The following is a 72,089-nucleotide window of genomic DNA, read 5'->3' as shown; positions in this document are numbered from 1 at the left end:
TGTTTCCATCCCCAGCCTAATAGTAACACAGGCTGGTTTCAAGGATCTCTGTGTAGTGGGTAGTTCCAACACATCTTTCTCTTTAGTTTGAACCCCTGCTGTTGAAAAGTTATTTGCACTCAGATCAAATTGTGATCTGGAGAAAATGAAGGCATTTATGTTGAGGGGGAAAGGGGGGGAAAGGATGTATATATGAAATATTTATAGGATTATTGTTACAACATGGGAGAAAAAAGGTATCAATACAATTATGCTCCACAAATCAGATAAGACCCAGGAAACCTGTTTTTGGAAGGAAAAGAGAAGTAGGGGTGGGGGAAAATTCTCCAGTATGTGTGTGCACGCGAAGACTTTTGTATTATATGCTGTTGCTTTGTCATCCCAGTATAAAAGGATAGTTTTCTCATCGACTATAGAATTTTCCATATAAGGAGCATTTTGACAAACCGAGTAAGCTTCATTTCAAAGACCTCTCGCTTGGGACTGATAAATCTTGAATGCTTCTGATTACCTGAAGGAACAATATTCAGGCTTATGAGATTCCAAAGTGCTTTTCATCTTCATGCAATGCAGCTATTTTCTGAACCTTTGACCTCATTACCATATAGCAGCTACCTGCACTTCAGTCTTTAAATAATAAAACTCGCATCTGAAGAACCAAAACAAAAATAAAATAAAAAATGTTTTATTTATTTGTTTTTCTTGCTGTTTTTAAACACTCCTCAGAAATTGCTCTAACTCTATTTGACTTTCCTTGGATAAAATGATTATGTTTCTGTTATATTTTGTAATATGAGAGATCACTATTGGTAGCTATTATGTTTTAGGAATATGTCCACAAGAGACTTTAAGGTTGTAGTCCTATTTGTGCTCACCCGGGAGTAACTTCCACTGAAATCAATGGAACCTATTTCTAAGTAGACATGTACAGATTTGCTGTGTTAGACAAGCATTGTTCCTTGGGAAAGAGCTGCGGTTCAGTGGTAATCTGCTTTGCATGGAGAAAGTTAAAATCCCCAGCATCTCCAGGTAGGACTGGGAATATTCCCTATCTGAAACCCTGTAGACAGGGTATTAGACAATACTGAGCTCGATGGACCATTGGTCTGACTCAGTCTAAGGCAGCTTCTTTTATTCCTTTGTTTCTAGCAAACAAAGAAGAGGAAAAGTCTCAATTTGAACACGCAAGTGGACAAAGCATCCCTTCAAAGGTGTTCACCGACACTGAGGGACCTTATCAAATGAGGAACCCACGAGGGCAGCTGATTACCTTTGAGGGCTCAGCTGATCAGCACTGTCACTGAGCCCCACTTTACAAAGAAACAACAGGAAGCTCAGTTTAAACTCCCATTTGTTCATTTGAAGCCATGTGCTTGCCATTCATATGCTGGCTTCACATGTGACATCAGGTGTAGCGGATGTGGGTGTAGATGTGGGGGATGATGGATGCATGGGTGAAATGGAACCCATACAAGGTCTAATTAGGCTCATGTGCTTAAGGTCCCCCCATCTTGTGGAGACAATATTGAACCATGTAGACCCCTGGCTTGACATTGCATAACACACCTTCCTATGTGCCTATGTTTATACAAGTTGTACACACACGTGGGCTGTTCAGAAGATCAGATGAACCTGTGAAGGACAGGAATGAACTGGGAGAGTAACAACCCCTCCACACATCCACTGGATCTGAAAAGGCTTTGTGGAAAATCTGAACCCAGTGGCAGCAGCTGTTGACAGAAAAGAGAAATTTACCTACATTGATTTATAAGAGCAAGGTCATGGAACAATTATCACTAAGGTTATGAAACCAATATTTATGTCCTTGCACCACTGTGATAATCCTTTGCACTCAATCTCCACATTTATATATTTTATCAACTCAAGACTATGCAAGTCTACTCAGAATAAGTAATTTTGATTCCAAAGAGCCGTACTTCTAGGTAAGCAAGCACAGGAATTGCAGCCACTGGAGGTTTCAGAATGTTTTATTTTGAATCAGTAGCATTTCCTGTGAAGTCCTAAGCATATAAACAGATTTTTTTTTATATAAATTTTTTTATTGATTTTACAAAGTTTTTAAAACAATACAAACATATAAAAAGACATACACACACGTATAGTTTCATAACCTTTTTTTTCATAAACCATGTTTCTCAGACTCCCCCATACCTCCCCTTTCTGCATCCCAATGTCCAAAAGTTTTTAGCAACTCTAAATATTTCTGTCAGTCCTCTGTCCTCTTAATCTTTCCTTTAGTCTAGTCTTATAAACAGATGTTAGCTTAGTTTAGATGAGAAGAAAGAAATAAGAAAGAAGTTAAATTAAAAATTGGTAGGTTTTTTTTTTTTTTTACCACCGGTGGTACATTATAGTAATTTTTAATACACCAATGGTAATTTTTGGAATGACATACAAATCTTTACTTCCTAAATGGATTGCGGTGTATGGCTGAATACCCAGTAGGGGTATAATGCTAATAAGTGGCCTTAAATTAATATAATAAAGGGCGATGCAAGCTGTAGCAATGCTGAACACAGCTGTTGTTAAATAGTTATGAACTGCATAGGGGACGATTACTTTTTCATACCAATGTGAGAGGGAAAGACATAGACCTTCTGAATGTAATGAGATTGGAAGTTGGCCATGACACCAGGTTAACATCCTTGCTCTCATGAAAAGTGCCACTGGACTTCTAATGACAGCTGGTCAGGACCTTGGCTATACATTTCATCTAGGAGGTGGCACTTTGCCGGGAAGGGGGGGGGAATCATCTTGTGCCAAGCTGGTGCATTGACTCAAACACTGATTCCAAGGGGAAAAAATGACATCTAATGAATCAGCACTGCCACTTTTCACAACACCTGGTTTCCCCCTAGAGGTCTTCCATCCAAGTGTCGGCCTGACCTGCTCTTGCTTGGCTTATGAGATCTGACAAGATCACAACCCAGGGTAGCATGCCTGTTGGTCATGCCAACAAATCTCATTTGTGTTTGAATTTTAATGAGAAAAAGGACATTTTGCCTATAAATCACATTCCTGGTGAGAAGTAAGGAGAGAGAGAGAGAGATCCGCCTTCTTTTTATGGAGAAAAGTTTTTAAAAGTCTTTGATTTTATATGTTCCCAAATTATTACAGCATGGATAGCCAACAGCATATTCTTGACGCACAGAAATAAGGAACCCGCTGTATAAAAACAAGCACAAATAGAGGAAAAGAAAAGCAGCGGTTCAAGCAAACATACAAAGACGCAATATATGGCAATCAAAATAAAAAACAAATTGTACTCAACACAAGGTACCCGCTATTACAAGGCATGAAGTACATACACGCAGTACCCCAGAATCATCAAAATAAGTACAATATTACAATTAAATGATGCATTTTCATTATCTCTGACGCAGGAAAATTCTTGGAAGCGGTGGAACAGTTGTAGCAAATAGAGAAGGCATGTAGTACGTACAAGCAGTACCCCAGAATAATCAAAATAAGTACAATATGACATTTAATGATATATTTTCATTATCTCTGATGCAAGAAAATTCTTGGAAGCGGTGGAGCAGCTGCAGCAAACAGGACTGGAACATGGTGATCCCAGTTTCAAATAAAAACTCCTTCAGCCTGTGAGGTTATCAAGGGCCCACATTAGGTACAAGTCGAGGCACCTGTATTATATTTGTTTTGATGATTCTGGAGTGCTGCTTATATGTACTACATGCCTTGTCTGTTTGCTACAGATGTTCCACCACTTCCAAGAGTTTTCTTGCATTGGAGATAATGAAAATATATCATTAGTTGTAATATTGTACTTATTTTGATGATTCTGGAGTACCACTTGTATGTACTACAAGCATATTTTTGAAAGCTGCATAGGGCCTTGGCAACCTTTGCTAATGTACACTCAAGTTCTGTTTTATTTAGTCAGTTAGTACACCCCCCATTGATTTTTTTAAAAACCCTTAAGGCACAAAAATAATAAAACAGTATGACTACCACAAAAAACACTATTAAAAACATCCAAAAAATTAAAGTCAGTGATAATCTTAAAACAGATTAAAACACACACATAATTGTCTTTTTTAAAAAAAAAAAAAAATTGCAGGTGCTGAAAAAGTTTACAGTGAAGGTACCTGCCTGATGTCAATAGGCAGAGGGTTCCCAAGTGCAGGTGCTGCCACACAAAAAGAATTATTTCTTATGAATTCTTAACAAATATTATGTGGCACCTGTAGCAGCACTGGTTCCACAGATAAAAGTGGTTGAGCAGGCATATTGGGGTGAGGTAAGCCAGTTCGAAGTTGCTCAAGGCAACATCTCAAACATGGCCCGAAAAAAATTGGCAACCACTGCAGGTTTCTGAGCACGTGTGTTATATGCTGACAAGGTCTCACTCCTGTCAATGACCATTCTGCAGCATTCTTCACTATCTGCAGCTTCTGGATCAAGCACGAGGGAAGCCCCATATATAACACGTTCCACGAATGCATTAACTACTATGGCTAAGATTTTCAAGGGCCAGGAAATGTCATGGCTGTTGTATTAGCTACAGTTGGTAAAAGACACTTCTAGCCGGTGAGGCTACCTGGGCCTCCAGTGGCAAAGGTGGATCGAGAAGAATTCACAGACTGGAAACCTATTCCTACAGGGTAAGTGCAATGCCATCCAAGATAGACAATTTACCAATTTATTGGACACAAGAACTACTCACCCACAGTGCCTCCATCTTGCCAGGTTTTAAACTCATCTGTGTCACCACAGCATCCAAGCTCTAGCCCAGGGACTTCACAACCTCAGCTGAGACTTATGGGCATACTAATGGTACCTTGCCCCCAAACTCTTCACAGCTTAATATAGAAGAGCAATGGGGTGGGGGTTCAACCACAGTGATTCAGGGTAGGGGGAGGTAGCGTGTGGGAGGTGGGGCAGGCCACGTAAGGGGCACACAGTATTGGTGTAATTTTGGAATACGTGCAAAATTGCACCAACTGCTTGGTCTGTGCCTCAAGTTGCCCTCCTTCCCACATTGCCATTCCCTGGAGCAAGTCTGGGGGGATACCATGGTCAATGGTATCAAAAGCCAAAAAGAGCTCAGTAAGCAGAAGCAAGGCCACACTCCCGCTGTCTCATTCTCTGTACAGGTCATCCATCAGGGCAACCAAGGCCAATTCAGTCCCATGGCCAGTCCTGAATCTAGATTGGAATGGAGCTAAAATAATATGTATCATCCAAGAATGCTTGCAGCTGCCTCACTGCAACCCTCTCTGATCATGACAAGGGAATGCACTGTAGTTTCCCTTGGGTCACATACTACCACAATGATGTGCCCTGCCTGGTTTGTTGAACCAATGACCAGTTGAGAGGAATCCATGGTTGCCATGGAAGCCCTGAAATCTCAAGCCAGCCCAGCGGCAGCCTCTGCAAGAAGTCAACATTACCCCAGAGAGTATCTCAGCTAGCCCTATCAGGGATGCTGGTGGTCTCTCTGGTCTAACACCAGGTATAGACACTTTAAGCCTGTTCCAACATAAAGAGGTTTTCTGGCCAAGAAGATAATGCTTTTATGAACAATAGCAGAACCCTCCCCCCCCCCCAGTCTAGACTGGTGATGTACCAAGGACTCAGATGGGCGCAGCTGGTTAAGCTAAGGCCTACCCAGCTCATTCTCCCACGTCTTGCTAACGCAAGGCAGATCAACCCATTTATCCACAATCAAAGCTGGCTTTCCACTGCAGCACTACCAAACCAGAAGGCTCAGCAGATATGCTACCAGTACCTTTTAGAAGATTGTTAAAGAAAACAGTAACAAAATGCCAACTAGGGATTGGCGAATCTGCCAACTTCATTTTCTCATGTGTCTTATCGTAAGTTCAGTTCACTACAAGTTTTCACCAGGTTGCATTCTCATATATATATATCTTATTTATTTTAACAATAATATATACTTAAATGGCATATAAGAACAAAGTCATAAAGAAAAACAATGAAATTGAATGAAAATAAAGCATGCATACAGACAAAATATAAATTTGGGTTATATGATTCAGAAGCCCTGGAAATAATTAGCACTGTTTTTGGTGTTGGGAGTAGGTAATAACATGTTTTATTTATAAATATTAGCGTATTGCCCTCAAGGTCTTATGGTATTCTCATTTATAGCTTTAAAGATACAGTACTAAGAATGCCAAATAGCAGCATATTTCAGAGGAGGCATTTGAACATTATTATCATCACTATTATATAAAATCTTTTTTTGCCATGTAGTTGAAAATGAATCTTTTTGTTTGTTTGTCCTCTAGTATACCTTAATTCTTGAGTTAATTTTTCAGCAACAGCTGCTGGATCAGATTTGATTATACCATAAATTATTTTTCTTTTCTTTTTTAAGAGCATACATAAAAAAATCTGTTATTTCTTCGGCAGATTTCTTCTAATATACATATTTCTGTATGGTATTCTGCCTAATTATACACTGCCTTGCAAGCAAGTCCCCTCCCCCAAAATAACACATTTCTGTATGTTCTTTACTGTAGCATATATGGTACTTGTTTCCCCAATATACACATTTTTTGCTTGGATAACTGCATCCCCAAATTCTGCAGATTTAGTAGGATAGTAGTGTTTCAGTTAGCACTTTGTTCTGGAAAGTGTGAATTAATTGATTTGCATTGAAATGAAATGTGAATTGAATGCATTTCTCCCCCATTTCCACCTGACAGTTTTACTTATAAGGGGAAGAAAATAGTGTTTAAATAATGATAGGGAAACCAAGAGTTCACGTTTTAATATTAGATCTCTATTTAGAGATCTGTGTACCGCTCCTCTTAACCTTGAATTCCTCTTCTACAAAGTAGAGGAACACTTATTGCTACATTTGTTTATTATGGAACATCTTCACCTGGAAAACTTAGGCAACTGCTAAGGGTGCATTCTTGCTGATGTCTGCTTGGACTTGACTGACCAACCCACCTGCTTCTCTCATCTTTATTCTTATCTACCTGTTGTGAGCCTCCAGCCATTTATTTCCCTTCCTCCATGGTCCAATGTTCTACACGAGAGCACTGGGAGGTGTTGAAAATGGCATGTGCCTTGCAATCGCCCACTGCAGATAGTGCTGCTGCTGCTTCCCACTCCACAGCAGAGGCAGATTTAGGGCAGCATTACTGGTTCAGCCATACTGGGTGCTAAGGCTAGGGGGCACCACATGGTGTTGCAACTATGATGTAGTGAATTGAGCAGAACGGAAGGCGAGAGGCAGGAGACACCAATTTTGGCCTGCACAGGGAGCTGCTGAAACCTGAAAGACGCAAGTCCTCCCTGTCCACAGAATCTTTTTTGATGTCAGGAGGCCTACCAGAAATCAGGGTTCCATCAGACAGCACTTTGTGGGGAGGTGGAGGAGGGTTCAATTCATGGAGCCAGTCCTGAGCCTTATCACTCATGAGGGATTCAGTTGGAGCTGTGAAGTTAATTTTTGCTAATTATTCTGGGTCACAGAACTGAAAAGCAGCACCCACTGGCCTCCTCCATTAGCCAGGAGACCACGGAACATATGGGCTTAGTTAGTTTCTTTGTGCAATGGAATATCCATTTGGCCTGTTCCAGTTGGCTCCCTCGGGCAGGCCAAGACACTTGCATTTCAACGCGCATTCGGCACAGGTGGTAACTGAGTGCCGGTATTAGTCCAAGAAACTAAGACGAGTACAGCTATACACTGTAACTTAACAACTGTATTCAGCTCATGCATAGTTTTAACATTTAAAAGGAACCCACTGTTTCTCTTTCAAATTTAAAAAAAAAACCAAAACCTTGCTCATTAGACTGCAGAAACATTCATTATAAATGCATGGTTAAGTCCTGACTTGCAGCTTTGCAAGTGCATCTCGTGTATTTTTGATACAAGTGTATGTTGACAAACTGCATATATTATATAAATTAATCATACTCCTGCCAACTCATCATAAGGATGCTATTTCTTCTCATGAGAAGTATGTCCTTAAAGTTAGTTTTTGAGAGTTACGCTTATTTATTTGTTGTTGGTTGTTGTTGGGGTTTTTTTTGGTTTTTTTATTTAAAAAATCAGATTATGGTAGAGTTTAACACTCTTGACAGGTTGTAAAAAATACTTTTCAAAGTTTAGCGAGTATTTCCCCTGTGTTTTTCCAAACTAGGGAAAGCTTAACCCTTAGAAACTGTGGATGAAGTGTGTAGGGTAGGAATCAAGAAGGAATCGATTTTTAAATTTATACACAGAATTTTTGTGACTTTGACCAGCTGAGTTTTGCTCACATCAAGTGCCTGGTTATGTTAGAGTGACTCATTGATTGATTGATTGATTGACTGACTGACTGACTGATTGATTGATTGTCCAAGTGATGGTGTGTAAAATTACAAGCAAGAAATGCATATGAAATGCATATGAAAGCCAAAGCCCATGAGGCATTATATTTCTGTAGCACAGTTTTCTATTCATACAAATATTTTATACAGGCATATGCATTGCTGCCTGTATCCCTTGTGTTGGTTGCTTTGGGACAGGAGTCTTCAAATCCTGCAGACCAAGACTCACCTTTAACCGAAACATGTATTTGGGCACATCTTTCTCATTAATATTGCTATTATTTTTACCATCTATGTATGGTGGCAGTACTTCTCTTGAGGACCTCCTTAGATCAGATCATGATGGGTCTCAACTCACTAGTTGAAGACCAACATTTATATACTGATACTCATGGGAATATTATCAGTATTATTACTGATTTATACCCCACCCTTCTATGAACAACTACAATCAAGGCAAGTGCAGATGCAGACTAGGAAAGATCCAAAGTCATAAAATCTGGCCTCCAGGGAATGCATTGTCCACTGCTGCTGCTTCTGCAGAAGCAACAACAGTTGTAACACACTCCTTGGAGGCTGGATCTGCTGCCCCCACCCTCCAAATAATGCCTCTACAGTGGCCTCCTGGCAAATAGAAGGTGATGTTGGTCTGCTCCTACCCCCTAGGGAGGAAATAGTGGTTGGTGCCCTCTGGAATCTCCTAGGCTTTGCACCACCCTGGCATGATTCAGAGTGGAGCCCTTCCCTCCCACAATGGCCTTTGATTCCCACTTCAACCTGTGGGTAAGGTTGATTTTACGCCCCCCAAACGTGTTCCTGATGTAGATCTTCATTCACCCCCTTCTTCCCTCGCCAGGGGATATACCATTTTGTGGTTCACTTCAGATGCCAAAATGTCTTGGGCTGGCCCTAAATGTTTATAATGATTTTTGCCATGAGCCCTCTGCAAGCAGGGATGGGAGGAGAGTGCTGAGTTGAATGCTGGGGAGCGGGCAGGTACAGTGGTACCTCCAGTTGCAGATGGGATCCGTTCTGGAGCTCTGGTCAGATCCCGAGGTTTCTGGAACCAGAGGGACCACTTCTGAGCATGCGTGCACGGTGGTAGACAGCTTCTGCGCATGTGCGCATGGCGAAACCCAGAAAAATACTTCTGGGTTTGCCACGTTCTCATCCTGATGGATACGCAGCCAGAGGTGTGCGTATCCAGAGATACCACTATATTACTAAGATCACTGGGACTGATATTGGGGAGGGGCTGAGTAGTTTGCTAGGAAACATTCTCCCCCTCTTCCTGTGCAAGATGTCATGGCAGGGAAGGGATTCACCATGGCAGGGAAGGGATTCACCTGAATCAGCTCCCACCCCATCTTTCACTAGCATGATCTTTCAGCCTGCATCAGATAAACAGCCTAAGCAGACCCCACATCCACCTCCAGGCATGGCTGACTGGATGGATGTACAGGTGCAAGCAGACCCAACCTACATGCTTGCTTCCCTAGCTCTGTCACTCATGAAATGCATGAATGACTGCCCCACTATTCTAAATGAGGGGGAAAGGTGGCATACCAGGTATTTAGGACAACATATTTGCCATGTAACTTTAGAGCTCTAGTTTGACTCCTTAACTGTGTAACCTGTAACCCGATCTATGGTTAAGCCATGTAGTGATTATTTTGAGTATTTCCTTTGGGAATACTTGAGCTGAGAGCCAAAGTTCTGTGTTTACTAGTTGAAAGTACAACATATAGAATACACAGAACACTGTATATATTTGAGATTGTACATAAATTTGAGAATTGGGATGGGGGAAGGGGAATAACTTCCTTCTCCCTGAGATCAAAGGACATGATTGGCATTTAAAAAGAGATCCAGGCAGATCAGCTTCTTCATGAGAAGAAGGTACTCCAACAGTCAGTTTCGGGGCACCCCCTAAAATCAAATTCAACCTCCCTTGTAGTTAATTGAATGTTACTTAAAGGGAGATGGGTGAGCTGCCACACTGAAGCAAAGAAGCCAATTTGGGGTGGCACCATCCTTTTATAGAGTGACGCAAGGTCTCTGCTGACCGGCCAACATCAGCCACCACACATCTTACCTCCCATCCCCGGGCAATGGAAGTCTGATAAGATTTTTCTGCCTATGTTGAAGGCAAATATGTTTCTGTAAAAATTCTGTCAAAGCCATATGCTATAAAGGCAAAAATTAGCAATCTCTGGGGTTGTATCTACACATATGTTGTAATGAGATAAAACCAGAGTATTAGAGAGCTGGAATGGACAAGTGCCAGACTGCAGGTGAGGAGTAGCTAATTCTGTGATTAATTCTGTCGTCCAATTTTTTCCTCCCTTGTGAAAGTGACTTCCCAGCCTCCTTAGGGTGCAATAGAATTGCCTTGGATATTTGCTGAAGGAAAGGTTGTGCTTGTCTTATCATGAAACATTTTTTTCCTGCACTCTACAGCCTCCCTGGCTGCTTATGCTTCCTGATCCCCAAAAAGGCCCATGCAGAGGTTTACTTCATGACATCTTGCCTTGAGTTTTAATTGAAGCAGGGGCAAGTGAAGAGGCTGGCTACCAAGCAGCTGAGGACGGCATGCTTGCTGGTTTTGTTGTTAAGGGGCATCATTCCTTTTACCTTTTTCAAAAATACATTTACTCACTGATTTCTTTAACAGCATAAATACTTCACATAAAAAAAACAAGAATGTAAAACGCATTTTCCCGTGCCCCCATGTATAAGACGGCCCCTATTTTTTTTGAGCCCAACATTAAGAAATAAATATTTTAAACACCAAACAGAACTTCGATATTTTATTAAATATTCGAAACACTGGTATATTTAGTACCCTATATTTAAACATCAAACAGGCAAGCTGTGTAATGGCGGCTGCTCCTGTCAGCTCAGTGTAACTCCACTATAGCTGCATCTCCAGCTCTCCTGCATGTGTGTTGCACTTTTGTCTCAGTATTTATGGTATGTATCGTACTTACACCACAAGCGCAGGCAGATGTGAATGCTGATCAAGGAGCTGCAACTGCCAGAGCAAGTGTGCTTGGGGAATGGGGGGTCTGGGTAGCCAGGGGGCAGCTGAGGGAACTAGGTGGAAGGGACAATGTCCGGAGTGGGGGCTGCTGGGTGAGTGGGGAGTACCAGACCAGGGTTTGTCGTGAGGCCAATAGTGAGGGGAGGCTGGGGGGAAAGTATGTGAATGGCAGCATTTATTTGTTTGTTTGTTTGTTTGCAACATTCCGTGTTTAAGACGACCCCCAATTTTAAACTTTAAAAATTTTGGGGGGAAATATAGTTTTATACATGGAAAAATATGGTAATTGTCAGGAGCACAAGAGGCAGCCTCCCCACAAGGAAGGCACCGATGGGCCTGCAGTCATATCTGTCTGAGTATATTTAAAGTCTCTCTGTGAAGAGGAACCCTTACTTACCATGAGGAGGAGGCTTTTAAGCACATTCAAATGGTTGTGTTTACAAGCTCCCTTCAAACATTCTAGGAAGGTTGGATAGGAAGCAGGTGTGCCCACGGTGTGCAAGGAGACGCCTACTCTTTCTCCCCAGTTTAAGCACTCACATGTTCTTCTGAATACTTGATTAAGATATTGTATGGTTCATATGTGCGAGTGTGTTTATTTTGATCAAGAGCTCACCAAATTGCTGTTTATCTGCTAACTACAGTGTTATCCATAGGGATTCCTTGGCATGATTGCTGCACACAACTCAGCACAGCTGAAATGAATTTAAGTGGTCCCTGGATATCACTGGATATTAGCATTCTGAAGCTAGGGTTCCTGTTGTCACATAATAAGAGGCGGAAAATGTCATAAAATCAATACTTTCTAATGACAGAAGCAAAATGTCAAAAATTATCCTATTTGCATCACACTTTTTAGACAGTAAGTTCAGAAAGCCTTGGAGGGATTAGGGAGGAATGTTCTGTGTGCTTTGCTGCTCTCTTAAAAGTATTGCTTTTATTGTGTACAATCAAACTGCTTGTGTGGTCCAACTGTTTGGAATGGGCCCACACAAGTTGTCATCTACAAAGTTAAATGCAGCCCACGTATGGATCACAGCAAGCCAGATATAGAAAAAAAATCGGGTTTAGGTCACATTTTCACATGAAACAACCTATCTAGAACACCCCCAGAATAATTCATGAACAGAAACATGCCTAATCTTTTAAAATTTGCACTTCTCTGAATTTTGCAATGCAGTTCGCCAAAAAAGAACCCTCGAAAGAGTGTGTGTGTGTGTGTGTGTGTGTGTGTGGAGAATCAATATTATTAGAGAAAATATATCTATAAATGCATAACTTTGGAGTGGGGGTATACATGAAATGCAAGGATTCCCTCTCTCCTACTGCTTCCGAAACAAAGCTCAGGGAAAATTAAAGAAAATGCAAATATCAAAAGGTCTCATTACTCTCCGAGAAGAAAAGCTTTGGTTCTTATTAAAAGCAACTCTCTTTCTTTTGACCCATAGAAAACTTCTGATAAATTCTTGTATGTTCTTAAAATTAGACCCCATGTAGCATTGGAGAAAGGACATCCAACAGTGCGGGAAATTGGCTTCAGGGATACTGCTAATTGTGAATGTACTTTCCCCCCATAGTGTGAACTACATCAATATTTTTACACCTCCTGGAGGCACCCTACCGTACTAGTTCGGAGTAGAAGAAAGTTTTGATTGACCGTTTTCTTTTTAACCTCTCTGAAAATAAATATAATACTGGAGCATGTAACATTGTCCAAAAATAGTTGCAATAACATTGTTAGCTGTTAATACCAGGCTGGTAATCCCCCCCCCCATTATTGATAATTTACGGACACATACATGATATGTTCATGTTAGAGAATAGAAGAAGCATCTCAGTGGTGCATGAATTGAGCACAAAGAAGGGCTCTAATATATCCTTCGTCAGGGCTGGCTTGTGGGAAGGAATTTGAAGTGAATTGGGATGCAGAAGCCTTTGAGCAAGATACAATAAAGACCAAAGGCCAAAGCGAAGAACATACCAGAACACTGGGAAACAATGGGGAAATTTTCAGCTGAAGATGTGAAGTTAAATTCATGAATGAGAAGAGCTGCCTTCAATAGTCCAGTGCATCAGTCCCAGACTTTCCCTGGGTGTTAGGTTTGTAGGGAGCTTGGTCTTATATTCACTTGAATGTAAATATAACTTTCTGTGCAATTGGGGATCCCAATAATGGCAAAGTAAATGCCAGCATAAGCCCTCTGCAGAACTTGGGGGTCTTAAGTGGTGAGGACAGTGGGAACTGCATGGAACTTAAGCCTTCATTTGCACTCACCTACATGTATGAATGAAGGGTGATCTCATTTTTCTTATACATATGATTTTGAACATGTGATGCTGAACTTATGACATATAAGTCATAACAGCTTGCAACAGCTTGCTAAAGCTGTGCAACATGGTCTGTTACAGGATTACCATGAAAGGATGCGAATGAAATCATGTGGAAAATCTGAATCATATTTATTCTCTCACTTTTTAATGAGATGGAATTGCTATTCACTATGGTGCTACTTATAATAAAATTGGTGGATGGGATGTGCATTTTGGTTGTTTAAGCTATACCCTGTATTTGGAAATTTTGACTTTTATTTTACTTGTTATTATTGTTATTATTATTATTATTTCTACCCCACCCATCTGGCTGGGCTCTGGACAGCTTCCAACAAAAGATTAAAAATACATTAAAACATCAGTCATTAAAAACTTCCCTAAACAGGGCTGCCCTCAGATGTCTTCTAAATGTCAGATAGTTGTTTATTTCTTTGACATCTAATGAGAGGGTGTTTCATGGGGCGGATGTCACTACCCTCTGCTTGGTTCCCTGTAACTTCGCTTCTCGCAGTGAGGGAACCACGAAGAAGGCCCTTGGCACTGGACCTCAATGTCCAGGTTGAATGATGGGGATGGAGACACTCCTTCAGGTATACTGAGCCAAGGCCATTTAGGGCTTTAAAGGTCAACACCAACACTTTGAATTGTGCTCAGAAACGTACTGGGAGCCAATGTAGCTCTTTCAAGACCAGTGTTATACGGTCTCAGTGGCTGCTCCCAGTCACCAGTCTAGCTGCTGAATTCTGGATTAGTTGTAGTTTCCAAGGTAGCCCCACATAGAGCGCATTGAAGTAGTCCAAGCGGAAGATAACTAGAGCATGCACCACTCTGGCAAGACAGTCCACGGGCAGGTAGGGTCTCAGCCTGCATACCAGATGGAGCTGGTAGACAGCTGCCCTAGACACAGAATTGACCTGCACCTCCATGGACAGCTGTGAGTCCAAAATGACTCCCAGGCTGCACACCTGGTCCTTCAGGGGCACAATTGCCCCATTCAGGACCAGGGAGTCCCCCACACCCACCTGTTGCCACCAAGACAGTACTTCTGGCTTGTCAGGATTCAACCTCAATCTGTTAGCTGCCATCCATCCTCCAACCACCTCCAGGCACTCACACAGGACCTTCACTGCCTTCACTGATTCTGATTTGAAAGAGAGGTAGAGCTGGGTATTATCCGCATACTGATGAACACCCAGCCCACACCCCCTGATGATCTCTCCCAGTGGCTTCATGTAGATGTTAAAAAACATGGGGGAGGGGACGGAACCCTGAGCCACCCCACAAGTGAGAGCCCAGGGGTCTGAACACTCATCCCCCAACACCATTTTCTGGACATGGCCCAGGAGGAAGGAGTAGAACCACTGTATAACAGTGCCCCCAGCTCCCAGCTCCTGTTCAACTACCTGCTCAATCACCTTGCCCAAGAGTGGAAGATTTGAGACTGGGTGAATCTCAGGGACTTTATCTGCAAAAAAACTGCAAAATCGTTGCATGAGATCTTGGGGTCTTTTCCAGGCCCCAATGGCAAAGGTGATTCCATTAAATTGAGAACCACCTGCAAAAGACTCCTGCTCCTATTTTCTGCAGATGCAATACAGGCGGTGAAGAAAGTCCTATTTGCCATCGCTATTGCCACTTGGTAGGCTCTACGTTGAGCTCTAACCCGTGTCTGGTCAGATTCAAAATGAGTTTTCCGTTATAATTTATTATCTAAAATGATATACCTAATCAAGGGCAGTTGCTTTTCCAATAGCTTAGGCTTGTCAACAGGAGGGAAATCCTGAGTGCCACAGCAGCTCTCATAAGTCTTAGCCAGCATAACCAATGGTCAGGGACAATGTAGTCCCATGACATCTGAAGGGCACTACATGGACCACCGCCACATTAGAGTCACTTTCCCCACCCATAAATTTAACTTCTAGCAGGAGAGATGAACCCTGAAGACTGATAATGCCAGTGGATCACACTAACTGCATTTTATCTAGACATCCTGAAAAGGCAAAAGTAGGAACAAAATGGTATGTGTGCGTGTCCAGAGACAGAATAGTAATGGAATAGAGAATAGAGATCAATGGAGCCTATGAATGTGATTTCAGTACCTTTCACCCAGAGGCGGAGCTAGCTGCTCCAGCACACGGAGAGGTGCACATGCTGTGCACCGGGGGGGGGGGGAGGGCGGAGCGAGCGTCCCAGGTAGGTGCTGCCCACAGCGAGTGTCCCGGGGGGGGCAGTGGCGCAGCAATGTCACTCCCCCTCAGGGATGACACCCGGGGCGAACTGCACCTACCGCACCCCCTTCCTCCGCCAGTGCTTTCACCCATGGTAGGGATTCAAGTCTTTGCTGCAGTCGGCCATCAAAGAAAAGTCCTTTAGGTAAAACGAACCTTTCGAGCTGCAGACTTATGTGTTAATCAGTGCCAAAACATTAGAAGAACTGATTAGTTTTGTTTAACACAAATCCTCTAGGGTTTGGGACGATTCGATTTTTGCAGACTTGATTTGTACACCCTTTGTTCCTTTGAAGCAATAAGGCAGAGATCTTTGAGACCCTTCATTGATCTCTCCTCTTTTCTTGTGATCGCGGTAAGAGTTTTACAAAGTGTGAGGTTCTTCACATTTTTTTGCATGAAACGATTAGCAGGGAGCTTGGTGGTAAAACTTTAATAAAGAGAATTTCAAGTTGCATTCTAGAGTAAAGTGACATGTCAGCTTCAAAAGATCAAGTCAAAATCGTTCTGTGAGCTTCTTCTGTTGAATAAATGATGTTCAGAAGAAATGAAAAAGAGGCTGAGTTGATACAAGATGATAGCTTGAAAACACACTAATTGGTGCTGAGCATATAGTATGTAAATTGTGTATACTTTAATTTTTAAACATCATCGAGATTGTTGAAGCACTTAGAAGATGTGGATTGTAAATAAAATTTAAAGCAGTATCATACCACTTTAAACAGTCATGACTTCCCGCAAAGAATGCTGGGAACTGGAGTTTGTTAGTAGTGTTAAGAGTTGTTAGGAGACCCCTAATCCCCTCACAGAGCTACAATTCTGAGGGGTTTAACATTCAATCCCTCTTCTAAGGGAACTTGGGGACTTGTAACTCTATGAGGGGAATGGGGTCTCCTAACAATTCTCAGTTCCCCTATAGTTCCCAGGGTGCTGGAGGGGGATGGGGAATTATGACCATATAATGTTGCTTTAAATGAGTAGTGCAGATGGGGCCAAGGAGTCAAATCTCTCACTGCTGCAGAGGGAGAGATGAGACAGTGTGGCCTTCTCCATCAGCTTGGCTAGAATCCTCTCCTCTCCAAGAACCTTTGTCATCCGTATCCATTCCACCTGGCTGCCAGAGAGGCAGAGGCAGAGGCTGGATCTAGACACAGCAAAGAAGCATTTCAGTGTTGTAAACTTTGTATGAGAAATGGTGTTGGTAAAAATGGAACTCCACAGTGCCATCTGGTATCACAATGTTATAATGCATATACAATGCATATAAAACACTTTTTCTTTACCCATCTATCCGAGTCCACACACACACACAGAGAGAGAGAGAGAGAGAGAGAAGGAAATTAGACAGTGAGCACCCCCCCCTCACTGAATGAACCAACATCTCATTTGACCACATGCAGGTCCAACTACTCACCAGCTCATTCTACAAAAAATCAGTTATCCCAACATAGAGAATGATGCCCAAACCTTGCTATGCACACCACAGATTCAAATATTGCAGCAGCTGAAATATGCCTATTTCCTCACTGCATTACTTGTTTGTGCTCCTGGTTCGTGGCAGCCCTTTTGTGGCAGAGACCATGTTGAAACATAGAGGACAAATCAAAGAGCAGGAGACATCAGACAAATCAGTTTTTCCTTTGTCTCTCTTTTGCTGGTTGTCTGCAGCCATTCCAGAAATGAACAATGGGGGGTAGGGAAGATTACAGATTATAAATGTTCCCATTGGAATAAGTGGAAATTTTGGACTCGTTATGCAAATGCTTGTCTAATGAACAATTTCCAGGGGATGCATTGTGTATGGTAAGAAGGGCAAGCATTTCTCAGAATCACCTTTTGCAGTGGTCATTCCGCCTGTTCATTATGTAGCATCATCTGGAACTGGTACCCAAATTTTCTGGTTTTCCTTTCCCTCCCCCCCCCCCTTGTATCATTTCCAATATATTAAAGGCTATTATTTTAAACTGTAACTGTATGAAATACTTGGGCAGGAAGGTTTATATAAATGCAGGAAGTAAGCCGAATTTGATTAAATAGAATAGATAATGCTGAGCCCTAACACACACACATGTAAGTTCCCTGTGTAGCAGCCATGGTGCAATTACCATTTATGCCTCAACCAATGCTGTGCCAATTGTGGAACTCGGATGCCTAATTATGATCTGCTGGCATTTCCCTGCAAGATTTTGTCCCCATTATGAGAACTCAAGTTAGGAGAGAAAAGGAGAATTTGCCCATGGGGGCCTGAAGGTGGCAGGTGGTAGCTTTTCGTACAAAGGAAGACTGATCATACTCATTGATTTTGTGAGTTACACACTCTGATATTTAATAGCAGAAGAGATGCCCCATGAGCAAGCCTGAAGGGCTGTGCACATTTCTTCCTCTGTGCCTTTTTCGTGTGCATGCTGAGGCTAGAAATGCTGCCAAAAAGCCAATATCCAATTTGTCAAGAGTGTCCTTAGTCTCAAAAGAGACTCTGTAAAACAATAGCTCTCTAGTCAGCCATCTCTTGAGCATCATTAGCGCTATTTCTAAATCTGTTTCCTTCGGCTGCTAAATGTTGTTGGGCAATGTCAAGTGGAAAGTTAACAGTTGGTAGAGTTTTGCTTAGCTAATAGCTAGAGATGTGTCTTTAATGGTATTTGATGGTCTTAGGCCCAGAAAACTGGCTCGGGGGGGGGGGGGCTCAGGAGAAACTGTATGAGCAGTACTGAGTTTTGCAGCTGGTCACAAAGTACTAGGACTGTGTGCATGAATGCCCCCCCCCACCTCTGCAGTCTATTAAAAAAAAAAGTACAGTCATACATCGGGTTGAAGTTGCTTCAGGTTGAGCGTTTTAGGGTTGCGCTCCGCAGCGACCCGGAAGTAACAGAACGTGTTACTTCCGGGTTTCGCCACTCGCACATGTGCACAACTTCTAAATCACGCTTTACGCATGCGCACAAGCACCAAATCGCACCACACACCTACACAGATACAGCGCTTCAGGTTGTGGGCTTTTCATGTTGTGAACGGGCCTCCGGAACGGATCCCGTTCGCAACCAGAGGTATCCCTGTACAAAGGAAATTCTTTCTATTATTCCAGCCTTTTTTGCACATCTACTTTTTATGCTATCTGCTCCGAATAGTAGCTAGTAATGTAAGAAGTTCTTGCTCTTCCTCTTCAAAATTTATTTCTATCAGGTGATATTTGCAACAAAGTGTGTAGACCTTTCGGTCTTTGACCATAGATGGCAGTTGAACACATCTCAATGCAACCCTTGCACCTCCCCAGAAAAAATTATGGAACAGCAATAACTAGTAAGGACTTCAAGAGCAAAAATAAATAAATAAATAAAAATGCTTCCCCTTTCCCACATTCTTGTTCCCTGGGGGAGGGAGACTGTGGATCTGGGGTCTTGTGCTGGCTATAAACATAGCAAAGAAGGCTCATAGAACAGTTTACTTGTTATAGCGTAGTGAAGACGGATCTCTTTACATATCCAAAGGTCCTTTGTCCCCTCCCCTCCTGCAGACATTCACAGTGTCAACTTTTTAAACTTTAGTGTACAGATTCAAAGGAAGAAATGCAGAATTGCTGTGAATCTGAAGTCAGATCCCAACCTCTGAAAAGGAAGAAGGCATTATGTAGTAGAGGTGTTTCGCCTAAAAAGAATAGTGTTTCCTTCCTCTGTGCTCTGAATCATGCAGGGAGTGTCTGTTCCATGCACTATTTATTTCTGAGCATTGTAACCGTCTGTTTAAAATCGGATGCTAAATCTTGCATGAGTATTGATCATAACTGAATATCATCCATTATGAATACAGCATTTTGTTCTGAAGAATGGCTTATTAAAATGATAGAGGTTGAGCAGTGAAGTGGGGAGGGAAGAAGCAGTGGCTATTTAATTAGCTGCTGTAATTTTTCACGGTCATTGTAAAGAGGGGCGAAATGGCCACATTTTCTTCTCAGCTCTGTAATATCTCTTTATGTACTGGAACATTATATCAGATTCTCTGTTTACCAGGCCTGCACTGAGGATAAAAGAATCACCCACCCACCCCAATTTTAAAAAGTCATTATTTTGCATTTTATAGCAGCAGCTTGAGAAAGCAAAGTTGTTCCTCCTGGAAGAGAAAGTTGCTCAATTATTGATAGTTGCCATCTAATTTGTTTAGTTTTATAAACCGTAGCAGCCAACATCCTTGTTAGCTAATGCCACTTTAAACAGACCCGAGCCTTGTGATGTACACTATGTTAGCTTTCCTGAAATATAAATAACAAATATATCTTTAACAGAATAGCTTGCAGAATCAGCTGCCACTGCTTCAGACACCATCATGCATCCCAGATAAAGGAGGCTTTGGCAGCAGTGGCGGAATGGGGTGGGTGGAGTAGCACCTTCCCATTTCCTGTTGGGTAGTGACATGTGACCAAAGGTGGAGATGGTCAGTTCCAAATTCACTCTTAAAATGTGGGATCAAAGACAACTATGCCATTGTCAAAGGCAAACACAGAAATACCATTACTAAAAGTTTAGGGTTGACAATAGCCCCCTTGATATGTTTTGAGCTACAGACCAGCTTGTATATACCAAAGCCTTTCTTCCATCTCTTCCAAGCCCTCATGTGTCTTGATAGCCCTTTGGTGCATGAGGAACCATCCAACTCATAATAACTAATATTACTTTCCCTGATTTCCTTTCATAGAATGGACTATTATGGACTAATTAATTTTTTAAGATGAGAGATCTTACATGTTAAACACCGAGACCTGCAATCACTCTTTTGTTAGCATTTTATTTCCATTCCTTCTCAGGCTGAGATGCCATTTTAAATTAAGTGTGGACTGGAGAGAACATTTGATGCCCCTTAACCACACATAACTCATTTTCAAAGTTCCACATCCCTAGACTAGCAGATAGGTCAACAAAACATAAACATTGTAAAATTATTTTATTAGCCCACGAGCATATTCATGTTTCTTATGAAAGGGTGCTACATATGGCAATAGTATCACTTTACCCCTCTTCCTTATACCACTGATATTGATAATTAGGTAAATTAATTACTTCATCAGCAAATCAGAGGTCCAACAATCTTCCCACAAATTTGGCGGCACTGAGCACAATAACTAATTAACACAAAGGTGACAAAGTGACCGCTTACCTTTTAAAGCTGTAATTACCCCTGCTATTGCAAAATAGGCCTCTGTTATGCAGATGGCTGATTAGTAAACGTTCCAAAATGTTGCATCTAATTTTAGTAGCCAAACATCCATCTAAGTAAAAAAAACCAAAAAAACACCTTTATGTAACAAAGTTTGATTACACTTCTAACAATGTTGAAGGTCTACAAAAGTAATTTTACTGTGAAGGAATAACAACATACAAGAAAACCAGGGTAGTGTGTATGGATATGAATTTTATATTTCCAAGATCATCTCATGAGATTTCAAGGTTTTAGATGGTACCTACATTGGTAATAATAATAATAATAATAATAATAATAATAATAATAATAATAATTTATTTATATCCCACCCATCTGGCTGGGTTTTCCCAGCCACTCTCGAAGGCTTCCAACAGAATATTAAAATACAATAGTCTATTAAACATTAAAAGCTTCCCTAAACAGGGCTGCCTTCAGATTTCTTCTAAAAGTCTGGTGGTTGTTTTTCTCTTTGTCATCTGGTGGGAGGGCGTTCCACAGGGCGGGTGCCACTACCGACAAGGCCCTCTGCCTGGTTCCTTGTAGCTTGGCTTCTCGCAGCGAGGAAACCGCCAGAGGGCCCTCAGTGCTGGACCTTAGTGTCCAGGCTGAACGATGGGGATGGAGACGCTCCTTCAGGTATACTGGACCGAGGCCGTTTAGGGCTAAGCTTTTCATAAAATCCTCTCGCTGCATATCTTTGTTCTTCCATCATCTTTATTTCCCTTCTCCTTTCTTTGAACAAAAACCAGTACTCTGCTGTGTTCATTCCTCTAGTTCATCAATGCTATTTCACAAGCTGGCATCAGCTGCGCAGACAAGGCCCTGTTAGCGAAACCAGCCAGTATTCTAGAGCAGCTGATTCCAATGTGGCACCATCCACATACTGTTGGATTACAACTTCCATCAACAATAGACAACATGGTCGATGATCAGGGGTTATGGGAGGAATAGTTCACCAATATATGGACTGCTAATCTGGACACAGAGAATCAAGGCATGTTTGTTGAGACCAGCAGATGAGGAGTAGAGCCAGAGGTCTGGCTAGAATGAGTTACCAAACAAAATTGTGATGTTCTGGGCTATCTCTCTCTAAGAATAATGAAAGCAATGGGACCTTATTGCCAAGCAGTTGTGGAAGCAGGAAGAGGTGAAAAAGCAAAGGAGGAAAGGGCCTTCTTAGGGGAAATGGATTGCCTCACCATACCCAACTTTGTTGCTTCAATTCGGCCAAGTGCTTCATACTCCGAGACACCTTGCTTTCCATTTGTAAGTAAATCCACCCATTTGCATGCCAAGACCCCGTGACCCTTCAGTTACCTAAGGGTGAGTAAACCAGACAAGAGAACAGCATATGGTATTATGGGTTCCAACAGGCCACAAGCAGTGGCTCTTCAGGGTTTCAAATGGGAGTCTTCCCCAGCCCCACCTGTCAATGCCAGGAAGTGAAACTAGGATCTTGTGCATGTCATGCATGTTGTTTTTATCACTGAGCTACCCCCTAGCTAACTGCAGCTCAGGAGAGACATTGCTCCACATGGTATGGTGCCTCCCCCCCCCCTTGTTTTGGTCTGAATGCTGCTGGTGGTTGAAATAGGCTTTGTAGTTTGCTAAACAAATATGCAAACCTGCAATGCCTGCATATTGGGGGTGAAAGTGGGATAGATCACTCTAGACATACTCCAGGCGATGATTCTTCTCTTTTAAAAAGACTCAAAAGTTCTTGGGGGAATAAAGGTAACAGAGATAGGGGCTTTGCATGAGTAGCCCACTTCTTTGGAAGTACCTTCCCTGGAGAAAAATATATTGATGGCATACTCATGTATGTGCTGTTGTTGTAAGCCACTTTGCATTTCTTTTTGCAAAGAAAAAGAATAACTAAAGCACATTTTCGTGGCTGTTCTTCTTGGCATTTGACTGCTGAATTCATGCTAAGTTCTATGTTTTAATTGCTGCTGCTTAGCTGTTAATTTATTGACCTTGTTCTATCCTTGTATATCTGTGTTGTATTGATGTTTTGTTAGCAAATTGTAAAGGTTTTGCCTTAAAAGGGCAGAATGGAAAGGCACTGAATAAATAAATGAATAAGTAAAACCTTTGGCTCTGCCTTTGGGGTGATAATTGTTTTTCAAAACGAGAATTGTTCAAGGATCCTTACTGGATGCTACTGGAGTTCTACTGCTGCATCCCAGATAGAGATTATTTACACACACACACACACACACACACACACACACACACACACACACACACACTTCATGTCATGAGACAAAGGTTCTTGAAAGCAGAAACACTAAGGCCTACAAGGCCTACACAATCATTCAAGCCTAAGCCTGCTAAGTCATTGTGACTCGTGTCTCATCTTGGGTGATGACTCGTTCTCCCTATAAAAGTAGCCAGACTCTTTATGGGCCTCAGTGTCTGTGTGTGTCTCAGCCAGTGTGTATGTTGTGTTGTTGCAGACAGAGTGGCTCCAGGACTCTAGTGAATCACTATCTAAGACTGTGAAGAGTCAGATAGCTGCTATGAGCACTCTGTGTATGCTCTTTAACTATGCTGTTTCTGAACAACTTTATTTTCCCAAGTAAGAGTTTTATTCTGTTTATGAAGAAAACTCTGTGTTGATTAATTTACCATTGCACAACACTTCAGTCCTACTCACTGTGCTGCTATAAAGGCATTCACTGTCTCAACCAGCATCTCTTCCCCCACCCCATTTTCAAATTCCATACTGTAATTACACTGGAAAAAAATGTATAGTGGGAGGATCATTTCTGTGATACACACACACACACACACACACACACACACAGTGGTAGCTCGGGTTGCAAACTCCACTAACCCGGAAGTAGTACCTCGGGTTAAGAACTTTACCTCAGGATGAGAACGGAAATCGCGCGGTGGCAGCGGGAGGCCCCATTAGCCAAAGTGGTACCTCAGGTTAAGAATAGTTTCAGGTTAAGAACGGACCTCCGGAATGAATTTTCGTAACCAGAGGTACCACTGTATATGTGTGTGTGTGTGTGTGTGTGTGTGTGTGTGTGTGTGTATATATATACACATATACATATTTCTGTCTTGTCGTGGTATGCAAGCTGTCTTTCAAGGGCCATTGCCAGCCTGTATTTATGAATGTAATTTGTTGTTAAGCAGAAGTTCTGCAATAATCTTGGCAAAGAAGACAGGGAACAAAACTTATCCCCTGGATCGTAGCTTATCCTTCAACCCACAAAACAAGCCTTTTTGAGCTCCATGTCAAAAATGATATGTTCATCTTTCTTGAGACCGAACACAGTTCCTGTGATAGGGAATGTCGAGTTGCACGGTTGATGCTAATACAAAGTGCTGGAATTCAGGTAGGTGCCTGGGGATCAGTCTTATGAAATGTCCACAAGAAAACAGCTGCAGCAGTCTGATGATTGAAAGACAGGTTTGGTAAATGGTTTAAAAGGCAGACCTTCGGGGGGACTTATCAAGAGATGGTAATGGGCTAAAGAACTTCAGGAAAAATTAGACAGAATCGGCATTCCCCTAAGGGAGATGGCTGAAAATTAATCCTGCCATCAACATTTGAGATCACTGAATTTTCCATATGAAGATTTTGAATTATGAGTGTTTAAAAATACCTAAGAATTACTTTTATATTTTCTGAGAAAAAACAAACAAACATGCAGAGGTGGGGAGCTGGTTTCCTATGGGCCAAATCTGGCCCACACAACTAGTTTCCCAACCTCTCTTTAGCAGCAGTCCAAAAGGACTTTCTGAGAAGCAGTAGTGGACAGTGGGGTGGGGTGGCAGTGCTCACCTGGCCTCTGGACATCTGAGTCATTGCTGCTATCGGACAGGGGAAGGGCAAGAGGGCAGGAAATTTAGCATAGTACAAATGCACAAGTGAAGGCAATCTGGCATCCCTGCTAGTATACTTGCATCACACGTACGTCTCTGACACCTCACTCCTTTCCTAATAAGTAGCAGTGACTCAGCTTCCAATATGTAGTGGTGACTCAAGCGAGTGCTGCAACTTCACCACTGTTCGCATTCTTCTTCTTTCTCAGTCAGAAAGACCAGGGTCTAGAGAAGACTTCAATATGGCAAACTACTGTCCCAAGCCACTAGGCCCCAAAGGTTTCACTTGTCTTTCACATTCGGAAAAGTAAGGGTGATAGGAACACTGGCTATGCTGAGATCCAGTGCCTCTAGACACCTACCAATATCTCCTCCCCTACAACTACTAAAGGAAAGAAAATAGTATATGCAATGTATTTCTTTTGCAAAATGTCTCCAGCTGATACACAGCCTCCCAACTTCAATCATCATTGCTTTGAATTACTCGATAATGTTGAAAAGTAAATGAGGAAATTGCTTTGAAAACTGCTCCTAGATATTTGCACATCACAACTATCAAAATGTAGTCGCTCCCTAATAGGTATGTATCTCCTCACTCCCAAATGCTGATATTTGTTTCTTCTTGATATAAATATAAATTTCAGTAATTTAGTGAACTCTCTATTAGGTATGCTTATTTGGAAGGTAACAATTATGACTACTTCAGTTTCCTAGCAACATACACAATGTGTGCGGATTGTGGTGGTGGTGGGGTTGCTGTCCAGAGGAAGAACATTTAAACAGTAATGATGTCAAAGTATACCAATGGAAAAAGAAGCAGAAATTGCTGGAGTTGGTATGCTCGTCTTTAGTCAGGAATGAAAAGCAGTCAAGCAAATGCAAGCAGTATTTATTGATATCTTTGCTGTTTTTAAGTCCAGAAACAATATGCAGTTGGTGACTCTAACATTGTTTTGATGTCTCCTTTACATTGAAATGAATGTCGGTTATGAAAATTCTTATGTACCTTAATGTACCTTAAATAGCAGACAGCAAGAAAAATAACATAATATTTGGCAGAAACTGAACTACAGAAAAATGGAAACAGTGCTGATTGTGACAAATACAGGTTGGAATGGAAATCACTACCATCTTAGATCCCTAGCTCCCAAAGTAATGTCTTTATACAGCCAGTGCCAAAGTATGTGAATAGGAAGGAAATCAGAAATACGACCAGATTATCAAGCTTTACCCAGAATTTTCACTGTGCAGAAAATTGGATCAATACAATGAAACAAAACTAATGAGATAACCCTAAAGATGCCTGACTCACATTGATGTAGTCTTTATGTCAGCGCATGCACACACACACACATACATACACAGTGGACCCGCTAGTTACGTACCGCTCTGGATACGTAACTTTCGGGTTACGAACGCGGCAAACTTGGAAGTGTATACTTCTGGGTTTCGCCGCATGCGCAGAAGCGCTCAATCGCAGCAGAGACGCCTCTGCCTACAGACTTTTCTGGTTGTGGACGGAGCCCCGGAACGAATTTAATTCATTTCTGGAGGGTCCATTGTGTATGTGTGTGTGTGCATATATTGCTGCAATATATCAAACCCCTCAGAAATAATATGTATGCATCTGTAAAGCAATTGCACAGTTCTTTTAAATTTTGGATTCACAGATATTTCATTACTCTGCCTTGCTCAATTACGATTTAATATTTACCTTTGTGTTTATGAATTATATATATCACAAGGTCAGGATCTTTGGAAAGAGAACCAAAAAATACATCAGATTTTTCAAGCTACACTAAGTGTTGCATGTTTTATAGAAACCTTTCTCTTCCCTTTTATATCAAGAGATGCAGGTACAACGGTAGATAGGCTTCCCAGAAGGTTTCATTATGGAGACATTATCAAGGAAGCACAACATGAAATACAGCCTTTTCCTGAAGTGTGAGCTTAGACATTTTTTCTCACGAATTTATAGAGAAGTAGGCAACCTGCTTATTACCTAGAGCAATGATGGAAAATTATTGTGAAGCTTTTAACTAAATAATTTTGAAGCTTTAATTAGATGCATACACATGGACATGTTTGGGGTAATGCGAGTTCATCAATTAAGGAGACATTCACCATGCCTCATGGGGAATATTCACATCTTCTGACCATATAGAAGCAGGGCTAGCCAACCCATGAGACAAGGTGAGGCGACCGCCTCAGGCAGCAGGATCCCGAGGAGGAGCAGATCCTGATGTTGATCTTTATTCCTCTCTTGTTCCTGATGTAGATCTTCACTTGCCCCTTCTTCCCTGTGTGTGTGTGCTCGCCATTTTGTGCTTTACCTCAAGAGCCAAAATGCCTTGGGCAGGCCCTTTGTAGAGGGAGTTGTGCACATTAACCATGATGTGTATGTGTTTTTCCTCTGACGGAAATAGGAGTCTCTTAACAACTTCCGAGCAGGGCTAGGGGTGCAGGCCACCCAGGCGCCGGGCTGTCAGGGGCGCCAGGCTGAGAGTCCAGGGCCCGAGAATTGAATCCAGATGCTCTGACTGACTGGCGGGCCTTTCTGCTGTGGGCGGCTCTGCGACCAAGTTCGGGGTCGACCAAGTCAGTGAGACACTGAGGCAGCTGGCCAGCTCCGCCCTCCTGCATGCCTGGGACTGGGCAACCGGGGGGGGGGGTGCTGGGAGGATCATTGGGGTGGGGGTGACAGCTTGCTTTTATCCTGATTTGAACTACATTGTGGTCTTAGAGGCAAACCAGTGGTGGTGTTGAAAGTGGCATTACATTTAAAATGCATTTTTGGGTGGGGCACTGAATATGGGAGACTTATCAAGATCAAGTCAAATGTGGAGGGTGTGTTTAACCCTTTCTCCTCTGCAGGGCCCTAAGGGAAATCTCAAATCCATAGCTGTCAAGTGTCCCTTATTTGAAGGGACAGTCCCTTATTCCAGCGTCATGTCCCGCTGCTGTCCCTTATTGATGGATGTCCCTTAAATGACCCTTAAATGTGTCCCTTAAATTTCAAAGGAAGCAGCTCCTCTCCCTCCCTCCCTCCCTGCCAGCCAGGGAGGAGGGAGGCTCCAACTGTGTTGCTTGGCTGTGTTGCTCACTCAATAAGAAGTGTAAGAACGACTGGGTGGTGGAGCTTGCATGCCTTGTGTGTGGCTAGTTAATGCAAGCTGAGGAGTTTTTTGAATGCTGGACGCCATTTTGTTGCACGTGCTGCTGCAAACTTTGCAGTGCAAAGCCAGGCCAGGGAGCCATCTTAAGTTGAGGCTGCATAGGCCTTGTGGTGCATGTGATTCAGATTCTATTCAGTTGAACCTCTCTCTGGTTACAAAGTTGGTTGGACAGTGTTCTCGAAGCTACCAGCATGAGTTTGACCAGACTGCAGGAGGACAGGAAGACTGGAGTGCCTGGAACAGGTGAGGCTGCAGGTCCCTTATTTTGGCTGCTGGTCCCTTATTTTCAAATCTGTAAGTTGACAGCTATGCTCAAATCACAAGCATTATTTGTTTTGAGATAGGATTCTCACATTTGCAAACTGAAAAGTTTTTAATAAATAAGAAACCAAATAATATCCTTTCGCCTACCAATCTAGATGTACGAATTTGTGTGAAAAGAGAAAGGAAGATAGAAGGCCTGTCCCACCTCCCCTCCATTCCCTGGAAACCCACTGTATTCTGATCAATTGAGGGGGCGGGGAATCAATTGGTTTTTCTGTGGGTTGACATTTGTTGCATTCAGTGGAAAGCAGTGATTTTTCCTGGGGTAAGTGATGGAGCAAAAGGAAAAACCACTTGGACCAGTGATTTGAAAGCATGGGATAAGGAAAAGACCTTTGGGTCCATGAAATGTGTCATTTAGTGCGGTGAAGCTTAATTTTTGCAAATTTCTTCAGGGAAGGGTATTCAAAATATGTTTTTGGGTATGAGGAATTCAGATCTGCTTTTATTTTTGTGACTGGACGACACGTAGCTTGGTAAGTCTGCATTTGGAGAAGCAGCACTCAAACTTTCAGAAAACCAAAAAAATGTTAATGTTACCTTCTTTAAATGTCGGGCATTACTTAATAATAAAAACATCAAATAATATTAATATATAATATAACTGCAAATACTTGGCAATCTTTTTTTATGATTTCCATGCAATTTTACACAAATGTTACTTCCCAAGAAATACTAAATTATATTAATTTAACCAAAATATATTTTGAATCCCCAAGTCATGTTACAACTTTTTAGCACTCCACCCATACTCCTGGGACGACCCCTGGGACTAGCTGGGACTGGAATCCTGGAAAACTGTAATTGGGGAAACAAAGCCCCAGAGGAATCAAAAGCTTCGCTCCCTTTACTTGCATTGGAGGGACCATGGGCTTCATAAACAGTAGAAGAAGAGGAGGGGCCAGGCTGGGGATCAGGCTGCCTCCCAAACTGCTGAGCCAATGACTCAAGTCCAAATTCAATCTTGTCAAGGCTGCAGTGTCTGAGCCAATATTGGCAACGATAGCACCCAGATGATCCAGCGTTTGCTGAGGAACTGCTGGGGCTTGCACTGAATGCAGCGACTGAGATGGGTCCTAAAGGACTAGGGTTCCTTTTAACAGGCATCTCAATAAGCTCTCCCACACTACAAAATAAATAAATTAACTCTTAACCATTAAAATGGCGCTCCCGCCAAAACAAGATGGCGCTCCCACCAAAATAAGCCAGGGAAAATGGCCACCGGCCCCAGTAGTTTCCCCCAACCAGCCTTAAAATTGTGAGGCGGGGGTATAGAATTCACCAGGCTTACAGAGAGGGAACTCTCAAAAGCCGAAACAGCAAACAAAACAATCACTATAACTCAAAATATTTTTGCCCCCACTAAACTCAATTCAAGGCTCTTTAAAATAAAGGCGCGGCTATAACCGCTCAAAATTGCTGCTCCCAGAACTCAGGAAAACAGAGGAAACTCCACAGCCAAAAGCGCCAAAGGCAAAAGCCCTGTGGGCGAAATCTCCGCAAATAATAAGAGGGGCCGCTGAGCAGAGGTTTTTTCTGGGCTGCAGTGATGCCGCACTCCGGGAGCCCCCAGATCAACCGGCTCATAAGCTAAGGCCCTTAGAGGGATTAGCAAACACTACACAAAGCCACAAATATAAAATCGGAATCCGCGGCAAGCCCCGCAAAAGGGAGCACTCAGGAACCCGAAGGAAATTATCAAAAAGCTCTAAAACAGAGTGCTAAGGGCCCGTAGCCCCATGGGGCAAAAGCCCCTCTTAGTAAGGGAAGGGCAAGGATGGGGAGGATTAACCTAAAATTAAAATGAGGGAAAAGGAAGAGGGTGAAAGGAATTAAAAGAAGGGATAACGGAAAGATATCACTAGGACGATCCACTGAAGGTAAATCGCTCTCTCTCTTGGCTCACAGAGGACACGCTGTTGGTGTTCCGAATGCATGTGCCGAAAGAGGAAGCTCTGGGTCACGTGCATGGGTATAAATAGGTCCCTTGAACCATTTGGACTGCGTCCCATTGGCCAGATTGCATCCAGCTTCGAGGGCCTACCAATTGGGTGTTGTGGCTGACCAATCGTACCCACCCACAACACAGTGTCGGTTTTCCAGGTCTCACCGTCGTAATCTTTAAGGGAGGACCCAATTTATTAGAATGTTGTCTGTTTCATCACAAAGTTTGGCTCAGTTCATTCAGCACAATCCCAAACTCATCTGGGTCTCCACATAACTTCTGCTATCTGATTTTTCTTTCTTCTTCTTTTTAAAGAAACTTGATCCAATTACTTTCTTGAGGATCTGATGAAGAGTGCAGGTGTCACTGGTGTACATTCTCATTAAACAGAAATGGGAAGCCAGAGTATCTTTTTCACACACCTGTTTAGACATTCAAGTCACTGATCTTTCAAAATGCATTTGGTGGAGTTTTTGTTTTGCTTTGTTATTTAGGGTAGAGTTGGTGGGAGTTGATATTTCGTGTACTCTGGAATGTTTGGTGCTTTTTATTGGTGGGAATCAGATCTAGGTTTTAGTCTTGGTATCAAGGGCAGAACTGGACTGATGGCAAAACTTGGCATTGCCCATCTTGAAAAGGAGAATTCAGTTCCCTCATCAAATTCATATTAAGTAATGAAACCAGATATTATTACTATTTTTTAAAAAAGCAAAGAAATAAATAAGCTGCTCTTAGGGATTTTTAAAACATGATTAAGGGGAAATGATAAAGATACACAAAACTGCCCATGTATGGTGTAGAGCAGGCATGTCCAACTCCCAAGAGACTAAGCAACAGAAATGTATTCAGTGCAAATTATCCTTTCTTTACAATCAGTCCAGAAGAACCACATCACTTATCTAAAATAGCAGAAGCAGCGATGGATCTAAGCTTCAGGGCCCTTAATTGAAAACTATAGAGAGAGCAGATAGAATTTCCACATTTTACCACCCGGAACAATTATTTGCAGATGCATGACTTTTACATATTTTATCTATATTGAAGTACAGTTCTGGTTGCCTCACCACAAAAAGGAAACTAGAGATGAGGAAACCAAAATGATCAATGGGTTTCTTTTGGGGGGGGGACTAAGCGTGGTGTGGAAGAAGTAGACAGATAAAAGTTTTCTTCCTCTCTCATAATACTAAAAGCCAGGGTCATCCAATGTAGCCAAAATGTGGGAGATTCAGGGCAGACAGAAAGTTCTCCACACAGTGCGAACTATCGAATAACAAGATATCAGGATGGCCACAAACTCAGATTTCTTTAAAAGGTGATTAGACAAATTCATGGAGGTTAAGACTATCAGTGACTACTAGTCATGATTGTTATGTCCTATGGGGCGTGGGTGGCACTGTAGGCTAAACCACTAAGCCTCTTGGGCTTGCCGATCAGATGGTTGACCATTCAAATCCCAGCAATGGGGTGAGCTCCTGTTGCTCTGTTCCAGCTCCTGCCAACCTAGCAGTTCGAAAACATGTGAGTGCAAGTAGATAAATACTGTAGGTACCGCTGTGGCAGGAAGGTAAATGGCGTTTCCGTGCGCTCTGGTTTCCATCATGGTGTTCAGTTGTGCCAGAAGTGTTTTAGTCATGCTGGCCACATGACTTGGAAACCTGTCTGTGGACAAACACTGCCTCCCTAGGCCTGAAAGGTAGATGAGTACTGCAACCCCATAGTCACCTTTGACTGGACTTAACCTTCCAGGGGTACTTTACCTTTTACCTCCACCTCCACCATGAGAGGCAGTATGCCCTTGACTACTAGTCACTGGGAATCAGAGTGCTGTTGCACTCAGGTCCTGTTTGTGGGCTTCCCAGAGGCATCTGGCTGGCTGATGTGAGAACAGAATGGTGGCTGGATGGCCCTTTAAGCAGATGCAACACAGCTCTTCTTTTGTTCTTAAAGAAATTGGAAAGGCTTCAGGATGCCTCCCCGCCCCGCCCCCCCCCCCCGCCCCCAAAAGCCAGACCAGGTAAGTAGTATTTGCACAGCCTTAGTTTCTCATAATTTAAATGTATAATTCATTTTAGATCTGGTATATTTTTTGTGCCATGACAAATTTGGAAATACTAGAGATGACGTCTTTATCCTTTGTAGGATCATGAACAATCAATAGCAATTGATTGGCATGCCCTGTTGTGTCGAGACTAAGCTGTGTTTCTTTATCTCAGTGTAGATTGTATCTCGGTTGTGTATTCATTATTGGAATTACAGGTCAAATTGTAGCATTCTTTTTTATTTTTTTAAGTGCAGAGATTTACTGTTTGTAAAGGGACACTTTCAAGGTTACTTATTCACACATCTCTGTTCTATTATAATTTATTATAAAGTCATCTCCACACCCCCACACCCCGGTGCTGCTTTCTTGAATCATCCTATTGAAGCTGATGGGATTGCAATGTGCAGGTACAAATACAAAATTCACTTAGAATTCTTCATACATCTGGTAAATTAAACTTTTTAAAAAGAGATCATATATTATTGAAGTTATAACAATTTAACCCAAACAGAAAAAAATAAACAATTATGCTTAGCAGTTTAGATAGTACCTAACCACACTTAAGGGCAAAAGTCCTGTTAAGCACAGTGGGACTTACACCCAAGTAAAAACACATAGGACTGTGCTGTTAAGAGTTTTATCTGTTTGACATGGACAGGTTAGATGGAGAGGACAATGGTTTTGCGTGGTGAGTCCCGCCTCCCCCCTTGGAAAATAAAGACACAAGACACAGCATTTAAGGTTAATGGGCGAAAAAGGCCACAACTTTACTGATTGCAGGAATTGAGCGGTATTGGCCTAGGCATTAGTCCTATCGACTAACCGGCTTCAGCCTGATTGCTTAAAGACCGGCAAGGGTTAACCGCCAGCAGGGGGAGTCCTGCTGATGTACATCAACTAGGAGCTCCCCCTGGGTCACCGCTCGGGGGCGTGCCTTAGGCCCACACCTCCATAGGCTTCGGACAGGGCAACGCCCCCCGGAATCCTTTACCGGACTACCCTTCAATTTGGGGGAAGGTGATGGCGCTTCCTTCCCCCCTCATCTGCATAAAAATACCCCTACCAATACCTAACCACCAATGCCAAGGAAGTTGTGATGATTTGCTACGAGGTAGGCGAAAAAACCAAATGGCTGGTGCCAATTTGCCAAGTGGAAAAATTCCTACCAGGCCCCTTGACGGTGGCCAACCAAAGTCCATAGCAATGTCAGAGAGCCAAACCGGAGCAGCTGGCGTAAAGAAGAGAGGGAAATCCTCAGCCGCGCCAGCCCTAAATAGCCCGGGCCACGCCTCCCTGGCCAGCCGATTGGCTGGCCAAAGAGATGACGCGCCTGAGGATTCCCTCAATCTCGCAGGGGCTGTGAGTCAGCCCCCGCGCACGTGGGGAGGGTGTGGGGCCCGCAACCCCACCTCCTCTCCAGCTCGGAAGTGGCTTTTTCCCAGTAGCACTGCACTCATTAGCATGGGTATGAACAAGGGCAAGACAGCAGTGGTAAAGTTGAATATGATCTAGTGTCTAGAGCACCACAGGTGCACACACACACTTGCAAGCCTGCCATTGCAGCCTGGAGCTTCCCCACCTCTCCCTGTCCCCATCCTGATGATTTTTGCACAGCCAGGAGGACACCACCACCTCTGTCCCACATCACAAGCCATCATTGATCCTTGGACCTTCCAACTACCCCATAAAGTAGGTCAGTTTTGCTCTTCTGGTGTTACAGTTATGAAACTGATACATAGAGGATGGATATATAATATAATAATAATAATTTATTATTTATACCCCGCCCATCTGGCTGAGTTTCCCCAGCCACTCTGGGCGGTTCCCAATCAAGTGTTAAAAACAGTACAGTGTTAAATATTAAAAACTTCCCTAAACAGGGCTGCCTTAAGATGTCTTCTGAATGTCAGGTAGTTGTTTATCTCTTTGACATCTGATGGGAGGGCGTTCCACAGGGCGGGCGCCACTACTGAGAAGGCCCTCTGCCTGGTTCCCTGTAGCCTCACTTCTCGCAATGAGGGAACCGCCAGAAGGCCCTCAGCGCTGGATCTCAGTGTCCGGGCTGAACAGTGGGGGTGGAGACGCTCCTTCAGGTATACAGGACCAAGGCCGTTTAGCCTCCTTCAGGTATACAGGACCGAGGATGGAGCTTGATAAAGGCCCCCTTTAACTTCAAGGTAGAGCAGAAGCAGGAATTTAAGAGAGAAATTGCAGTTCAGAGTCCAGGTCATAACACCACACTAGTATTTTATTGATTTATTTGTTCATTTGATTTTTCAAAACAAAACAAAACAAAAACCAACATTTACTTATTTTGCTTTGTGAGTAAGAATGGAATATATGGAAATGATATGGACTAGAGCACAGTATTTGGTTTAACACTTCAGCTGGCCTGGGATCTTGGGGCTTTGAGTGAAACTTGCCATTCAGTCCTGTGTGGACCTAGGAACAGATCACATCAAACAGCATAGGCTTATATCAGAATGAATTGACTTTGGATCAGGACACTATTATGACTGCTGCTTTTGTTGTTATTTAACACTTACAAAGCACCTGCATGTTTAAAAAGGACTGTACATAGACTAAAATATAATAGAGTCCATGCTCAAATACTCACAATCTAATGTGATTCAAAACTGGGAAGTGCACAGTAAAGCAAGCTTTGGGGCCTCTGCTCCCATGTGTTCTTCAAAAAACTAGTGGATGATGAAATTTGGGGGGGCCATTTCATTTAATGCTTTCTAGAATTTTCTATTTGCCAATGGTTGCTTTTCCCCCACCTGTTTCAACTTATATTTGCAGAAATCTGTCACACACAGCAACAGGCACAAATAATTCCATCGCAAATGAGCAGGGTGGGCTTTTTTCGTGGGTTTTTTTCCTTTCCTTTTTGCAAAGTTCTAGCAAAAGAGATAAAAAGTAGGTAACTTTCCTCCAAGTGTGTTATTTCTGTGATGCTTTGAAGTGTTTGATCTGTGCTATTTTGTCATACTGAAGTAATGAGGGTGTCTGCAAATCAGGCATTTTGCTACATGAGACAGGTGTAAAAATGAGCCCTATCGGATTTTGTCACTTTTCTATCTATAATGTATGCTACAGTCTTTTCGCTTACATCTAATGCAGATCAACTTTTTAAAAGTGTACCTTAGAATACTTATGGATTCTGCACTGTGGTGGCAATCCATATGACAATGTTCTTGTGCGCCTGTGTCTTCTCCTATATATCTAGGCAGTTTTCAACGATATGAGCTCAACTGTCATTTGAGTTTATCTTCTAGCCTCAGAGGACAGAGCTGTGATCTAGTAACTATGCTCAGGTATCATCACCTTCAGCATTAGATAGGATAGTATGAAGGCTGCTGTTGTAGCTGTTGTAGAAAACCCTTTCCCTGGTCACTTGAATGTGTCACAACATCAGACTTCTGTTCCTTAGATAGTCAGGAGGGCTGCCAAGAACAACTGTGACTGGCTGCTTACTACTGCCCAGTTTCCTTGATATGACAGAGCCTAATCAACAGAGGCACTAGGCTAAAATACTGCTACATCCATCTATTATTCCCTGCTATGTAAACTCTAAGACTCCAAGATCCATTCTCCCTTGCTGCTCCGTATGCTGGGAACATCTTCCAAATATCCAGGTGTCCCTCAACCTTTCTCTCTGCCTGCAACCCACATCCCTTCCATGTCAATTTTTTACTATTAAAATGAAACCCAAAGATATGAAGCATCACAGTCTGCAGATCCATTCCCTGTTATCCTTCTGTTCATTGTAAAGCAGTCTTCAACAACCCAGCACTCTCCAGATTCTTTTTGGGATACAGCTCCTATTAGCCCAAGAGTCTAGAATGTCTGAAGGGCATCAGGTTGGCAAATCATTAGATAGGTAGGTAAAGAACAATCTACATATTATATTGAGCTGTATATAACCTGCCCTGGGGCTGAACAGTAAAGGGCAGGCTAGCAGCCTGTAAGAGCAATACAAGGAAATAAGATTCTGAACTAATCACACACACATACACACACCAATTCTGGCCACCTGGGAGCCTGGGAGCCAGGCAGGGGCTGTGAATAGGGAAGGCGATCTTCACTTTTGCTCTTCCCAGCCTCTCCCTGGCAGCCTAGAAACCAGGTGGGGGCCGGGCCAAACAAGTACGCTTGCCACCCCTGCCCAGCACTTACTAGGTGGTGTCATGTGGCACATCACATGATGAGTCACATGACCATGCCCCCTCAATGTGGGGGAGGCAACTTGGTGCCCCTGCTAGTGGGAATAACATGTCAGACCCCTTTTGTCAAATCTTTGAATTCTAAATTCCATTTTTTTTCTTCCTGAAACTTGGGTGAACTGGGGAGCAGAGAAAATCTAGAAGCCATTTGGAAGGGAAAGAAGCATGGCAATCTAAACTAATCTTTTATATATATATATATATATATATATATGTAGGTTTTGGTGTCTTCGGGTGTCTTCCCGTGTAAGAGTTGGGGTGTCTAGGCGACGTTTCGACGAGGTCTCACTCGTCATCTTCAGGCTGGTGCTTTCGGCTTCTTGTTACTAGAACAGAGCAGGATCTCAGTGTTTGAGTTCCTATAAATACTGTTGAGGGGGTGTGGTGTATAGCCTCCAACGTTCTGGGCAGATAGGAAGTTCCTAGGTTAATGTGCCTTTTCTTCTTTTGTTCATTAATTACTTGAGGGATATCTTGAGTGATTACTTGAGTGATATTCTGAGTACCACTTAGGAGGGTCATTAGGTGTGGATTAGTTGCTAAAGCTTTCGTGTCTTATAAATGCACGTATCGCAGAACACAAGAATGCCGTCAAAAAAGAAGAAAAAACTTCCTCTCTTTACCAACACATGAAAGAAACAGGACACGAAATTAATTTTGCAGATTCCAAATTGCTCTTTAACATGGAACATCACCACAAGAGAATAATCATGGAAGCCATCGAGATAGAGAAACACCCTCACAACATGAACAAGCGTGACGACACGTCCCGCCTGCCAGACATCTGGAAATTAGCCCTCCCCACAAAAACCGACACCAGAACCAGAGGCACACAGAACGCCATCTCCAATCAACCACACCAGACCCAAACCCAGACCCTCTCCACAGATAAATTACAGACACCATCCAGTAGCCAAACCATAGTGGCACCTCCGGATGCTGCACCCCCCTGCAATCCCTACACAGATCTGGCTGGCACAGGGCACAAAACCACAGCTCGCCCCTATACACGAAGCCAAGCCAGAGCACAACTAAGTGCAGTACAACCATCTTCTCAGAAAAACTCTTCACAAGGTCAAGAGGTCAAGACACGAAAGCTTTAGCAACTAATCCACACCTAATGACCCTCCTAAGTGGTACTCAGAATATCACTCAAGTAATCACTCAAGATATCCCTCAAGTAATTAATGAACAAAAGAAGAAAAGGCACATTAACCTAGGAACTTCCTATCTGCCCAGAACGTTGGAGGCTATACACCACACCCCCTCAACAGTATTTATAGGAACTCAAACACTGAGATCCTGCTCTGTTCTAGTAACAAGAAGCCGAAAGCACCAGCCTGAAGATGACGAGTGAGACCTCGTCGAAACGTCGCCTAGACACCCCAACTCTTACACGGGAAGACACCCGAAGACACCAAAACCTACATTCCTGTACCCGTGAAAATCTACGAAAGCAAATATATATATATATATATATATATATATATATATATATATATATGCAGGTTTTGGTGTCTTCGGGTGTCTTCCCGTGTAAGAGTTGGGGTGTCTAGGCGACGTTTCGACGAGGTCTCACTCGTCATCTTCAGGCTGGTGCTTTTGGCTTCTTGTTACTGGAACAGAGCAGGATCTCAGTGTTTGAGTTCCTATAAATACTGTTGAGGGGGTGTGGTGTATAGCCTCCAACGTTCTGGGCAGAGAGGAAGTTCCCAGGATAGTGTGCCTTTTCTTCTTTTGTTCATTAATTACTTGAGGGATATCTTGAGTGATTTCTTGAGTGATATTCTGAGTACCACTTAGGAGGGTCATTAGGTGTGGATTAGTTGCTAAAGCTTTCGTGTCTTGACCTCTTGAGCTTGTGAAGAGTTTTTTTTTCTTTTCTCTGAGAAGATGGTTGTACTGCAAATAGTTGTGCTCTGGCTTGGCTTCGTGTATAGGGGCGAGCTGTGGTTTTGTGCCCTGTGCCAGCCAGATCTGTGTAGGGATTGCAGGGGGGTGCAGCATCCGGAGGTGCCACTATGGTTTGGCTACTGGATGGTGTCTGTAATTTATCTGTGGAGAGGGTCTGGGTTTGGGTCTGGTGTGGTTGATTGGAGATGGCGTTCTGTGTGCCTCTGGTTCTGGTGTCGGTTTTTGTGGGGAGGGCTAATTTCCAGATGTCTGGCAGGCGGGACGTGTCGTCACGCTTGTTCATGTTGTGAGGGTGTTTCTCTATCTCGATGGCTTCCATGATTATTCTCTTGTGGTGATGTTCCATGTTAAAGAGCAATTTGGAATCTGCAAAATTAATTTCGTGTCCTGTTTCTTTCATGTGTTGGTAAAGAGAGGAAGTTTTTTCTTCTTTTTTGACGGCATTCTTGTGTTCTGCGATACGTGCATTTATTCGTCTGTTTGTTTGTCCAATGTACGTGGCTGGGCAGACTTTGCAGGGTATTTCATAGACCCCTTGGTTTTCTAACTGGATTTTATCTTTGGGGTTTCTGAGGATATTGGCTATTTTTTGGTTGGTGCAAAAGGCTGTTTTGATATTGTGTTTATGGAGGATTTTGCTAATTTTATCTGTAGTGCCCTTGATATAAGGAAGGAGGGCCATGCCATTGTTTTCTTCTGTGTCTTGGTTTTTGGGGGGTGTTTCTTTTTGGATTAGCTTCGTAACCCTGTTTTGCTGGTATCCGTTGGCGATTAACACATTTGAGAGATTCTGTAACTCAGTTGTCAAGTGGTCTTTGTCAGCCAGGCGTTTGGTTCTGGAGATGAGAGTCTTGGCTACGGAGTTTATTTGTGCAGGGTGGTGGTGTGATTGTGCATGTAAGTAGCGGTTGGTGTGTGTTTTTTTCCGGTAGATAGTGTGTCCTAGGGAGCCATCAGGTTTTTTGTAGATTAGGACGTCAAGGAAGGGAAGTTGGTTGTTGGCTTCTATTTCCATAGTGAATTGTATTTTGGGGTGTAGGCTGTTGAGATGTGTGAGGAAGCTATCTAGTTTTTCCTTCCCGTGTGGCCAAATTACAAAGGTGTCGTCAACATATGTTGACGACACCTTTGTAATTTGGCCACACGGGAAGGAAAAACTAGATAGCTTCCTCACACATCTCAACAGCCTACACCCCAAAATACAATTCACTATGGAAATAGAAGCCAACAACCAACTTCCCTTCCTTGACGTCCTAATCTACAAAAAACCTGATGGCTCCCTAGGACACACTATCTACCGGAAAAAAACACACACCAACCGCTACTTACATGCACAATCACACCACCACCCTGCACAAATAAACTCCGTAGCCAAGACTCTCATCTCCAGAACCAAACGCCTGGCTGACAAAGACCACTTGACAACTGAGTTACAGAATCTCTCAAATGTGTTAATCGCCAACGGATACCAGCAAAACAGGGTTACGAAGCTAATCCAAAAAGAAACACCCCCCAAAAACCAAGACACAGAAGAAAACAATGGCATGGCCCTCCTTCCTTATATCAAGGGCACTACAGATAAAATTAGCAAAATCCTCCATAAACACAATATCAAAACAGCCTTTTGCACCAACCAAAAAATAGCCAATATCCTCAGAAACCCCAAAGATAAAATCCAGTTAGAAAACCAAGGGGTCTATGAAATACCCTGCAAAGTCTGCCCAGCCACGTACATTGGACAAACAAACAGACGAATAAATGCACGTATCGCAGAACACAAGAATGCCGTCAAAAAAGAAGAAAAAACTTCCTCTCTTTACCAACACATGAAAGAAACAGGACACGAAATTAATTTTGCAGATTCCAAATTGCTCTTTAACATGGAACATCACCACAAGAGAATAATCATGGAAGCCATCGAGATAGAGAAACACCCTCACAACATGAACAAGCGTGACGACACGTCCCGCCTGCCAGACATCTGGAAATTAGCCCTCCCCACAAAAACCGACACCAGAACCAGAGGCACACAGAACGCCATCTCCAATCAACCACACCAGACCCAAACCCAGACCCTCTCCACAGATAAATTACAGACACCATCCAGTAGCCAAACCATAGTGGCACCTCCGGATGCTGCACCCCCCTGCAATCCCTACACAGATCTGGCTGGCACAGGGCACAAAACCACAGCTCGCCCCTATACACGAAGCCAAGCCAGAGCACAACTATTTGCAGTACAACCATCTTCTCAGAGAAAAGAAGAAAAAAAAAACTCTTCACAAGCTCAAGAGGTCAAGACACGAAAGCTTTAGCAACTAATCCACACCTAATGACCCTCCTAAGTGGTACTCAGAATATCACTCAAGAAATCACTCAAGATATCCCTCAAGTAATTAATGAACAAAAGAAGAAAAGGCACACTATCCTGGGAACTTCCTCTCTGCCCAGAACGTTGGAGGCTATACACCACACCCCCTCAACAGTATTTATAGGAACTCAAACACTGAGATCCTGCTCTGTTCCAGTAACAAGAAGCCAAAAGCACCAGCCTGAAGATGACGAGTGAGACCTCGTCGAAACGTCGCCTAGACACCCCAACTCTTACACGGGAAGACACCCGAAGACACCAAAACCTGCATTCCTGTACCCGTGAAAATCTACGAAAGCAAATATATATATATATATATATATATATATATGTATATATATGAACCATGTAAAAAAGAGCAATGTAGTTAATTCCAAAATTTCCAATTTCATGCCCACTAATACTATGACGTTGAATTGTTTCTTAATCTGGTCTGTTTTGATATTTGTATTTTGGCAAGAAGGTGATAAGGAAAAATACGGACATGTTTAAGTCTTTTCGTCTGGAACTCTTCCTTGCCTGATGGAGGATAGAAAAGGGTGGCTGGCTAGCTGTGTAGAAACTGCCCTGCTGTACAAAGGTAAAATTTATGTTGGTTGTTCAACCCACTTTTGCCTTTGGCTCCATCCACACTGGCACGTGATGCTCAGTTTCCCAGGTTGAAAAATCTCTGATCTAAATCAATGTGGTTGTGCTGCTGCTTTTATACAGGCAGTTAATATTGTTATGATGTATATTTGGGGTGAGGAGTTGGCTATATGTTGAGATCCTAATAACCCCAGGATCCAGCAAAGTGTTAAAATACAAACTAGGCTAGCTTCCCACTCAGCTGAGAGTCTGGGTGGTGGGCCATTAACGGAACAAAGGAAGGGATTCTGGGCAAGACTGTAAATGGATGGGGGCCCCTCCCTCAACTCACAGGTAGTTAGAAAGACAAAATGGCAGGAGTGAGAGTTGGAGTGATGTGAACTAGAATCAAACAGCAAACTTAGAAGACAGAGTCAGAGCACTGTTTGATTCCTGTTTGAATCAAAGATTGCAGCTATGAAGGAAGGAAGGCCCTCTTGGGTGTTAATGCTCTGAACTGCTCCTTCATAGGCTAAGGTTGTATATATGTGTAGATAAACCATCTATCATAAAGACACCACAGCCTCTGCTGTGTCTCATTTCCAAAGGAAATACGAACCCTGAACAAGCACCTGGAACCCCTGGGATCTTGCACCACTCAGAGATTTGGGGGGAGGCATGCAACAATATAGTTCAGAGGCACAGTGTCTTGCCATATGCACTATAAACAATTAATGGTGTCAGAAGAGACCCTGTAGTCTATTGCCATGTTGGAGAAACAAACAGTTTGCCCAGATGATGGAAATTAATGACCATGATGGTTTGACAGGATTAACAACCAGAGAGGAGAGGAGGAAATGCTTTATCTCAAATGCAATGGCCAATAAAGCATCGTCCAGCTCAGCAAAACTGGAAAGGTGAAGTGAAGGCTATTGGTTCAGCTGTCGTAAGTTTTAAGAAAGCAGACATCTTTGCAGCGAGAGCTGTTCATGTGTTTTCCCCACCCCATAAAACTTCTTTCCTGGATTATCAGAGACTTAATTAGCCTCTGGACTCAGCTGTACAGCTGCAAATAAAACGTTTTAAGTGTGTTTTAAGTGCAATATACAATGTGACACTAGATGACGATGGTGAACCTTATGGAAATTTTAATTTATATATATATATATATAGAGAGAGAGAGAGAGAGAGAACACTTTTTAAAACAGCATTTTCAGAACATTTTTATATGTGTGTAGAATCCACCTCTTCTCTGCTGCTAAGTAATTCCCCCTTGTTCTGTTTCTTTACTAACTCTAGTCATGCACAAGCAGACTCTCCTAGTTGTGGAAAGGGATGGGGAAGATTCTGTCTCTAAAATAATCCAGGCTACAGACCTATTGACCTTGTTGAGCCAGAAAGAATTCCAGAACATAGGCCATACTTGCCGTAATGTTTCCACAACTAGACACTTTGGGCAAGTGGAAGAGTCTATTCAGACGTGAGGATTTTTGTATTAGTTTTTTGTGATTATAATGCTAGTACTTCTACCCTGGAGCCTAATGTTCCTTTTACACTGCATTACCTGTTATGAAACAGTGGCCTTTTGATCCAAATACCATGTGTATCATTCTAAATTTTAAATATCATGCTGATTTAAAACGGTGGGAAAGAGCTGCATACCACCCCAAATTTTCTCACATGAAATTGCAATGAAAATCCCCACAATTATGCAGCAAACGACACCACTACTTCCAGAAATCAAAGCTGGGCAATTTATTTGGGCAGCTGAGGCAGAAAACCCTACAAACACATCTTCCCCTCACAGACTGTAAAAAATAAAACTGCAACAATATAAATGCCTAAACATTTGCTTCCTTTACATGACACCGAAAATCAGTTTTATTAAGGTCTGTCTAAAATAGGCTAGCCCAGTACATAGCTTCCCATGCATTCTTAGGTCACACCCACACCATATGTTTAAAGCACTATTATACCTCTTTAACAGTCATGGAGAATCCTGGTAGCCTATACCACCATTAACAAACCACATTTCCATAATTCTTCGTGATTGGGGGCACTTGTTAAGGCTGAAAGGTTGTACAGAACCAGTAATGGGCCCATCAGTTCCATCAGTATCACTCATAGTAGTATATAAGCCCCAGACAGAAGAGCGAGAAGAAGTCGAGAGGCCTTGAGGGCTGGCAGCTGTGGAGAAGGATGTTCTCCCTCTTGAGATTATAGATCTTTTTGCTTGCCGTACTGCCACTCCTGTGAACTTCAGAGCCTCTTGGGGTGCAGAAAGTGCTTTGAGCAGCCAGTGAGAGGGGCTGGGAAAAAGGAAGTTGGGCAGAGCTGGAATCATGAAGGCAAGACAGGTGGTTGTTGTTGAGAACCAGGCATCACCTCTGAATTTAGGGCAGTGCAACCAGTTCTGCCACACTAGTTGTTGAGCCTAGGGAGTGCTGTAGGGCATCACAGCTATGATGTAGTGAATTGAGCGGAACAGAAGGTGAGAAGCAATGGAGTGCCAATTTTTGGCCTCACACAGGGCACTGCTGAAATTTGAAAGACCAAAAATCTGCCTCTGATCAAATGCACCAACCTAGGCAGAGATTGTGTTTGCATGAGTGGCAGTCTCATAAGGTGAGAGAGTCTTGTGAGTGAGGCCACCCCACCCCACCTTTAAAAGGCTTGATGGGACAGACGTGACAACTGTTGGGACATCTTCATTGCTTTTGTTCAATTCTGAGTCTCTTGTCTTGTGTGTGCGCCTTGGAATCACACTTGGATCCTGTGCTTTTTGTTCAGCCTGTATAGAGGTCTCTTCCTTACTCTCAGGTGTAAGTGTCTTGGGACAGGAGCATGACAATTATTGTTTTTTTAAAAAAACAAATAAACCACATGAACAAATAATTTTAACAAATAAACCACATAAACAAATAAACCACACCACAGGACTCCCCCCCCCCCATGTTTGCAGGTCATCTTTAGCCTCTCCCCACGTGGGAGAGTGGGACAACATGTAAGAGAAGTTTGGTTTGGCTTTAGTTATAATGCAGATCAATGTAACTGGTTGTCTCTTAAAATAATATGGAAACTGAAATTCAGCTGTTCTTCAAAATTCACACTTTTCTTAATTTGGTGATGCAGTTTTTCACTTAAAAAAAGTGTGCATATTAGGAGAAAGTGTGCATAACAATGTACATATTAATTAAGACAAACATCCAAAACATTATATGAGGGAGATACCCATATGAGAGTTTCATTTGAGAAACTATGAGGGAGACAGTTGCATGCAAAATTATGTATAAAAAGCACCCACTAAGATATTGAAGAATTTTCACGAGTTTTCTTTTTTAAAGTAACACACTGATACAGAAATGTGGCCAGCTGAATACAAAATGGGATAAATGCTTAACTAAGAGAATCTGAAATTGACAGATTCATCCATCCTCATCTCCTCATATCTGTAATGGTGGGTTGTGGAAACCACTTTAATTCTGCAAGCTATTCTGAAGTACTGTCAGAGTGGAAAGTATACATTCCTGGCTCCTGCAAAGCTTTCAGAAGTGGAACCAAACAGCTCCACTCATCCTTATCTGTCTGCGGAGCTCTAGATTTTTGATTCTCAGTAAATCAGTGTTCATGCCAGTATGTTTCGACACTTGCCTTTGTACCAGCGCATCGTGGTTACTTCAAGTGTTAGCTGCGTGACTGAGCTCTGAAGTGTATGGGTATAAAAATCTCTTCAGCGAATCTTGAGAGAATGTGAATACAATGATGATGGCTTAACATTCTAGCTTTCACAGGGAGTAGGAGAGTGGTGGTTGGAAGGTCATAGTACATTGTGAATCATTCCGTCTCCTCCTCATCAACATAGCAACAAGCCTCATTCATCCTGAATTTGCCTGACTGCTCGACCTGTGTCACAATAGAAATCAAGTTTCTGAATGCTTGGAACAAATCCCCAAGTTGAGATTGCCTGCGTATTTGTCATCCAAGAGTGGTTTTCATTAATTTGAATATAATAGCAGGGATGAAGAGATGTGCTCAGATATGCAGTGTTTTATACCACAGAAGTTTGGGCTGCAATCTTCTTGCCACTTCCTTAGGAGCAGGCCTCGTTGAACGCAATGGGACTTATTCCTGTGTGTACACAGGGCTAGGTAGTGCAGCTCGTAACAATTCTGGGACAGAACTTTACAGAGGACAGTTCTTCATTTGAAAATGTCCTCTAGTTGAAAGACTGCCTGGTCCAGAGATACAGAACCCTAAGAAGGGAGAACAAGGGAGGGTTTTGAAGTGGTCCATCAATGGTTGGCACCTGAGTAACAGACTCTGTAGGCACACAAAACACCTAGTCACAGCCATCCTCACTATGGTGAGTTATAGTGTGTTTCTGTTATTTATATTTAAATGAGAGAAATGACTTTTATTTACCCTATTTATTTCCACCGCTAGGTATAAATTGGCAAATGCAAACTTTATGCAAATCTGTGCCTCCTCCCTGGTAATACCTAAAGGGGCAATTCTATGCACATTTCCCTTCTGTTTCTTTTCTCCAGTTCAGACTGTGCTTTCTTCTGGACTTCTCCATCCCACTCCTGAAATCAGTTCCTGGGATGGCAGGAAGCATCAGAAATGCTTCATAAGACCATAAAAACACAAGAAGAGTCTTGGTGGATCAGGCCAATGACCCATCTAGTTCTCACAGTGGCCAACCTGATGCACATGGGAAGCTCACAAGAAGGATTCAAGCAGGAGAGCAGTTCTCTGAACTTGAGATTTCCAGAAAGTGGAAATTCCTCTGACAGTGGAGGTAGAACATAGCCATTGTGACTAGTAGCCTTTGCTAGCCTTATCCTTCATTAATCATCCTCTGCCCCTTCCTATTGCCTAAAGTAGGTTCCTAGTTCTTGCTTTTTCCCCTCTCTCGAGTGGGAGGAGACTTGAGAACAATGCAGCAGTCGATGTTCTGCTCTTTTTAACTTGTATTATTCTTTAAAAAAAATCACAAAGCCATACACAAAATTAGCTGTGGTGACTGTATGCAACCTGTATTTTTCAGAGGAAGTAGACTTTTGTGGACCAATGGGGCATAAATGTGGTACAGAGCTATCCCCTTCCATTTCTGCTTGCGATCTTCCCATAGATGTGTGGCTAGCCAATGTGGGTAGGATGCTAGAGCTAGATAGACTTTTGGCCTGAAACAGCAGGGTCTCCTCTTATGCTAAGTGCTGGAGAGGAGGAGGCAGAATCCTGCATTGTGAGAATCAGCCCTTGGCTAAATGAAATGTGAAGCTTCCTTTAGTGGAAGGCCGCTCATTAAATAAAATAAATATGGAGCCATTGATTCAGTTAGCGAGCGTTTGAAATGGGTCCTTCATCAGGATGATTTTACAGTGCCATACTCTTAGCACATTTGCTTTGATGGACTGGATTCCCCTTTATTTTTATCGCCTCATTTTTGTGCTTTTGTTTATCCATAATATAGCGCTCCTGGAATTAAAAGCATTGTTTATGGCTTTTTTTTTGCACCACGGTTTTGCTAACATGTCGCATCTTTTTGATGTACGGAGACCAGGGTTCCTTTCCTGCTTTGTATTAAATATAAACAAAATAAATAAAACTATTAGAAATGCAGAACTCGTTTTATTGCTTTAGCTTGGGTATCTTGTACTTTAGGATACTGCACATTTGACATTAAGCCTTAGTATATGGCTCTTTGAGGGCTTTAATTATTGTCTCTTTCTGCCCCCCTCCTTTGTTCTACTGTGATAATGAAAGTTTGCAAGGAACAAATAACTTCCCTGTTGGATGAATGAATGCAAAACCTGACTCAGATCATTTTCTGCTCCCAACTGTATATACATGGAGATACATCATCCATCACCTGCTTTAACAAACCACTTTCTAAAACAGTTCTAGGGTTCATGTTATGTGTGTTTTAGTTTTTATATTGTAGAGCATCCTGTGATCCTCAGGTGTTACAGTATAGAAATTTAATAAATAATAATAATACAGTGGTACCTCGGGTTAAGTACTTAATTCGTTCCGGAGGTCCGTTCTTAACCTGAAATTATTCTTTACCTGAAGCAACACTTTAGCTAATGGGGCCTCCTGCTGCTGCCAATTTCTGTTCTCATCCTGAAGCAAAGTTCTTAACCCGAGGTACTATTTCTGGGTTAGTGGAGTCTGTAACCTGAAGTGTATGCAACCTGAAACATATATAACCCGAGCTACCACTGTATAGGAAACACAGTGATCTTTGTGATAGATTCAGATCTACAACTGTGCTCAATGCTGCTGCACTGTAAACACTTAGCTTACATACATTTGAGTTTTGCATAATAAAAAGGTCACAAGCTGTAGCTCTTGAATTTTGCAGATTTCAGACTCCATTTTTCCATTTCCCCTTTCTGCCATTCTGTACCCATGTGTACATGAACCTGCCAATTGATGCTTTTATCAGAATTCTCCAACATCTGTATGCATCATCTAATAACACTGTAACTAAGCAGTGCTTCTAGAAGTAGTTTACAACTGTAGATCCTAAGGCTATTGCAGTGGCATCACTATGTGCTCTCAAGCAGTGCTTAGAAGTGAAATCTAAACTTCCTTCCCTGCTTGCTGGCTCTAACAACTGGCTCTCCCCCCCCCCAGTTGGAGAGTCATCTATCTCCAGAGAGTTTCCAAGATCTAATCTGGGTTAAACTTGAAATATACCTGAAAGATCATCTCACACCTTATATGCAGCCTCTGTTGTCTTTTCAATGCCTACTAGACACCTTCCTCTTCCAACTAGCCTTTTAAATTGAGATCTTTCCCAGTCTGAAAGTGTATTGGGATTTTTTAAAAAAGTTCTTGTTGCTTCATCACTTATTGCTAGCCACTTTATCCTCCTTTGGGGACAAAGATTTAAATTTAACAAACAAACAAACAATAAATAAATAAATAAATAAGCTTATAAATTATTGGCTCTTGAGACTTTGTCCTCTTTTCAGCTGTAATATATTGAGCAGTGGCAGAGTTGTGTAGTAACCCCACCTGCCCCCAATCTCAGGGATTCAATCACATACCAGCAAATTCAGATTGCACAATTAATGCCGATTCAGTGCATTCCCTCCAACATTTCCCTCCAACATGAAAATAGGGACATCCTCTTCTACATCAGGAAGCTTCTCCCGTGCTTGATCTCACTGCACACATAGAAGTCATATACACATCAGCATTGGTCACCTTGAGCCAGTGACAACCTCTCCGTCTCACCAACCTCACAAGATTGTTGTAAAGAAAAAAATGTATCAGGGCAGGGATCATGTACACCTTCTACAGATAAATAGAATGAAATAAAAATTTAGCAATAAGCTGCTTTGAGTCCCTTTTGGGAAAATGCGAAATAAATAAATAAATAATAGAAAATGTAATGTGAGAATGATCAGGAACATAAAAGGTAAAGGGACCCCTGCCCATTAGGTGCAGTTGTGGCCGACTCTGGGGTTGTGGTGCTCATCTCGCTTTATTGGCCAAGGGAGCTGGCGTACAGCTTCCGGGTCATGTGGCCAGCATGACTAAGCTGCTTCTGGCGAACCAGAGCAGCGCATGGAAACGCCATTTACCTTCCCGCCAGAGAGGTACCTATTTATCTACTTGCACTTTGACGTGCTTTCAAACTGCTAGGTTGGCAGGAGCAGGGACCGAGTAACGGGAGCTCACCCTGTCGTGGGGATTTGAACCAGTGATCTTCTGATCGGCAGGTCTTTGGCTCTGTGGTTTAGCCCACAGTGCCACCCACATCCCAGATCAGGAACATACGAGAGAGTAAATCCTGCTGAACTCAGTGGGACTTAGTTCTGAGTAAAAATACTTAGGATTACAGTGTAAGGCTGTCTTGTCTTTACACAGTTACTTGGGAGTAAGCTCCATTGAATACAGTGGGAGTTACTTCTGAGGAGACAGTGTAAGGTTCCATTTACAATAAAGGAATCAACACTCCCTGCTTTTCCTAAGAAATGGCTGATTGCTGAAGCATTGTGATGAAAGAATTTAAAGTGGATTGGTGACCTTTTACTTCAAAATTATAGGAAGGGCTTCATATGCCAACTTCACCATTTCCTTCATTTAGTTCCGGTTATTTAATTTCAGGATACACAGGAATCTGTTTTTGCACCTACACACAGATCATTTGTTTGTTCTCCGAGGCATAGAGGAAAAAGGAAAAGCAGGACATTCTGGGATCAAATCAGAAACCAGGATGGCTTCTGTAATTCCAGGACTGTCCCTGGAAAATTGAGACACTTGGAGGGTCTGTCAGTACTCTTCAACAACTAACCTGCTTCCCCCAAATTGCACTTTGTTTCAATTGCTCATTCAATTCTTCTTCCAGATGCCCTGGATTGTGTGGGATAGCAATTGCTCACCAAACTTGTGAAAACACATCAGGATGAATGTTCAAAAAACAGCTTGCATAGAAGCCCCGTTTCATGTCCAATAAGCACAGGATGCCTTTGCCCGACGACACTGTGACCCATAGATTGCAGCAAAATATTGGGCAAGGTTTTGCCCAGTACAGTGGTACCTTGGGATGCGAATAGGATCTGTTCTGGAGCCCCGTTCACATCCCCAACAAAACTTAAGATGCGACAGCACGTCTGTGCATGCGCGGGTCACGTTTCACCGCTTCCGCGCATGCATGTGACATCATTTTGACTGTCTGCGCATGCGCGAGTGGCGAAACCCAGAAGTAACACGCTCCGTTATTTCTGGGTCGCCACTGAGCACAACCTGAAAGTGCTCAACCTGAAGCGTATTTATCCCAAGGTATGACTATATCTTCTGTGTGATGGGTAAAAGCTGTCCCATGAGCCCTTGCTGAAGAGGAGAGGGGAAGCCTGTATAAGGCTGCTCCTACTTGGGCTCACAACCATTTTGCTTTGAGAGCTTCCCACCTGCCCTTGGGCTAGAGCCTTAACTGTACAATTTTAAGTCATTGATTGACAGGGCCAGAAATGATTCCCCCCCCCCACCTCTCAACCCGATTGGCACTTTGTTTGGTTCTTTTTCACCTTTCCATCAGTAAAATTATGGCTTTCCTTAGTTAGGCCGAATAACTTTGTTTGTATGAGGGTGGAAATGATACATTCCATCAGCATGGGGCTTGTGGAATGATGACTTGATCCGGGGACCCAATGCCATGCCAACCCTTGCCCTGTCTGCTGCTCTCAATAAAGATTTGGCCTGATTTTATCCCATCTCAGTTATACAGTCTGGTTATTTTGTTGCTCTCATGGGTCACATAATGCGCCTGCCTGGGCAAGTGACCCTTCTTTCTCTTTCATTGGTGGGCTCTTTGAAATGCCCTTGTAATGCTATTCAGCAAGTCTCTTCAGCTGTGGAGATATATAAAAACCCAAATAGAAGGTCATCTCTTCACTCTGCATGACAGCATATTTACCATGACATCATTAATCACCACACCAATTATGCAACATTGATTTCATGTTAGTAGAGTGGTAGTTCCTTACCCAAAATCAGACAGATACAATTACTACCCAGAAGGGCTTATGATCGGCATTAGAGTTTAGCTCATAGGTTGGCAGTTTAGCACAGGCTTGGAGACAGAGTGCTTTGAAATAGTTGTTACCTAATCCTCTCCCATTATTATTTGCATGTGCCTCATTGACTCAAAAGTCTTATGACACTGATAAAGTATTCAGATGTAGAAACTGCAGTAAGACCATTGAGTAATGGATGGTGGGTTTTTATGCTTGCAACCAGAAGGGCTTGCGGGATCCATTGTTGACGATGTTTTTGTTAATTTTGTATACCGCCCTTAATCCGAATATCTCAGGGCAGTTCACAATATAAAATACAGAATAAAACTACAAAGTACATAATAAAAACAAGAACCAAAACACAAGAAACCAATAGCCCCACCTGCTAGTCCCTCCGCAAAGGAATATGACATTAAAAAGTGTGAACATCTACAAATAGCAAGGATTTTCCTAAATAAATTAATATGAACAATAATTTCTGATCAGAAAGGAAGCCACTACAGGGCATGCCCAACATCATATACCTCAAAGAGCCTTTATAAGCATTATATCACTTGCCCCTGTTTGAATTAGCCAGTTGCCTCTTAAGACACTGTGGAGTCAACACCCAAAACTTACATTCCAAGCTTATCCTCCATATGTCAGAGCCTTGTGACCCTCAGCATTTTCTCCAAAGTATGCCCTACTGAGTTAAATGAGACTTACTCACTAGTAAGAGTGCTTAGTATTGCATCCAGAAGCATACTGCATTGTTAGATGATATATTTCCCCAGGTTACACTGCAGTTGATCATAACTTGGCATCTGACCCCCTGTAAACTCACAATATAAACTGAATCTCAACACAGATATTTAGCTTACTTGCCTTACGATTGTTCTGAGAAGCACTTAGCATATTTTGGGTGATTAAAATGTCTGAAACAGAACCATTAATTATGTATTCATTTTATATGTGTACCAGAATGAATTTGCATTTGAACCTAATTTTTTTTTTCCTTAGGAAAAAAAATTAAATGAAAATGCAATAACGTTGAGACAAATAACTCATAAAGGACACTAATGAGTGGTGGGAGATGGAGTGGAAAGGCTTTAAATGCGTCCCATTATTTAGTAGGATAATTAAGGACACAGTTCTACCATGGCATTTTATTACAGAAATAGATAAGATCCCATCTTATTGCAAGCAGGTGTTGTAATGAAGCAAATCGAGATCACTTTCCAAGAGGTTATTCTGGCCCAGAGAAGATTGCCAATTTACCTAATTCCACCTGTAGCAACTTCAACTTATGCTGGCAAAGTCAGTTGGCGGGGGAAGGAATCTTCCATCCTTAATCATTTCTGTTTCTGGCCGGTTTGGGGTTCATGGGGATTTATCTATTAAGTTTATGGGGGATTTATTTATTTATTAAGTTTTGTATACTGCCCTTCGTCACAGGACAGTTCACAACATAAAAATGCAAAATATGTTCTTATTTTTGAGGAATTCAAGCCCACATGGATTATAATTTTATTTGTATGTTATTGATTATATGTATGGTCCGCAGATCATTTGCAACAGATACCATGACATGCTACAAAACATGAAGCAAATAAGAAAACAAGAAGCAAGAAACAATGAAGAACTCACTTCAAACCAAAGAAAAACAGTTAAAAACAAGAGAGAATAATGGCTGGGAGCTGATCAGATTTGTATTACCACCCAGAAAAATGCATTCTCTCGCTTTTGGGGGTCCAGTTCTCAAATAACAAATAAATACCCAAATCTGTTTGCAAATGTGTATTTTAGAATAAAATACATTTAGAAATGATTTTTAAAGTGCATTAAAATATGTACATAAATACTCATTTAAATATGAATTTCCAAGTGGAAAATAGATATATGGGGAAATGGAATGGAACAGACTTATGAATGAATGCAGCAGTAACACAGGCAGGCAGTAGACTGCCCCATTGATTCCTATCAGAGATGCACAACACTGCCCCATTGATCCCTATTCAGAGATGCACAACTTCAAGCCTGATTTTCAAGATGCTAGAAAAAGATATTGCCTTTCCTCCAAGGAGCTCAGGGCAACGGTATAAGGTTTCTGCCCCTCATGGGCACCCTGCTCCTACAACAGCCCTGCAAAGCAAGTTGGGATTATTGTGACAATGTCAACACCCCAATAGCAATGCACATGTTTTGCATGCTGAATGTGCCAAGTTCAATTCCTGGTTGCATCTCCTGTTTGAAGGAGCTCAGGTAGAAGGTGATGGGAACTGGTCTTTATGATGGAGGAAGGAGAATGGGCATGGCTCAGTAGTAGAGCATCTGCTTTCCATGCAGAAAGTCCAAGAGTAATTCTGTTTTTTTTTATATAAATTTTTATTGGTTTTACATAATTTTTAAAACAATACAAACATATAAAAAGACATACAAACACGTATAGTTTCATGACCTTTTTTTTTCATAAACCTTGTTTCTCGGACTCCCCCATACCTCCCCTTTCTGCATCCCAATGTCCAAAATTTTCCAGCAACTTCTAAATTAGTTCTATCAAACATATGTCTTCTTAGTCTTTCCTTCAGTCTAATCTTATATCGCTGTAACCCTTTCATTCTCAAAACCTCGACATTCTAACATTCATCAAGTTTATAATAGTCCTTAAGATAGATTTTAAATTTCTTCCAATCTTCTTCCGCCATCTCCTTCCCCTGGTCGCGGATTCTGCCAGTCATCTCAGCCAATGTCATATAGTCCATCACTTTCATCTGCCATTCTTCCAGGGTGGGTAGATCTTGTGTCTTCCAATACTTTGCGATAAGTATTCTTGCTGCTGTCGTGGCATACATAAAAAAGATTCTATCTTTCTTTGACACCAATTGACCGACAATGCCCAAGAGAAAGGCCTCTGGTTTCTTAGGGAAAGTACATTTAAGTACCTTTTTCATTTCATTATATATCATTTCCCAGAAAGCCTTAATCTTCGGGCACGTCCACCAAAGGTGGTAGAAAGTACCTTCAGTTTCTTTACACTTCCAACACTTATTGTCAGGCAAATGATAAATTTTTGCTAGCTTGACTGGGGTCATGTACCACCTATAGATCATTTTCATGATATTTTCCTTTAAGGCATTACATGCCGTAAATTTTATACCGGTGTTCCACAACCATTCCCAGTCAGCAAACATAATGTTATGACCAATGTCCTGTGCCCACTTAATCATAGCCGATTTAACTGTTTCATCTTGTGTATTCCATTTCAGCAGCAAATTATACATTCTTGACAGATTCTTGGTATTGGGTTCTAACAATTCAGTTTCTAATTTTGATTTCTCCATCTGGAAGCCAATTTTTCTATCTTGTTTGTAAACCTCCATTATTTGATAATAATGGAGCCAATCTCGTACTTTTGGTTTCAATTTCTCATGACTCTGTAATTTCAATTTATCTCCATCTTGTTCCAAGATTTCCCAATACTTTGGCCATTCGGCCTCCATATTGAGTTTCTTCAATGCCTTAGCCTCCAAGGGTGACAACCATCTAGGGGTTTTGTTTTCCAACAAGTCTTTATATCTTATCCATACATTAAATAGCGCTTTTCTGACAATGTGATTTTTAAAGGCCCTATGCACTTTGATTTTATCATACCATAGATAAGCATGCCAACCAAATGCATTATTGAAACCTTCTAAATCCAAGATATCTGTGTTCTCGAGGAGCATCCACTCTTTCAGCCAGCAAAACGCTGCTGCTTCATAGTACAGTTTTAAATCCGGCAGGGCAAATCCCCCTCTTTCTTTTGCGTCTGTAAGTACTTTAAATTTTATTCTGGGCTTTTTGCCCTGCCAAACAAATTTCGCAATGTCTTTCTGCCACCTCTTGAAACAGTCCATCTTGTCAAGAATCTGCAAAGTTTGAAACAAAAATAACATTCTAGGCAATACATTCATCTTGATAACTGCAATTCGGCCTAACATTGACAATTTCAAATTTGACCATATTTCTAGATCTTTTTTAATTTCTGACCAGCATTTTTCATAGTTGTCCTTATATAAGTTCAAATTTTTAGATGTCAGATAAACCCCTAGGTATTTCACCTTCTTAACCACTGTCAAACCTGTCTCTTCTTGGAATTTCTCCTTCTCCATGACTGTTAAGTTTTTTTTCTAATACTTTAGTTTTTTGTTTGTTCAGTTTGAATCCAGCTACCTGGCCAAATTGTTGGATTATCTCCAACACCCTTTTCGTACTAGTGTCTGGCTCTTGTAAAGTCAATACTAGGTCATCTGCAAAAGCCTTTAGCTTGTAATATTTAACCCCGACCTGTACACCTTTAACCTGCTGGTCATTTCTAATCATATTCAGCAACACCTCCAGAACAGAAATAAAAAGCAAAGGGGAGATTGGGCACCCCTGTCGTGTTCCTTTTTCTACCTTCAGTTCCTCAGTTATCACATTATTTACAATCAGCTTAGCTTTTTGTTCAGAGTATATCGCACCCATACCATTCTCAAATCCTTGGCCTACCCCCATCCCATGAAGATTCTTTTTCATAAAACTCCAAGAAATATTATCAAAGGCTTTCTCTGCGTCCACAAAAATCAACACTGCTTTGGTGTTTATGTTCACCTCTAGCCGTTCCAAAATGTCTATTATATTCCTTACATTGTCTGATAAATGCCTCTTTGGGAGAAAGCCTGCTTGGTCCCTATGAATCTTCTCCATCAACACTCTTTTAAATCTTTTCGCCAAAATGTCTGCAAAAATTTTGTAATCCACATTAAGTAATGATATTGGGCGGTAGTTCTTAAGTTGAGTCTTTTCAGTCTCAGTCTTTGGTATGAGTGAAATATACGCTTCCTTAGAGACAAGGAGATCCACATGAAGGCCCAAAAAACTCTAAAGGACTATTTTGAAATAAATCTAAAGGCCGATGTGGAAAAAAGAGTGATCTGGGACGCAAGTAAAGCTGTGATGCGAGGTTTTTTGATTCAACAAAATTCAATTAAAAAGAGAAAGCAGAATGAGAAGAAGGAAAAGATTTTGGAAAAGATAAAAGAAGGAGAGAAAAAATTAAGATCAAGACCAAAGTCCCAGGAGATTCTGAGAGAGATTAAGCTATACCAGACACAATATATGGAATTGATGAATCAAGAGATTGAGTGGAAGCTAAAGCAAATGAAACAAAAGACATTTGAATCGGCAGATAAATGTGGTAAACTTCTGGCATGGCAATTGAAGAAAAGGCAGAAACTAAATACAGTTACAAGCCTAGAAGTGGATGGAAAGAATATATCTAAACCTAATGAAATTAGAAACTGCTTTCTGAGCTATTTTAAAAAACTTTATTCTCAAGGGCCACAAAATGAAGAGGATATAGATAAATTCCTTAATAAATATGGATTACAAAAAATCTCTCATCAAACTAAGGTGGATTTAAACCAGAGAATAACAGAACAAGAGATAGAGGGTGCCATTCAGGACATGCAACTGGGCAAATCTCCAGGACCAGATGGATTGACTTCCAGATACTACAAAGCTTTGAAGGAGTGGTTGGTTCAACCGTTAAAGGAAGTCTGCAATGAGATCTTAGAGGGGAAAAAGGCACCAGAGTCGTGGAAAGTCCAAGAGTAATTCTGTGGCATCTCCAGGTAGGGCTGGGAGAGACACCTCTTTAAAACCCTGGATGGCCCCTACCAGTCAGCGCAGACAATACTGGGCTAGGTTGGAAAACTGCCTGACCTTATCTGTGGCTGATTACTATGTCTCAGTGCAGCTTTAAACCCCAAACTTTCTGCTCGCAGTCTGACACTTGGGCACACTGGCTCACAGCTCATGTTTCCCTTCTAGGAGGTGCCATGTGATTTTGGTTCTCATGCCTTTGCCAAGAATAGGGATCTTTCTGGGAATGGAGCTAGAAAGGCATTTCATTTCGTTTTAATTTTTAATTTAAAAACCCAATTCTAATCTTTACAACTCAAACCAAAACGTGAACTGAAACACAATTGTCCTTCGGAATTTGCACTTCTCTAAACTTTGCAATGAATTTCCCCAACCAAACAAGGTGTACACAAATGCATATATTAGGGGGATGTGTGCATTAAAAATGCATGCATTAATGAAAACAGCAAACAAAAATAAATTGTATTAGGAAAAAATTGCTTTGCAAAATGGTGCTGATTGGTCAAAGTTGCATACAGAAATGTGCTATGTGTACGTGCAGACAAATATTCACAAGAGTTAAAAAAATATATACATCACACATTCCTGCATAAATGTGGCATTTGGGGAAGGCTACACCCCTAGTTTAACAACAAAAGAAAAACCCTGCTGGATTTGACCAAAGACACATCTAGTCCCGATTCTGCCTTCACGGTGGCCAACGAGACGGCCAACAAGTAGGACATGAACACAACAGCCCTCTCCCTCTTGTGATCCACAGCTACTGGCATTCAGAGACACTACCCTCCTACTAGAGGCTGCACATAGCCGAGGATAGGGAACCTCAGGGCTGGGGAACAAATAAGAACCTCCAGGTCTCTCTCTATAGCTTTTGCAAGTCTTCCCAATCCACACACACATCTGAACCACACCCATGATTTGCACCCTCCTTGAGTGTTTTTGCCTTGCTGGAAAATATACTTGAATGCTAATACAGTGGTACCTCGGGTTACAGACGCTTCAGGTTGCAGATGCTTCAAGTTACAGACTCCGCTAACCCAGAAATAGTACCTCGGGTTAAGAACTTTGCTTCAGGATTACAACAGAAATCGTGCGGCGGTGGTGGGGCGACAGCGGGAGGCCCCATTAGCCAAAGCAGTACCTCAGGTTAAGAACTGTTTCAGGTTAAGTACGGACCTCCAGAACGAATTTTAACCTGAGGTACCACTATATTGCTTCTTGGTGTACTGCAGGCTTCCTCAAACTTGGCCCTCCAGATGTTTTGAGACTACCATTCCCATCATCCCTGACCACTGGTCTTGCTAGCTAGGGATTGTGTGAGTTGTAGGCCAAAAACATCTGGAGGGCCGAGTTTGAGGAAGCCTGGTGTAGTGGATGGAGGGCAGAGATGGATGCATAAACGTGTGTGGTAACTATCTTACTGTTGTTGCTCTGCCTCTCACCATGTCCACTTTTTGCCTCTAGCAGTGCCCACTTCTGACTTCGGGCTTCTAGAAGGTTGCCCAAAAGGTAATGTGGTTCTTGGCCTGGAAAAAAAGGTCGTCCACCCTTAGGGCAGGGATAAATCTGTCAATTACACTCCTCTCAGTTTCTCATTTTTCCAGTCTTAAGTTCAGTTCTTAGCTTCAGTTCCAACATGGTTGCTCAATATCAGTCTACTTTATGGTTTCTCCAGCTTCACGAATCCTGTTTCGCAGCTGCAACTCCTCTGATACTGGAGAAGCAGATGGGTTGCCTTCTGGATGTTCTCCAAGGTCTGTTGCTTTTTAAACAAATGTTCTTTGTAGGGGAGAAAAAGCTTTTTTTTTTTTTAAGCTACTTTAGCTATATAAACAACTTGTTTGGAGAAGAGGGGGAGTGGAGCCTCCGATCCTATGGCTTGATCACACCTTTCTCTGTTATGACAATATAGACTGGGGATCCTTGGCTGTTTAAAAACCCAAGACGATTACAACTGAATGAGGAATTCTGCTATTTATTTGAAGCTAATGTTTTGCTTCACACTTTATTGCCCACTAACTGTCTTTCCTCTGTATCTATTAAACCTGTTGTGAGCCATTGAGAAAATACCATTTTTTGTCAGTGGGGAATAACGTAATCAGAAATGTTACACTTATTAGATTGCTTCCTATCCTGGGTGGTCATTCATTCTTAATAGCCCTTCTTATAGTCCCAAGTAGCAATAATGACTTGCGACTAATAAAGTTTCTAATGACACTATCCAAATTACATAGCAGTGGTGCTGCTATAAATTTGCTGGGAAAGCATTAGCTATTTGAAACTTCAAAACAAGCTGAAGAAGTTCTGCACTTCCCCCCTTTCTTTTCCTCATTTAGTACAGATGGGGCACATCTGGAGGGAACCTGAGAACACCGGGAGGTCTAATTACCATCGCAAATTGCGAAGCATGTTTCGCTATGCAAATTGCACTTAATTGGCCTAGTCACAAAACCATTTACTTTCATTTTCTTACTGATGGTCTGAGATCTATCACCGTGATATTATAAATAAGAACAAATATTGTAATAGAATGAAGGGGTTTATGTGTCAAAATTCCAGAAAGCTAATCTTTGGAACTTTTCTTCTCCATCCCCCCCTTTTTCGTTGTTTTGGTTTTCATGTAAATACAAGAACAACATATAAGTACAGGAACTTGTTCAGTGGTATGTTCTTATTAAGTTTCATATGCAGTGCACTATGTTGGGAACTTCAGGCTTGAACAGTGCCTCCCAGACCCCTCTATCTGGCCTTCAGTACTCTATCCAAGCCACACTCCCTTCCCCCACCCTTCATTGGCCCTGAGTTAAATTCCAAATGTTTTTTGTTTTTTTCTAGTTGCAATGTGCCCTTGGCATCTGAGAGTGCCTCTTACTTGTCTGAATAGAGGCTAGAAAGGGTGTGTGTTTGTGTACAAACTAGCCTACTTCTCAAAGGTAAAATTTGCTTCACTTCTGCCCCTTGTCCTACCCACTGCTGCCATGTGGCCCTCAGAAGGCTGTCCCAGAGGGAATGTGGCCCTTGGAATGAAAAGGTTTCTGCATCCCTAATATATGGAGCAAATTGCAGTCTGACACTGAGGCACCACTGCTTCTCCAGAAACATAAAGAGGGCTGTGCATTGTCTTTTGGGCATAGCTAGTGCACAGTATAAGAATGTAAGACAAGACTTGTCCAGCATCCTGTTCTCACAGTGACCAACCAGATGTCTGTGGGAAGCCCACAAGCAGGACTCAAGCACAAAAGCATTGCAGTTTCAAGAAACTGGTATTCAGAGGCCATCATTGCCATTGATAGCCTTCTCCTCCATGGATTTGTCTAATCCTCTTTTAAAACCATCCAAGTTGGTGACTATCACTGCCTCCTGTGGACTCCCATAGTTTAACTATGCACTGTGCAAAGAAGTACTTTCTTTTGACTGTACTGAATCTTCCAGCAGTCATCTTCATTGAATGGCCCCAAGTTACAGTGTCATGAGAGAGGAAGAAAAGCTTTTTCTCTATTTTCTCCATGCCATGCAAAATTTTATAAATACATATTATGCTGCCTCTGCAAACACAGCCATTTTTAATTCTAATATTTGTGCTTTTTCAACACCAATGCCTACTCACAATCCAATCTAGCTATAGTTAAGCCAAGTTCATTTGCTTAAAGTGCCTTTTAAACTGCCCTCCCCCCCAAGAAAACTATGCCACTGATTAGTAATATTTAGTTCTGAACTCCAGGGTTGGAAGGCAGCCAGATATACCAGATCTTACTTTTTTGCATTCTTCTTCTCCCCTTCCCCCTAAACCACCTTTAAAAAGTTGCATTTAAAGTCAAACTTCAAAACAAGGGAAGAGATTTTGAGCAAAAGTAATTTCCTTGACTCTTTTTTTTTTTTTTTGGTAATTAAGTTAACTCAAGGGCACAGCTAATATTTAGGACTTCCAGATAGTCTGCTGGGTCATTAAATAGCTTAATTGGAAGACAGGTTTTCTGAGAACACGCACGAATGAGGCCAAGTATATTGGCTGGAAGAGGGGAGGAAAGTTGGTGTCTTTGTGAAACATTGACGACTGAGCACAATAAACACATCAGAAGTCTTTATTAGCTATCCCCTTCCATGGTTTTCATTTGTGAACATTCCAGTTGGGTAGTGATTGCTAGGTATTTAGTTCACCATTCCGTACCTGTTCATCTTTAGATTGTGTGCTCAGACTCAGACCACTGTTGTTAAATTTGCATGATCTCGCCCACTATGGCAGTTTGCAAAAACAACATTGTTGTTTTCAATTCTGCTGATGGTGGAGTGATCACTTCCTACGTAATGGCTTTCCGTGTGCCTGTGCCTGTGTGTATTTCACTATTTATAATATGGCTGCTGTTATTGATTATCCACCATCAAGTAGCCATTGCCCCCAAGCAGTTTCACTCCAAAGCCTTATTTACTTGGGGTAGGAAACAAACAAACAAAAGTAAAATCATTGTCTGTGTGTGACACAGATAATCAACAAGACATTCCCAATGGGGGGGAAAAATCCCATTGCAACACAGCAACAAATTCAGTCATCTTACTCACCCTCCCTTCCCCTTCTTCTTGCAAAGCCGTGAACGGCCACCTGCAGAAGAACAGTTGGCAAAGTCAATTGCTGCAGAATACAGAGAGAACATCAGAATTATTATTTTTTTTAAAATGACCAATATTTTTGGATTATAGCATGTGTGTGAGTCTGGAACAAGATGATGCTCGCTGATGATGACAAAAGGAAATACATGAAGTACATGGTTGTGATTATATTTCAGCCATCCAAACAATGAAATGATGTAGAGGCTTGGTGAACAGAGCTGGCTGTATTTCTCCTTAGTATTTTGCAAAAGTGAAGCTGACAAAGCTTTCGTACAACGATGTATGAGATTGCGACTCTGAGAAGCTCAGAGAATTGTTCTTTTGTTTAAAAATTACTTGCTTATGTATATATAAACCGCTAGCATTAAACATTGCTACTTTAACATCCATCAAGCACAAATCATGAAATGAAGAGCTATGTACAAAGAGAGACAGGATAAGAAGCATAGCAATGAATGTTAAGAGTTACCACAATCACCTCAGGAAAACAGAGTTCAGTGGAATACACATTTCAGCACAACTGATCTGAAGGTAATTCTATAACAATGAGAACCAACAAGGTAATATTTGTACAAGAAGTAATAGTTAAATATGTCATGGGTTTGAAAACAGTGCAATTGATTTTGTCAGATACCCCCCCCCTTTTAATTCCGTATTTTTAAAGATCTCTAGCAGTTGTATGGAAACCAACCAGCTGATAGGCGAATAAGAGAATTGCTTCAGACCTGGCATCCGTATTTGATTATTATGAAATTCTCCACTATCCCTATTGATCACTGATAGGTCACAATTAGGGTTTCCATATTTCAAAAAGCTTTTTTTGGGAAGACTCCAAAGTTGTTGAGCTTTATTTTATTTTTATTTTTCACAAAAATAACCCACGGTTTTTTTTTGTAATGTCCAGGAGGTCCCAGATGTATGGCAGCCCTTAACTGGGCAGATTTGTCCCCATTAATTCATAGGAAATGTATAATTTCAAAATGAACCTGATTTACACAGTTTGCATGACTTGTGAGAGGGATGATGGAAGTAGTAATCCAACCACATCTGGAGAGCTAAGTTTGGGAGAAAACTGCACAATATTATTACTCCTGAAACTGCTTCTGTAACCCCAATCCTCACAGCAAAAGTAGTATTTTTTTTATTTTTATGATATTGTTTGCTTTTATGCCATATACTTCTTAGAGTTAAAATATTGTTTTACAAATATTTTTAAATACATGATCAGAATTTACATACTCTTTACTAGAACAAAAGACCTCCAAGTGATTTGAAATAATGTCTAATAATAATAATAATAATAATAATAATAATAATAATAATTTATTATTTGTACCCCGCCCATCTGACTGGGTTGCCCCAGCCACTTTGGGTGGCTTCCAGCATATATAAAAATATAGCATATTCATTTAAAATACCAGTAAACTATCAAACAAATGTTAAAAGAGAATTAAAATATAAAATAAAGTGATTCTCACTATTCATGAGTAATTGGGGGAAATTGAGTTATACAATATTTTCATTGATGTTCTGCTGGCTTGGTAAATCAAGTGACCAATCTTCTAATGTCACTACAGTGGTGCCCCGCAAGACAAATGCCTCGCAAGACAAAAAACCCGCTAGATGAAAGGGTTTTCCGTTTTTGCGTTGCTTCGCTAGACGAATTTCCCTATGGGCTTGCTTCGCAAGATGAAAAAGTCTTGCGAGTCTTGCCATTTTTTTTTGCTCCCCCCTTTTTCTAAGCTGCTAAGCCGCTAATAGCCTTTTAGCTGCTAAGCCGCTAAGCCTTTAATAGCCGCTAAACCGCTAATAGCGCTAATCCGCTAAGCCGCTAATAGGGTTGCTTCGCAAGATGAAAAACCGCTAGACGAAGAGACTCGCGGGACAGATTATTTTCGTCTTGTGAGGCACCACTGTATTATTATTATTATTATTATTATTATTATTATTATTATTATTATTATTATTATTATTATTTCTGTATACCACCCTATACCCACATGTCTCAAGGTTGTTCACAACATAAAAATACAAAATACATAATAAAAATATAAACAAAAACAACACAATAATCCCCACCGACATTGTAAAAGGGGATTGGATGTCAATCAGACAAAGACCTGGTTAAAGAGGAATGTATTTGCCTGGTGCCTAAAGGTGTACAATGAAGGCGAAAGCATTCCACAAACAGGGAGCCACTGCAGAAAAGGCCTGCTCTTGTGTTGCCACACTCCAGACCTCTCATGGAAGAAGCACATGATAAAGTGCCGCAGAAAAAAATGATCTCAGGGTGTGGGTAGCTTCCTCTGGAAAGAGGTGACCCATGAAATATTGTGGTCCTGAGCTGTTTTAAGGCTCTATAAGTAAAAACCAGCACTTTGAGTTGGACCTGGAAACTAGCTGATAGCCAGTGTAGTAGGACCAGGATAGGTGTAATTTGCTCAAACTGTCTTGTCCCTTGTCCATATGGAGGAGATGACTACACAAAAGTTGTCTGTGTCTCCTTGCCTAGGATTTTCTCTAGTTTCCTCTTCAAGTATTGACTATGACTAAGCTCCTCATTATACTAGGATTCAATTATCAGCATTATCTCATACCGATTAATTTTTAGTTCAGGCTGACATCTCATAATATGAAGTGGGGTGGGGGAAGAATTCTCCCTTCATGCTTTTTTTTCTTTTCAAAAGCACACTTAAAAATTGTTACTGTAATAAGCAGCAAACTTGGCTCCTTCATAGCAGCTATCTGATTTTTTTCTTTTCCTGACAGGAAAGCTCTCGCCACCCCCTTGTGCGCACACCCCTTTTAAAGCCCGTCAGTGAAAAATGACAACAGGCAGGAATGAGAATTTGTTTTCATTTGATGGGGACTTCCCGTTGCTGAATTGTGGACGCTGTACAATAATCAACAAACTTGCAGCAAAGTCCAGTGGGCTTTGCCAAATCCCTTTTACTCTTCAAGTTCTTGTTTACGTGCCAGCTATAGGTAGCTTTGATCAATGTCAAAACACGAAAACAATAAAGCAGAAGGAAATATATGGCCAAATACCTGAAGGCGGCACAGAGGAAATACCACGGGTGCAGTTGAGATAATTTATTGACTACGGGAGGTGGAGGAGGGAAAAAGAAAGAAACCTGATGATGTAAACAACTGCTGAGATGGATTGAGTCTGTGGGATTAATTTGTGGAATCTTCAGGTTGATTGACTGCCAGTTTTGAGTTTAGCAGAGGACACCCGTATATTGATGAGCTGTGGCAACTGACTCCATGGCAAAACTTTAGTAGGCACATATATAGTAGTGGGGCAGTGCAAAATTATGTGGGTCAGGAATTTGGATGGGGAAGAAATTTGATTCAGTTTGCATTTAAATACTGATATATTTAATTTACCCATTTCCTAAATGAAATGCAAACCAAAACACAGCCATCCTTCAAAATATGAAGTTCTCTGAATTTTGCAATGCAGTTTTCCAGCCGAGTAATGTGTAAAAATGCACATACAAGAGTAAAGTGCACATATAAATGCATATATTAGTGAAAATAATGTACATAAATGCATTATGTTGGGGTAATGATTTTGCAAACGTGTACATATTGAGGAAATTTTTCTATAAGAATTTGTACAATTGGAGAAATTTGCAGAAAATATTGATGAATTTTCATTATGACATTTATGTATTCTTTTAGATGCAGATTGATATGGAAATGTGGGGAACTGGAAAAATGAGAAACTGAGAAAAATTGAAATTGATAGATTTGCCCATTGTTGGTCAGGGCTATTGTTATTTCATTTACAGCCCATCTTCCCTCCAGGGAGCTCAATGTGATATACCTTGTTGTCTCCCTTCTCATCTGAGTCTTCACCACAAGCCTACGTAGCATAGGATAGAAGTCACCCAGTGAACTTCATGGCTGAAGGGTGAGCTGAATCCTGGCCTCCTACCATGTCCTAGTTTTCAACATGTTCCTTGCTTGGGCACTGTAGTGCTCAACCAATTTCCAATATGGCTCTAGTCCTACTTACTTTTGGATCCCTGTTCAGCTGGTTCCCTAATAGATTTCCCTCCAGAGGTCAATGTCCCTTCCTAGAGTGAAAAAGGGATTTTGAGAGCCAACTCGCAGAATGGGAGAAAGATAGAGTGAGCTGTGAATAGCACAGCAGGAGCAGGTCTTCCAGTTGCTCAGCCCATTGAGGAAGCCTCACCTGGAGCAATCTGCGAGGCCCAGAGAAAACCATGTGACCTGCTCCAGATGATTGCAATTGAGAGCCTTCCCAGCTGGGATGTCAGGGACAGGCAGGAGTCTGAGGAGGAGGGGGATGTGTGGGCAGAGGGAGCGGGGGGTAGGAGGATGGTCAAAAGGAAGGGGCCAGAGATTTGTGGGTTTCTGTGCCACCTGTGAGGCAGGTGCTGAAACTGGTGGTACAAGGGACTCACAAGGAAGAGACCAGGCAGTCAGAGATTGGGGGGGGGGAGAGAAGGTGCGATAAGAATTGCAGGGAATATCCCCACCCCGCCCCTCTCCAGTCTCCATGCACAAGAAGGGACTTAAACAGATGGGAGCAACGGGAGCTGCCGCACAGGATAAGTTGCTTGTTGCTTGTGCATGCTGTGTCAGAAGAGGCAGTTTGAGAAAGCTGAAAAGGGAGTGTTCATGCTGCTGCTCCAACTGTCTGGGTTGGAGCACAGAGCTGTAGAGACAGATCGCCTTTGCATTTAGTCAGCAGGGGTGGTACGTATAAACCTTGCACCTTAGGAGCTGATATAGCCAAATGCTTTGCCAATAAAGAAATAAACTTCCAAAGGCCTGTCCTCATTGGGCTGGGTGTGCTCAGGACAGGATTTGGCTGATCTCTTTTCTGTACACTTCTTTGGTCAACCTTGAGTCCTCTCCCTTTATGAAATGACCTACTGACACTGCTCATGAGGGTCAGCTACTGAGGGTTCAGGTGCCATGAGATACAAAGCTTCTACTAGAATGAGATACTACTACTACATTTCTCTGAAGTGGGATACTATCTATGATAGGGTGAGGAATTGGATACAGGCTGTACACCATGCTGAAGTTCATTCAAGATTTGGTTGTGCAGAAATCCCTTGAGACTTGAAGTTTATTTTTAAAAATAGCAGTGAAGAAATTTCCTGCAGTCTTGGTGGGGGATGTATGAAGGATATTGGCATTCTGGCTATGTGATTGTCTTATGAAGTGATTGAAATAGTGGTGATACAATGGAGTTATGAAAATTTATGCAATTTTGCTTAGAAAATTAATATTTGCAAGAAATTTCCATGAATACATTGCATTGTAGCATGAGTTATGTAACTAATCTACAAGTTTCTGTACACACTTTCCATTAATATACACATTTTGGTGTGCATTCTTTGGTTGGAGACTGCATTGCAGAATTCAGAGATGTGAATTGTGAAAGAGGCTATGCTTCGGTTTGCCAGTTGATTTACTTAGTGCAAATCTGTAAGAAGTCTCCATTAAAATATGAACCACACAAATGTCTCCCTCATCCCTAGCCAGTTCCACATCTCCTTGGCAGGCTTATTAAAATAAAGTTTCTGTGTTGTTGTTTTCATTTATATGCTACTTCTGAGTTCTCTTTCTTCTGGAAAAACCCACAATCGCATGAAAAGTTATAATGGCCAAGGACATTGAAAGTTAAAGGAGGTGACAGAAATCATGAACATTGATGACAATAATGGAGTTTTATGAAAATGGGAATGAAAGGGAAACTTAATGAAGAAGTCCACTATCTATGGAATTCCAGAAACAACTATAGATTGTGATTGTATGTTTAACTTTTCACCTTCTCCTCCTCATCTACTTTAGAATGGTGAGCACAAGAGGCGCTATAGGAAAGCTGATAGACATATTGTGCTAAGGAATTTGAAAGGTTGCACCTATGAAACAGCCCCCCCCCCGCAAATGTCCATTATTCCCTGGAAGCAGCACAGGTAGTACCATGGATTTCCCCTCGGTGAGGGGACCCAACATTTAGGCTGCAAACCTTTGAACAGTTATGCAGAACTCAGTGGGATTTACTTCTGAAAAATATGTGCATCATAATGGACTGAACAAGTATTTGTGATGTTAGCAGCTACTATACACCAATCCCTCCTACACCTGCATCTCAAAACTATTTGCATGACTTGTCACCAATCCATTTTACACCAGGGAAAATAGCGAGAATCACATAGTTTACTTGCTTATTTTATTAAACAAATTATAAACCATTTCACAGCATAGAGCCATTGAAGTGGTGAACAGGGTAAACAAAGTTGTGTGTCTATCAAGAGAATCGGCAACCATTATGTATCTCTCACTTCTGGGTGGTTGTTTTGTTGGTAATGAAGGAAAAACTAGAAGATGAGTGTGAAGATTTTATGATTACTTTTTGAATCTGGAGTCTTTCTTCTGTTTGCTTTTATTATACAGTGAGGGGACATCTTTCTTAAAGTATCACCTCAAGGAGATGAATTGTTTAATTCTAAATGGAGTTGCAAAGAGTAGAGGGAAAGAAAGCTTTTGGGGGGGAGGGGCACACCTGTTTCTATAACTTGGTTGTTCCACCCAAACATGGCTTTTGTAGAGGTGTCAAAGTGGCAAATTTATTAGGGTAAACACAATAGCAAATACAAGTTGACCCCGAACCGACTTTTCACAGTTTTCATTGATTGCGTAAATGGGTTTGAGAGATTTGATTTTCAAGCAAAATACCCATTTAGCAATCAAGCTGTCACTAGTTGTCCATGCAGGAAATGAAACTCAATGTCAGATCGGCCCTCAGGGAGCTATAAGAAACGACTTTAATATGCTGATTCGGCTGGAGAAAAGCCATATATTAATATGAGGAATTCTAATTCCTACTTACACATATAGAAAGCAGATAGATAAGAACAGACAAATCTAAAGAGTGTGATAGCCCTGAAAACTCTGCCCCTGTGAGTCTAATTTGGACCACCAGGCCATTTCTAGCAAATTCTACCCACCTGCCAATCATATGACATAAATTTGACATCACCTGGAATGTAGTCTCCTCTCTAAAGGTAGGAGTCATATCTACTGCATCACCTACAACACTGCCTGCCAGGAATGCTGTTTTCCAAAAGTTGCCTAGGTGGGAATGTGGCCTTTGAACTGAAAAAGAGCAAGGGGAAATGGTCACAGGTAAAGCACAATGTCTATCATCTACCACTACATATATTCCAAATATATTTTGAGGTCTGGCCTTGGAGATGAGAAGCAGGTTCTTTGGTATTCACTATATTATACTATATCTATACCTTGTCCTGAACCTTGAAGAAAGGGCAAGATGCACAGGATTGTGTAGTGGCAGCGTATTCAGCAGAAAGATTTCAAATTATTTTATACTGCAGCTGTGCAAAGGGTATGCAATTGACACTCTGACAAAGCCTTTATTCATAAGAGGCGTATCTCCAAATGCAGCAGCCCAGGAGAAGATGAAAGGAAACTGTACAATAAAGAAAAAGGCACAAATAATTAAAATAGCAATGTAGGTATCACCTGTGGTGATAACAGACCAGTTTGGTAGCCAAGCTCAGGCCGTGTCAGCCAAGAAGCTTCAAAATCGGTTTAACAAAGTTCTTTGGCAGATGAAAGAGAAGATTTAAAAGAGAGCCCTGCAAATGTCCTTAAAATGAGAAAATAAAAGGTGACGAATCATTGTGGTTGAGCGAAAGCAGCAAGAATTTAAAGACTAATGGAGGAGAAAGGCACTGTGTTAGCAACCACTCTTTAGCAAGAGAAAGCAAACATCTTCATTTGTGCATAGAGAGGAACAGGTAGTGTTTAAGTGCATTAAAGATAGGATTATGGGCAGGGCCGGATTAAGAGCTTTAGAGAACCCAAGCATTGGAAAGATTATGTTGCTGCCCATTCCCAATGTGTAATTCAAAATAAAAACAAATTTTTTTTTTTTTTTTTTTTGCAATTTTGCAGCCCTGGACTTCTGGAATAGCTTTTGGGTGGTAACTTGATGGGGCAGATTGTCATTGGATTCTGCAGGAGCGTTTGGGATTCTTGTTATTGCATGGTGCAATAGTAAAATTATGAAATGTCAGAATTTCTTGCAATTAAAAACAAAACAAAACATGGTGGGAAATAAAAATAGGCCATTATTTCAAAATTCTCCTTATATCAGATTTTTTAAAAATTTCTTTTTATTGAATTTCATTTAAATAACCAAAAGGAAAAACAAAACAACAGTTACAGAAAAAAGAAAAAAATATCCATACATAACACAAAAATAACGTCAATTTCCATTACAGTTCCTTGTCTTATTCCTTGAATCTTTATATCTTTAAATATTTAGATCTTTCCTCTACACACCTATTGACCTCCTTCCCTCCCGATTTCGGGCTTCTTAATACAAATTATTTCTTTTTCCTGCAGCTAAGAGTTGTTAATGGTTTGCGCATCGTAAGATTTATATCAAACCTGCAGTAGTTTTTAAGTTTTTGTAATTTCCTTCAATATATACCATAAATTTATTGCAATCACGAATAAACTTTGTATTTTTTTGGTTTCTAATTTTTTGCGTCATTTTTGCTAGTTCAACATATTCAAATAATTTTGTTTGCCAATCTCTGACCGTTGGGGTATTTGAGCTTTTCCAATTCTGTGCAATTAATATTCTAGCCGCTACTGTCGAATATTGGAATAGTGTTTTATCCTCTTTTTTAATTTCACCCCCAATTATTCCTAGTAGGAAGGCCTCTGGTATTTTAGGGAAGGTATATTTAAGTATTTTTTTTAACTCGTTATAAATCAGGTCCCAAAATTTCTTCATTTCCTCACAGGTCCACCACATATGGTAGAAATTACCTTCTTTGATTTTACACTTCCAGCAGGCCTTATTTCCTGTTTTGTACATTTTTCCTAATTTTTCTGGTGTGATGTACCACCTGTACATCATCTTTTCTAAATTTTCTCTAAGTATGACGCATGCCGTAAATTTCATCCCATAACTCCATAATTTCGACCACTTTTCATATTCTATATTGTATCCCAAGTCCATTGCCCATTTTGTCATAACCTCCTTTATTTATTCATCTTTAGTATCCCATTCCAATAATATATAATACATTTTGGATAATAACTTGGTTTTGCCTTCAATTATTTCTATTTGAAATTTGGATTTTTTCTCACTTATCCCTACTTTTTTGTCTTCCATCCATATTGCGTTTATTTGATGATACTGCAGCCAGCCTGTTAATTTATCTTTCAGCTCTTCATATGTTCTCAATTTCCAGCCACTTTCTGATCTTATCAGTAGGTCTTCGTAGGTCAATCTTTCTCCTTCCATGTTTGCTTTTTTGGTTGTTAGAATGTCAATTGGTGATAACCACCAGGGTGTCTTCCATTCTAAAAGTTTTTTGTTTTTCTCCCAAACTTCATATAGTGGCCCTCTAATAATATGACTTGAAAACCCTTTATGTACCTTTTCTTTATTTAGCCACAAGTAGGCATGCCAACCGAACCTATTGTTGAAACCCTCTAGGTCTAACAGATCAGTATTTTCCAAATTGATCCAATCTTTGATCCAACAAAGGCAGGAGGCCTCGAAGTATTATTTCAGATTTGGCACCGAGAATCCCCCTCTTTCTTTTCGATCTGTAAGTAATTTAAATCTAATTCTCGGTCTTTTCCCTTGCCCTATAAATTTAGAAAGAGTTTTCTGCCAATCCTTAAACATTGTGGAACCTCTCTTATATCAGATTTCACCAAAAGCTAAGATCGTCAGCTAAGCCTCACCCACCCATCCCAGGAAAGAATGATGTGAAAATGATGAGCCAAACAACAGAGAGACTAGTTTTTACACAATTTAACCATTGTATATGTATTTTTTAAAATCACACACAAACATCACACCTGCAAAAACCTGCCAAGTACACTGGCAGAGAAGAACCAGTTCTGGTATAATTACAGAACAAAAGTGAGCCATTCCACTGATCCCTAACCACTACACAAACATAATTTTTGGCTAGTGATATAGCTGAACCTATGGACGCGGATGGCGCTGTGGTCTAAACCACTGAGCCTAGGGCTTGCCAATCAGAAGGTTGGCGGTTCAAATCCCCATGACGGGGTGAGCTCCCGTTGTTCGGTCCCAGCTCCTGCTCACCTAGCAGTTCGAAAGCACACCAAAGTGCAAGTAGATAAATAGGTATCACTCTGGCGGGAAGGTAAACGGTGCTTCCATGTGCTGCTCTGGTTTGCCAGAAGCAGTTTAGTCATGCTGGCCACATGACCTGGAAGCTGTCTGTGGACAAACGCCGGCTCCCTCAGCCAGTAAAGCTAGATGAGCACTGCAACCCCAGAGTCGTCCGTGACTGGACCTAACGGTCAGGGGTACCTTTACCTGTATAGCTGAACCCAAGGTTTCCATACATGAAAATATATGTTTCAGGGGGACCATAATGCAAATTAAGCATTACAACCTCTGAATTCTTCCCTGGCCCAGATGTTACTCCAAGCTGAAGAAGAATTCCTCACCTACCACATCCTATAGACCACCCCAAGCCCCTCCATCTGATCCTGTCATTACCTATTCCTGCATCCCCTCATCTGCCCCACATAACACATATCATTGTGTCAAACATCAATATGAGTTTCAGAATCTACATGTTGTCATCACAGAATGCCGCGGCGAGAGCGGTTGCTGAACAGCTTGGTAGGTTTCTGGATGAAACATCTGCTTTGGATCCATTCCAGTC

The 72,089-nt window shown here is 41.6% G+C and overlaps 3 long non-coding RNA genes across 12 annotated transcripts; 2 read left to right on the top strand and 1 right to left on the bottom strand.

The window, feature by feature from the left end:
- Nucleotides 1–16,782: 16,782 nt before the first annotated feature.
- On the bottom strand, nt 16,783–24,042 carry LOC308579169. Of its 3 annotated transcripts, none has more exons than XR_014004325.1 (4): nt 23,792–24,042; nt 22,337–22,449; nt 21,088–21,199; nt 16,786–17,083 (listed from the first exon to the last, which is right to left on the bottom strand). It is a non-coding gene; the product is annotated as an uncharacterized lncRNA (long non-coding RNA). The 3 variants fall into 3 exon arrangements; XR_014004326.1 differs by lacking the exon at nt 23,792–24,042 and adding an exon at nt 23,288–23,768 and having other exon boundaries at nt 16,787–17,083; XR_014004327.1 differs by lacking the exon at nt 23,792–24,042 and having other exon boundaries at nt 16,783–17,083; nt 22,337–23,218.
- Nucleotides 23,568–26,333, top strand: LOC308579170. 2 transcript variants are annotated; one of them, XR_014004328.1, is made up of 3 exons: nt 23,568–23,667; nt 24,283–24,485; nt 25,415–26,333. It is a non-coding gene; the product is annotated as an uncharacterized lncRNA (long non-coding RNA). The 2 variants fall into 2 exon arrangements; XR_014004329.1 differs by lacking the exon at nt 23,568–23,667 and adding an exon at nt 24,044–24,126.
- A 1,700-nt stretch (nt 26,334–28,033) lies between these two features.
- LOC308578885 lies at nt 28,034–52,928 on the top strand. Of its 7 annotated transcripts, none has more exons than XR_014004167.1 (4): nt 28,034–28,394; nt 32,368–35,778; nt 41,433–41,552; nt 42,369–42,656. It is a non-coding gene; the product is annotated as an uncharacterized lncRNA (long non-coding RNA). The 7 variants fall into 7 exon arrangements; XR_014004168.1 differs by lacking the exon at nt 28,034–28,394 and adding an exon at nt 30,733–30,825 and having other exon boundaries at nt 32,348–35,778; XR_014004164.1 differs by lacking the exon at nt 28,034–28,394 and adding an exon at nt 52,619–52,928 and having other exon boundaries at nt 30,740–35,778; nt 42,369–42,456.
- The last annotated feature ends 19,161 nt before the right edge of the window (nt 52,929–72,089 follow it).

Source organism: Podarcis bocagei (assembly GCF_964188305.1).
Source record: "Podarcis bocagei genome assembly, chromosome: Z".
NCBI classification, from domain to species: domain Eukaryota; kingdom Metazoa; phylum Chordata; class Lepidosauria; order Squamata; family Lacertidae; genus Podarcis; species Podarcis bocagei.
The sequence above is the reverse complement of the archived record's forward strand: the minus strand, read 5'-3'. Positions and strand labels throughout refer to the sequence as shown.